We start from the raw sequence: 57,947 nt of genomic DNA, 5'->3' as shown, positions 1-57,947 counted from the left end.
ATGCTTTTTTTTTTAGATTTTATTTGAATGTTTCGATGTCACAAAACACAACACCAGTGTTTGGTAAAAGGCAAAGTAGATACCCAGATAGCAAAAATACACTGAGACGGAACTGGGCCAAACCTACCGCAACATCCGGCATGGATTTGCACAGAGGACCCAACCTTTGTCCAATCAGTTGTGCACATTGGTCCAAAACTGGTCTGGATCCGATTTGACCGATCTGGTGCCAATAGGGACTAACACTGGGCCAGATCAGCTCCGTATGATGTTCTGTGTTACCGACATAGTTCCAAATCTGCTTATCATATGCAATACGGGTCCGCTTATTATGTGTGGTACGGACCCATTTATCAGATCTCAGCCGGCTGTCGCAGGAAGAATAACCTCTGCTGGGCCTTTTTCTGGACAGAGTCAATGTGGGGAGACCCTTTTAGGTCCTGTGAAATGGTTGATCCCAGGAACCTAAAGTGGACACTGTCATTCTGGATGGTGAGGGGGGGAGTGGGCCTTTTACATATTGACAAACGTTGATGATAACATTTATATGTCTGTTATAATAGTGAAAATAAGAGATTTATTTCAACATAGCATATTCGCCCCATAGGGTTACGCTGTAGAGTCATCTGACGTTGGTATCCAACATGGCGGAGTTGGCCAAACTTTCTCTATATACAGCTCTGACTTGGATGCCCTGAGTTCTAACTTGACGCTGTGGCCCAGGCCTTCCTGCAATGTGCCGGTCCACTGCGGTGCTCCCTGGTCTGGCCTGGACTGTTGAGTTTGTGCCACCCTGGTGGCCATTTTGTGTATTGTCCTGTGTTTGTTTTTGCCTGTTCCCCATGTGCTGAGGTCTCTCAGGAGTCCCAATTCAGTGGAACCAGGCTTGCCCTCAAGCCTCCCTCCCGAAGGAGACGTGGTGCCAAGCGTCGGCCAACCCGGTCATCTGACACCATGCCTCCTGTGCCCAGCCCCGAAGCGCCTGCTCCTGTGCCCAGCCCAGAGGCGCCTGCACCTGTGCCCAGCCCGGAGGCGTCTGCTCCTGTGCCCGCAAGTCCTGCCCCAAGCCCTCTGAGTCTGCCCCGTCTGAGTCTGAGTCTGCCCAGTTGTCACGGTCTGTCGGACCAGTCCCTCCGTCCAGGCCCCCTCCGCCCACCCTGGTTGGACTTTTCAGGGGACGCCAGGAGGCGTCCGTAGAGGGGCGGGGGGTACTGTCAGGATCTGGCCCGGACCGTTGGGTTTGTGCCACCCTGGTGGCCATTTTGTGTATTGTCCTGTGTTTGTTTTTACCTGTTCCCCATGTGCCTTGTGTTACCTGCCTGTCACCTGTCTCCGCCCCATCTCCTTTTGATTTGATTTTATTTGATTTATTTCAGAATCAAGACAATAAAATGTATCAATCCAAAGGATGACATGCAAAAGTACAAAACTTATTTCCAGCATGGTCCTTGGTGTTGAACACATAAGACAAATAGACAAGGAACAGACAATACTCAGACTGGGGGGTGAGGGACATAACATATAACAGACCTTATTTGGTCTGTGCTTCCTGTCTTGTTAGTTTTCCCTCCATTTCTGCCTCACCTGTTCCCTGTTATTGTCTCGTTGGTTTCGTCCAGTCCTCTGTCTTTCTGTTAATTGGTATGTGTATTTCTACCCTCCTGTTTCTCTGTTCCTGGTTGGATTGTCTCTCTGTTTCACCTTGTTGTAGTCCTGTCTGTCTGTAAATAAGTGGAGTCTGTTAGTAAGTTTGTCCTTCATTAAAGTGTGTTTTTCTAAAATTCTGCCTGGAGGAGTCTTGCACTTGGGTCCGATCCAGCAACCTTGACAGACTTCCCTGTCTCGTGTATATTGCATCTTATGGATGTGGACGTGATGCCCAGGCCAGGCACTCACTCCCTTGCTGGGCAGTGGGGACGAGGAGGAGTCCCTGGTGATGGAGGAGGAGCTGGGAATGCCAGCCGGTGACAGAGCAACAGAGCCTAAATCCCTGCTGCTGCCCAGACCTCCCATCATCTACCAGCACACGCCTACGGCACCATAATGGAGGTAGGGTGTCTGGCGTGTGTGTGTGTGTATGTACAGTATGTGTTCAATATATGTGTGTGTCTGAGCACATGTGTGACAACCAACTCAAAACATGCTGTACATTAAACACATTGCACACATGTGCAGGGAGGAGCAGGCCACCTGCTTAAGACTGTGCCCACTGCTCAAATTGATGGTCATCTAAATGTCAAATGTCAGAGTAATGACATTCAAAAACATACTTTAATGATACACCACAATTGATAAAGGAAAAATGTTAAAAAACAGAAAAAAACTAATTTATCAAATGGATTAGATTAATAATTGTTAAAGGAACACGCCACCCAATGTCAGTATTAATATATGTTCTTACCTTAACTTTCACGAGTTGAGCCATACCTCTCCTGTGTCGGTAGGTGCACTCAAACGCTCTGTCGCGCGGCGTGAATGTGTTAGCATGTTGCTTTGCTAGCGGGCTCAGACGTAGCCATAGAGGGAGGAAGATAGCAGTAAACAAACACATCACGTTTTCCTTACTTAAATACAGTTGCACGAGTAGTTGATAAAAATGTGTAAGGTCACACAACATGAAACGTGATTTTCCAAGCAAATAAACAGGAGAACTACAATGTGTGGCGCAATAGCACTTGGGAGTAGTTCGACGTTAGCGTAGTAATATTAATTAACACCTAATTGTAGATCCTATCCACCACAGAGTTCAGAATCCATGCTTGATCGACCCCTCAGCCTCCCCCTCCCCCTCCCCTCTGAGCGAGAGAAAGAGGCACACACACACACATTCACCTCTGTAAATAGAACCAACTTGACGTTGACTTCAACCTGTGCTAGGAAGTACCAAGAAATGATTTGCAATGGCTGACTTAATAGACGATGACGATAACGACTGGCTTGTAGCAGACCCAGAACCATATTTGTTTGAACCCGAATACACAGAGGAGGAACTAGCTTTTATGGCTCGTGAAAGGCAGGAAAGATGAGTGAGACGGTGAGAGAACACGTGCGAACAGCAACTGGTGGAGAGCCTGTGCTGTCGAGAATGGGATCTAGTGTTGCCATCGGTAGCGGGGGTCACGGATCTAGAAGACCCTGGCTGTGCCACAGAAAGCGGTGCGTTTGCAGCAATGATTCACCCGGCCGTCGTTGACTTATTTTTCCGACGTGACAAAGTTAAATGGAAGAAACGACCCACACCGAGTGGACCTGATGGGCAACTATCCCCTGAGTAAGTGCCTGCTGAAACCATTCAAATATGCCTATCTAACGTAACATGCTACTGTTTATGTGCATTATACTTAGCCTATCTTCTCCTGTCTTCAGTCAAACTCGGTTGGTGTCCTACCGGATCGTGCTTGAATGGGCCGTACAAGGTGAAGTTTTGGGGAGAGAGCATCGGAAACCACTACCATCATGTGTTGTTGTGGCCATAAGACGAAAATATCCTTCTGAATCAGGTGTTTATATTGGATTCCAAGAAGTAAATGAGGCAGTGGACATAGGCCTACTGTAAATGGACGATGTGCTCGACGTCTGCTTATATTTCCAACTATCTGTGGGACACACACTGCACCTTATGTCAGTAGTAGGCTACCTGTTTGTATTTTTCCATATTACTAGCATTACGCCTACTGTCTCACCATCACTTTATTTTTAATTTCCCCTTTTGTATTACATTGCACATCATTAGTCAGTCTGTACATTACCCTGCTCTCTGAATCGATAGGCTACACTGTAAAAACTGTTACTTCGATCTAACTCAATAAAATTAAGACAACATTTTCGGCATCTCTGTACCTACATGGCTTCAAATGTCATCAGTCATAGAACATCAAGGATCTTTTAAATCTCCTTGGAGCTTTACTTGGAGAACATGTAACTTGTTGAATTTGTTGAAACATAAATGAGGTCACAAAATGAGAAAATATGTAGATAGATATATAGATACGTTATTGATCCCCCAAGGGGAAATTCAAGGTCTCAGTAGCATAGCAGACATCACACACAACATGCACTAACAGCAGAAAAAGTAATAAAAGTATATAATATAAAAAAACACAACTAAGCTATAAGGACAGTAGAAGATAAAGAATAAACTAAAATACAAACAAATTACTATGCACACAAAACCATCTCCGGTGACTTCTCTGAATGTCCCATGTTTAACCAAACAGCTTCCATCACTCCTGTGAACAGGCGGACTTCAGCAGGACAGGTCACATATTTTGATAGGCGTATTGCCTACTGTCAAATTATGTTTCCCCACTGTAACTCTGCAGAAATGGACTCATATGCACACAAAACCATCTCAGGTGACCTTCTCTTACTGTCCCATGTTTAGCCAAACAGCTTCCATCACTCCTGTGAACAGGTGGCCTATTGCATGGCGTGCATGACACAAGATTTTCAGCGTATTGGAACACCAGTACGGGGGAGAAAAGGCCCGTGAGCTAAAGGAATCGTTCTTCAGTCTTTCAACACGCACGAAACGTATAGGACAAACACGGAATGGCCAGAATGCTCGCAAAGATATAATTTCATTGGCTATTTTCAAAAGGTGTGCTGCGGGCGCCAGACGTCCCGCCTGATGGTGCCCGTGGGCAACATGATTGAGACCCCTGGTGTGGATGTTCAAGTGGGGTCACCATCACTTGATTATGTCCAAGTCCTGTGGGCCGGCGGGCCGACGGCCTCAGTGTCAGGAAGTATAACAAGTCTAACAAATTGATTTACTGCATTCAAATACACATACACGCCAGGCACCGGCTAGAAAAAGGTAGCGATGGAGTTTCTCAGACATTAGTCATGACAGAGCCAGCGAAAAAGAAGCAAAAACAGTAAGGAAACTGCCAATAATGCATAGTTTACCTTTAACATCTGACATGTATTCACTCTAAAAATATATAAATGTTTGCAGAGTGCCAGTCTAAAAGGAAAGGCCTAAAAGTGCAACCCGAGTACACGGAAATTACGGTATGAACTCCAAGATTTCCTTTATAACAGAGTAGTTATAATAGCTACAATCTATTTGGTTCATTATGTGAACATTGTCTATTATTATCTGCTAACAGACCAGGGCTTCATTTGAACTGGTGGGAATGGACCTAATTGGGCAGTTGGCAGAAACTGAGCAAGGTAATCAGTACATCTGCGTGATGATAGAACAGAACTCGGTGGGCACAGGCATACCCTATGGCATGAAAGAGTGCAGAGGAGGTAACAAACTGCCTCCTGAAGTTTGTCTACCAGTTTGAGGTGCCAAAAAGGATACTGAAAGACAATGGCCGGGAGTTTGTTAATAATGTAAGTGAAGTGTTTGCTGATGTAAATGGCAATATACAGTACAAGGGTTTGCTATGGCAAGAGTTACATGGATGCTTGCATGTCTTCTTTAGATCAACACAGAGGTTTGCAAGAAGCTGAGGATATAGAGGAGCCTGTGTGTCCCCTACCACCCACAGACTAATGGCCTGGTGGAGAAATTCAATGACACCATTCAGAAGTAAAATGTTATCATATAGAAATGACATATGATGTGATTGCTACTTATGTCATGTGGGGGTGGCTTGAGGTTGAAGAGGAAGCACTGGCATTAGACTTTGGCCTCCCAAACCTGGTCGGCTGCTGTCAGCTTCCCTCAGAAAAAGGACAATCAGAAAGATGTGCACTTGAGTGATCATGACAACACACACACACACACACACACACACACACACACACACATATAACACCTTTTTGCAGTCTGACAGCTTCCACCAGAGAGTCATGGCCTCTATAGTTTTGAGTTTCAGTTGTGTTCTACAGTTCTGTTCAACACCATTAATTGTAACAATTACACTATCACTCTTTCAGTGCTCTCGGGAAACTTGTGAAGGACAAGCCCAATACCTGGGACAGGTATTTGGATGCGGTCATGTTTGGCTTGCGAACAAAAAACAACTTACCACACAGTTTTCCCCCTTCCACTTGATGTTTGGAAGGGAGGCCCGTTACCCATGTCAGGTCCCTAAGCGTTTTAAGGTGAAGCATAACATTTTCCGACTTTGCCAATGTCCACTGAACCATAATATATACATTGAACTGTTGTGATGTATAGATGACATATTTACTTATATGTCTCCACAGATGAAACAGTCAATGGAGAAGGATTTCCTTGCCGAAGAGGTCGCTATTGACATCCAGCGACATGAGGAGATAATGAAAATAGTGGAGGACAATACCAAGAAGCAGCAGGATTGAATCAGGGGGAGGACAACTCAAAAGGGTCTTGTCTTGCCAGTAGGGGCCTTGGTGTGGCGGAGGAATGTGAGGAGCCAGCAGCGGAAAGGGGGGAAACTCGACCCTGAGTACTTGGGACCTTTTTCAGTTGCAAAGGTCGAGGGGAAAAGTGTGGACCTCATTGACACCAATGGCCGCACTTTCCCTAGGGTCAGCATTGACCACTTGAAACTGTATGTGGAGGAGGTCCCAAGTAGTGCCCAAAAGGCTGCGAAGGGCCCAACCCTCAGGCTCCTCGACAATTCCCACCCCCTTGGATGGTGACAAGGGTGATGAGGAGGAGGAGGAGGAGGATAACACCACCTCAACCCCTTTTACCTCCCCAGGTCCCATGGATGAGGATGAGGCCTCCCCCCAGGGCAACCAAAGTTCAAACCCTGGCTTCCATGAGCAGTTTATGTGGACAAAATAACTAACTGTAATCATGTTAGCCTATTGAATTTTGTGCAACTCTATACATATTCGTAAAAAATAACAATGAAGACAAATTAATGCCATGTGCTTGCAAGTAATTGATATGTCATGTCAAAAGGCATAACAGATGCCTGGGAGGGTAATAGAGCCCATGTCCTGCTGTCCCGCATGGGACCTTACAAATTGTTTTACTGGGACATTGCAAGGACTGCTCCAGGACAGGAGTTGGAGAGTGAGGTAAGTTGTGTTGCACTTTAGGGGGCATCTGATATGTGCTTGTATAATAACGTTGAAATAAAGAACTTAATTAATACTTTCATAATTCATACATCACATGACAACATTCATTTCCCAACCCTGTTCTTGCACTTCAAGTGATCAATGCACTGCTCAGTAGGATGATTGCTGAGACAAACAAGGTGGGGAGGAAGGCCCTGTTCATTGACTCCTTTGAAATGACCAGGATTTGGGAAGGAAAGTAGTCAAGACTGAGGGTAGGCAGAGTTGAGATTGGTTCTGTAAAAAAACTAAAATGTCATGTCAGTGATTCTGTAAATGCTCCTGGTCTTTTGTAGTGTGATCCCACACAACACGACCTCACCATGGGTGCTGTTCATGAGCCAGGACACTGGATATTATCTGTAAGTGCTAGTATTTGGTATTGTACATGTGCACACACAGAAATGCACACATGGTCCAATGGCCTCTACTCAGAATTGCAGAAATATGGCAGGGGACACCCAACATATTTTGTAGACCTTTATTCACACAAAATATGATGAGGACCATGTAAGCATATGTGACTTTCTGATTCTTTAGGTGATCTTTCCCAAGGAAAGACACAGTGGTGGACCCCCTGGGTAATGACCTATGCAAGGTCAAACAATGTCTGGAGTCGACAAGGTAACTCACACAACCCATGGTAAAAAGCTCCCCTTAAAAACACATATTTGAGAATGTATGTCATGGTGTTGGTGTTCCAACAGGGCATTCATCCAGAAGAAAGGGTGCAATGTGTCACGGTGGACAGCAGGCACTGTACCACACACCTTACAAGGGGATGGCAACTCCTGTGGAGCCTTTGTGTTGAAGGTGAGTTCGTTATTTCTGTGTGGCCTGAGTGGTTCCAAACAATACAAAGTGTTGGAACATATGACGAGTTGACCAAACAGCTAATTGAGTTTGTGTCACATTAGTATGCAGAAAGGATACTGCAGGAAGAGCCACTACTATTTTCCAATAGCAGAGCAGCAGTGGCTTTGTACAGGAAGGAGGTGGCCAGGGCACTTTTGCACTTTTGCCTGGTAATGTAGCTTCTATTCTGGTCTATAATCATGGTGCATGCATTCCTACAAATATTCACAAGTATTTTTCTATTTGTATTGTACTGATACAATTGTTGACAAGTGTTATTGTTGTCACTGATGACCAGATGACCTTAGTGAGCTGTGCCACCATTGTGGTGAACACAAATGTTTGTGCACAGGACCAAAAGAGACAACCAAATGGGTAAAGGATTCCATCATGATACTTCAATTATGGCATTTCACTGAGTATTTCAAATATGTACTCTGAAATGGTTGCTATGTTGTCTTCATCTTTGTTGTTACAGGTCCAATGTGACACGTGACCGGTGGTTCCACATGACGTGTGTTGGATACGTGGACCATGCCAGCCCCGGGAGCAATCCCTTTAGTTCTGCTGCATGTACGAATTAAATGTAGTTATATCTTGAAATGTTTCTTGTGTGCGAGTCCATTTCTGCAGAGTTACAGTGGGGAAACCTAATTTGACAGTACGCCTATCAAAATATGTGACCTGTCCTGCTGAAGTCCACCTGTTCACAGGAGTGATGCAAGCTGTTTGGTTAAACATGGGACAGTAAGAGAAGTCACCTGAGATGGTTTTGTGCGCATATGAGTCTATTTCTGCAGAGTTACAGTTGGGAAACCTAATTTGACAGTATGCCATCAAAATAGTGGCATTGAAATTCTTAGGCTACATACAAAAATCACCACACAGATGATAACAAACTTCATTTTTGAAAGCTGCAAAACAAGGTTTCCCTCCCCCGATTTATGTTTACAAATAGCCTATCCAAAAAGCATGAAGTAGAGCTGTGCCTTGTTTTTAAGTCCTCTTAAGAAAAGTTCTCTGGTGCAGTGGTCAAAAAGTCTTAGTAGATAGGCAAGGAGGACTTGCACTCTGAGAAACAAGTAATCACAAAAGGTTGGTTTTTAAACCACTGTATTTAGTTTTTTACATGTTTTTTTTCCAAAAGTTTTTTGAAGCAACACAGTGTGCAAAAAGTGCAAGGAAGTGTAAAAGTGCTGTACAAATGTTTCAGTCAGTGAAGACTATCCTCAGTGCAAAAAAGAGCAGCAGCATAGTGAGGCAACCTTTTAAACAGTCTAGAGCAGGTGCATCCAATTAGCTGCCTAGTGGGTCACAGGTGCATCCAATTAGCTGCCTAGTGGGTCACAGCTCATTCAGATCACATAATTGAACAATTAACTCACAATTTCATTCAATGAGTCTACCTTATAGGGCATAGTGATCAGACATATAGAAAACAGTACAATAGACACACAAATGTCAAATACAATTTACAGAAAACAGGACATTTCCAATTCTTCGTTTAGACCATTAGGATGAAGAGTCTTTAGATAGAAAATATATCTGCATTCACATTGCAATAAACATTTGTCTAAATTTCCACCACGTCTTTTGGGAGTCAAATGGTCAATGCCACAAAATTCCAGGTCCTTGATTTAGTGGTTTCCGTCTGCAAAATGTCTCGCAACAGCTGATTTGGGATCAGCCCTGCAAATAGAACTTTTATGCTCATTAATTCTGAATCTGAGTTGTCTAGTGGTTTTACCAACATACTGAGACCCCGTTTACACAAGCATGTGTATTTTTATAAACGAAGACATTTCCCTACGTTTGAGCCTTTCATTTAGACGCAAACGGAGTATTCGCCCCCGTAAAACGTTTATCCAAAAAAACTCCGGCCAAAGTGATTTTTTTGGAAAACTTCGTTTATGCGTTTGGTTGTAAACTGTGGTAAACAGAGTTTTGGGCAGCCAACGTCACAGTATGCGACAGAAGTACACCAAATGTGCGACCAATGTTTACATTTACATGTTCTCACGTGCGACTTCACATTTTGGGGCTGTGGTGATCATGGATGCCTACTGTATCGACAACAACTTGCTTTACCGCTGCTATCCGAAGAAGAGAGTACACTTCCGTTTCCGGTGGCACTGAAAATAATTCAGTGGAAATGCATGGATTCCAGTTGCTGCTACTGGAAGAAACTGGAATCCATGCATTTCCACTGAATTATTTTTGGAATCTGATCCCTTATCATACCTGTTCATTCTTACTCGTTGCTCGACTTATCGTGACTAAATTCAAGATGGCTGCAAACGCTAAACTTCGTGAAGATACTGTCTGTATAAATCGTCTTGTAAGTAAACTACCAGTGCTTTTTCAAAGTTCTCAATGTCTCGTTTTAAATGTCAGGGCCCTCGGAAGTCTACCAATGAAGTGTGGAGATACATTGAGCCTCGTAAATGGGTGTAAAACAGTGATTTATTTGCATGGCTAGCCCGATGCCGAAGCACCACTATTGAAAAAGATGTTGGTAGCATCGGCTAACTAGCGCCAGATTTTGGAGTGCAGGGGACAAGCCGAGATGGGCTATGAGACATACGTTCACACTCGGTATCATGTTTTGATACACTTTAGGTCAATATCACACCGGAATTCTCCTTTAAGCGTAGAAGTACATTCTGTCCACAAGTTAACTGTGCAAGTATTTACACGTTCTGTATGTTAGTTGATAGGGATGTTAAAGAACTTTTCCAGCCCAGATCTCACTCGAGATCTAATTGCACTAGGTGAACGGACTGCCCTCTCATCTGTCAAAAAAACCCAATATCACTGTAAAGTCGGCTGATAAAGGGGGAGGGATAGTACTGATGGACACTAACATGTATGATGATGAAATTAATAGACAGCTGTCTGACTGTAAATTCTACAAAAAATTGCAATGTGATCCAACACGTTCTTTTAAAGGGGAAATTGAAGTTTTCTTAAAGCAAGCTCTGTCGGTGGGTCACATAAATCAGACTGAATATAAATACCTTACCAATGATTTTCCCATCAAACCAGTGATTTATGGTTTACCCAAAGTTCACAAAAGTTTTGATGATTTCCCAAAATGTTGTCCAATCATTGCTAGTATTGATTCCTTAACCAAACCATTATCTAACTTTGTTGACTATCACATAAGGCCACTAGTGGAAAATCCATCTTATCTCAAGGACACAGGAGACTTTATTACACAACTGAGTAACTTGACTTTGACTAGTGGTGACCTCATTCTCGCCACCATGGATGTGGTTAGTTTGTACACCAACATCCCTCACCCCTCTGGCCTGAATGCACTCAAGTTCTTTCTAGACTCCAGATCTGATCATGTCCCACCATCAGATTTCCTGGTTAATATGTCTGAAATTGTACTAACTAAAAGCTATTTTCTTCATGGTAAAAACTTTTTTCTGCAAACGCATGGCACAGCAATGGGTGCAAGTTTTGCCCCAGATTATGCAAACCTTTTTATGGGTTTTTTTGAATTCCAATATGTCTATAACGGCAATCCTTTTTCACCATCTATTGTGTTTTGGAAAAGATACATTGACGATATATTTTTGATCTGGAGGGGTTCAAGCAGTGACCTTCAAACCTTCCTTCAACATCTCAATACTTGCATGGAGTCAACTGAATTTAGTCTAGAGTATGATGATCACCAAGTGAGTTTCCTCGATACGAAGGTAATTCTGAAAGAGGGACATATTTACACCACACTTTACACTAAACCCACTGACAAAAACAGTCTCTTACACTACTAGTCATCATCCCATTTCCCTCAAAAAAGTTTTGACCATTTAGTCAGTTCTTAAGGCTACGACGTATATGTGCAAGGGATGATGACTTTCAGGTAGAGGCCCATAAGCTTCTTAACAAACTGTTGGAAAGAGGGTATCCCCGTGATGTTCTTAATGAAGCATTCATCAAAGCACATAGCAAGAATAGAAATTACCTTTTTGACAAAGCTAGACCTAGAAAAATCTTTTTCTTGTGTTTTCAATACTACTTTCTCACCTCTAGGCCACTCTATATGTGATGTTGTTAAAAAACAGTGGAATATCTTGATTGATGATGTAAAGAGATCTTTAATTCTCCCCCTCTGTTCTCTTTTTCTAGAGCTAAAAATGTTTGTGATATACTGGTACATGCAGATACAGTACACACAGAACATCCACCCGTCAGGAGCATTTGGACAATGCCACAGGTTTCTTCCCTTGCTGTAACTGTGCTGTTTCAAGTTATGTGACAAAGAGAGAATACAAGATTAAAAAACGTCTTACATGCAGCTCTAACAATGTTGTTTACCTTCTTTCATGTTTAAAATGTGGCCTTCATGTTGGTAAAACCACTAGACAACTCAGATTCAGAATTAATGAGCATAAAAGTTCTATTCGCAGGGCTGATCCCAAATCAGCTGTTGCGAGACATTTTGCAGACGGAAACCACTCAATCAAGGACCTGGAATTTTGTGGTGTAACCCACTCAAAGAAATAGCATTCATACAGGATTAGGTTATTTTTAGTACTACATCCAACTTCTTGATTTCTTTTGGTTAAGTTTTCCCTGCACATCATATTTGTCCAGTAGGTGGCAGTGGTGGCGCTGCATAGAGGGGAAACTGCTATACTTTGTTAGAGAAGAAGACCCAGACAACGTGAACAGCAGAACGCTAGTAAGCTGAAGCTGAATTAGAGATTCCACACTGGTTAATAATCGCATTTAAGAGATAGTTACGAGTTTTCCCATCAAGCTTACGTCTAAGTAAGAGACAACAGAGGAAAATATTCTAAGTTACTGAAAGGAATTTACTTTCTTTCATTCCTTTTCTCCGGTGAGTTTTACATGTGTTTCTCATGTGTTATTAGCAGACAGCATGTTTAATGAGTTTAAGCATGTAAAGTTATCCCTTGTATGTATTTTTGCTGATAACTCAGTTGTTCGATATATTGAGTGAAAATGCATTGATGAGATGTGTGTAAGCTAAAAACCAATCGGAGATTTAACATTAGTTTGAATGATTTGAAGTACCATGCTATGTGAAAGTGTAACGTGTAACTGCGTGGTATGCTAGTTTCCTGTATGTAGTGAATGCAAATGTTCAAAAAATGAGAATAGCTACTACAGTTCATGAATGAGTTTTATTTCCAGATCTGGTAGAGAGTATAAAGAGAGTAATTGAATGTTGCCCTGCTATGCAGGTTGGTTTTTTTCTTGGATGCATGATTTAAGAAAAAGATTTCCTTTGGAAAATTCGCCATTTGGACACGAGGCAGCAGAGCGGAGGGCGGGGAAGGATCATCTTGCCTGCATTACGAACTGCTACTACTCACCAATTCATTCCATCAGTCAGATAAGCTTGAGATTTCGACCTACTTTAAGAAAAAAACATACTACCCGGGTAGATGGACTTGGATTTATTATTTTGGGGTTAAACAGAGCTCTGTGGTCATTTTATTTTCTATTTCTGTTTGATAACTGATGTAAATAAATGCCGGCTATATGTTCTGAGTTTTTATATTTCTCTCCTCTTTTGAAAAGTTCCTTAGAAAGGCAGCACTTCACTTTTATTACAATAAGTGCCCCTTACATAATTTGGCGAGCCAGTGGCCAAGAGGAGAAATTAGTTTGAATTAGTATTTGGTTACATTGCCGGTTAAACCTGATTATTGACACAGTGTAATATTGTTTCTTGTTAGCGTTTTCAGTTGCTTTTGTGAATTGTGTCATCTTATATACTCATGGATACTGAACAAGAGTATGGTGTAAATTTGAAAATGGCTGTGTACGTTGAGGGTATTACCTCAACTGATACTGATGAACAGATAACCGAATTCTGTTCAGCTTTTGGGCCTGTGAACAAAGTTCTTAGGGTTAGACAGACAGGACAAGAGAATGGAGTTAAAGCTCTAGTTGAGTTTGAATCTGAGGAATCAGTCATAGACCTAGCTCCTAACCTCCCACAATATCTCCCTAGTGTTGGAGATCCAAACATTATGTGGCGTGTAGATAGGGCTTATAAAGTAGCTCCAACCCCTGAGAATTCCCTACCCCCAGTGAGATCGAGGCTTTTGGACTCAAGTAACAGCTCAAACTCTGATAGTGAGCCAGATTCTGATGACAGTAGAACCCCTTTAGTCCCTAAAGCACACACTAAATATCAACCAACCCACCATGCTTCCCCTACATTCACCACTAAAACAAGAAAACTGACAACACAGTCAGCTCAAATCAACCAAGAAACCTCAGATAATGACATATTCAATCCACCTGAAGTTCAGAGGATCATTGTAGAGCACGTTATTAAAAATGACAACTCCAATGCCTTAAACCAGGGATCTAAGCGACTTCGTCCTTTTTCAGGCAAACTTCCTAAACCTACAAATGAAGCTGACTTTCAGACATGGTCTCTTCATGTGGAGCTTATGATTCAGGACAAAACCCCTGTTGACATACAGCGACGTAAAATCCTAGAAAGCCTGCTTCCACCAGCCTCTGATTTAATCAGGCAGCTAGGCCCAGATGCAGCCCCTCGTAATTATGTGAAGCTCCTTGACTCAGCATATGGGTTAGTCGAGGATGGGGAAGAAATCTTTGCAAGGTTCCTTAGCACTCATCAAAACGCAGGAGAGAAAGCCTCAGAATATCTGCAGCGATTGCAGGTGCTAATCACTACAGCTATAAAGAGGGGTGGCATTGTGAAAGCAGATGCCAATAGACAGCTGTTGCGACAGTTTCGCCGTGGGTGTTGGGATCAGTCCCTTATTCTGGCACTGCAATTAGGCCTTAAAACAGAAAACCCACCCAATTTCTCTGATTTCCTACTTCAAGTTAGAACAGAGGAAGACAGGATAACTGCAAAGCAAGATCGCATGCAACATCATTTAGGGAATACAAAGCCCAAATCCTCTTTGAATATGCAACTCGTGCATGAACCGCCTTTTTCTGATGATGCAAGCGCAAATGTCCTCCAGGCATATATTACAGAAACTGAAGCTTTACGGAAACAAGTCGCTGAACTAAAAATGCAACTTACCAAAAAGAAAGATCAAAGGAGGCAAAAGTATGCTAACAAAATCCAGAATTCAGCTCAAGAAACCCCCTCAGCTAGAGTAGCCGAAATTCAAGCTCAACAAACATCGCCAAAACCCAGGCCAAGGGCTTGGTTCTGTTTCAAATGTGGCAATGATGGTCATCTAGCAAGACAGTGTGAAAATCCCCCAAATAAGCCGTTGGTGGATCAGAAATATAAGGAACTCAAAACAAGACAAACCGAATGGGATACCAGACATGGCCATTTAAACTGGACAGGGTCGCAGTAGAGGGACTGACTGCACCCAGAAGTAAAATGAAACGTCCCACACAAAACAAAGACACAATCATCTGTGAAACACATTCTCCAGCTCAGTCATTGGATGTTGCTCTCCCAAGAGGGTTGATAGGACCAAAATGTACATCAACTGTTGTAGTTGAAGGAGTTCAGTGTGATTGCCTTCTAGATTCAGGTTCCCAGGTTAGCACTATTTCAAAGTCTTACCATGAGAGTTATCTTTCACATCAGCCCATTTTCCCCATTCAAGACCTATTAGACATAGAAGGTGCTGGTGGTCAGGAAGTACCTTATCTAGGCTATATCCAAGCCATCATAAACTTTCCAGAGAACATCATGGGAAAGCCTGTGAAGATTCAAACCCTAGCACTTGTCGTGCCTGACCACAGAACAAACATGGACGTTCCTTTGTTGATAGGCACTAACACATTGGACCCCCTGTATGAAAAGTGTGCACTTATTCAGGATGACCGGACCAACAGTCACTGTTCCCCACTTGTGAAACATTTATATCACAGATTCAAAATAAATCAACAAAATGGCAGAGTTGGGACTGTGAAGCTACAAAGCAAAAAGAGTGTCATCATTCCTGCAGGTGAAAGAGTGGCTTTACCTGGATACGCAAGACATGTCCCAGTAGCAACCGATACACCCCTTGTAGTAGAGCCCCCTCAATCCAACTTACCTGCTGGACTCTTGTTCTGTAGCTACGTCATGACAAGCCCACCATTTCCATCCTTCAAGATGCCTGTTTTGGTGAAAAATGAGACCGCACATGACATCAAAGTATCCGCAGGTCATAGCATTGCTGAGCTCTCTTTTCCTAAAGCTGTGTCATCCTTACCAGCTCATGACAACAAAGACCCATTGAGTGAACCATCCCACCTTACTCCATCTTCCGCAACGTACAACTCCATGCATGTGTCTGATTCCGGTAAACTCACCTTTGACTTTGCAGACTCTCCTCTGTCTGAAGAGTGGAAGGAGAGAATCACCAGGAAGTTAAATTCAATGTCAGATGTCTTTGTATTCAACGACCTTGATTTTGGTCATACCACTGAAATCAAACACAGGATACGCTTGTCAGATCCATCTCCATTTAAACAGAGGCCTAGACCGATCCATCCATCTGACTATGAGGCCGTCAGACGTCATTTAAAAGAGCTTCAAGATGCTAACATCATACGTGAATCAGAAAGCCCCTTCGCTTCTCCAATTGTTGTGGTGAAGAAAAAGAACGGTGATATTAGGTTATGCGTCGATTATCGAAAACTGAATAGACAAACCATCAAGGACGCATATGCTTTACCCAACATAGAAGAAGCCTTTTCAGCCTTGAACGGGTCCAAGTGGTTCTCTATTATGGATCTCAAGTCTGGCTACTATCAAGTAGAAATGGAGGAGGAGGACAAGTGCAAAACCGCTTTCGTGACACCTATGGGGTTCTGGGAGTTTAACAGGATGCCACAGGGAGTTACGAATGCCCCCAGTACTTTTCAGAGAGTAATGGAGAAGTGCATGGGTGGAATGAATTTGAGAGAAGTCTTAGTCTTTCTTGACGATGTTATTGTTTTCTCGGCTACACTTGAAGAACATGAGGATCGATTACTCCGTGTTCTCCAGAGATTGAAGGAATTTGGCTTAAAGCTTTCACCTGAGAAATGTCAATTCTTCAGAACATCTGTGAAATACCTCGGTCATGTTGTGTCTGCTAATGGGGTGGAGACCGACCCAGCCAAGATAGCTGCTCTGACGACATGGCCTAGGCCTAATAACATCAAAGAGCTTAAGTCTTTCCTTGGATTTTCCGGATATTATAGGAGGTTTATAAAGGACTACTCCAAAATCGCAAGGCCTCTGAACGACTTAACAGCTGGCTATTTGCCACCAAAAAGGAAATCGGCCTCCTCACACAGCAGTTCAACACGTCTTTCAAGTGTAGATTTCAGAAGACCGTTTAACCCTTACAAGCCCGACCATTCTAATTTCGTTAAAATTTTAACGATGACCAATCATCTAATATCTCAGCTGTCCAATGACTGATTTTATTTCTGAAATCTTCCCCGTAATGCTGACAACATAAGCTTCAATTTGATATGATTGGTTAAGGGGTTTATGGCGCGAAATGTTTTGGATACTTGAAGATGAGTCGTGAAAAAAACTTTTCACTTCAGTCGTACATTTTAACATGGACCGCCAGATGCCACCTGTACTTCGTTGGCGTTTACCTCGACTGGAAACCACACAGCTGGATAAACTGAGGTAATATATATTTTACATCGTTTCTAGTTATGGTTAATCTTAATTTGTAGTCATAAAATCATGTTATTTGACAGTAATATGCTTTCTCATCAGCGTCAACATTATGGCATAGCGGGGGCTAAGTGCATCGTCATGTAACTTTAGCTAGCTGCATTACTCTGAACTGCTTGCAGTATTCTCGTTTGCTTTTTATATCAGTTATTTTCATTTGACAATTTCATTTAAAAACCTGTTAGTATATAACCTGTAAGTAAGTTTGTTTTCTAGTACCAATTTGCTTGTTAGGTAAGCATTATATTGGCAAGTCAGTATAGCATACCAAAGCTGAATAAATCAATGGGCGCCGCGTTTCTAAGTTGCGTTCTCTTACATGAAATAAGTTGAGCGATATTTTTACTCCTCTCAATATGTAGTTGTAGAAAACAAGATGTGAAATCACGGATTCTGTCAGAAATGTAGTGCTAATTAACGTATTGCCTCTCATCGGGTTGTTACCTCGCTAGGCAGTTTGTAGTGAACTGTTTTACCTTGCTTCTAAATGCCAAACATCAGACGTGCTTGTCTCAACATTTTCTAAGATGGCATGACTTGATATTCTACTCTTCTCAATATGTAGTTTTATAGAAAACATGATGTGAAATCACATATTATGTCAGAAATGTCATTATTGCATTTAAGCAGTTAGTTACTAGGTGAAATGTAATCTGTCTTTATCTTAATGCCAGCCAGGCAATCAGATTTAGGGTAGCTAAACCCATGTGTAATAAAATGACTTTTCATACTTCTAAATATTTTTGAGTTACTCAAAATGCTTCAATAGTTTAGGCTACCTCTTCTTGTGTATGTATGTGCACACATATGTAGTTTTGTGATTTTATTTTTTTAATTAATAAATGTATTACATTTGTATGATTTTACTGTTGTTTCAGATGGAGGATGACAAGACCTATACAGACCTCCTTGCAGGCCTGAAGAGGTGGCTGACTGCTGATGAGCTTGCGCTCACAATGTTGAAGACCATGTGAGGATGGAGGAAGAAGGTATAGATTTAGGTGGCGTGCGTAGGGTGGTGTAGACTGCCACTAAAACACTGAAATAGACTTGTTATGTTGATTTTTATGTTGTTGTCCCAGGCATATGTGGTTTTACCAACCGGAACGGGTGGGAGGTTGTGCTTAGTAGGCCGTTGTATGCAAACACACAGTGCAGGGGCATGGGACGAAGAGACCCCAGAAGAGTTTCACAGTTTTCTGGGATTGATCATTGACATGGGACTTCACTTCCCTCCCTAATATCCATTGCTACTGGGGAACCAAGTCTCTGAAGGGATCAGGGAGCGTTGACCAAATGAGAAATACATATTGTGTACACTTTTTCTCCATTGACATTGCTGTTTCAGTAGTTTCTTATTATTTCAAGTTTGGCAATGCAGAATCTGGTGTTGAACCTAGGTTCGGTAGCTACAGCCAGAAAGATTTTGGCGAAAATCTATCACAACAGCTGGCAGGCATTTCCGTCAAAATTTCAGCCTCGCCTTCAGCTGCTCCAACTACTACTGTCATCTTTTCATCAAGTACATATTCCTGTACAGCAGGAGCCAAAGAAAAATGGTTGGCTTTGTTATAAAAACAATACATAATAACACTAAAGTAGCTTGTATGGCCTGGAGTTTAGCGGTAGGTGACTGCTTTTTTGGTAAACAAAATTGCTGTCAGATTTGGCATTCTACAGAAGGGGATGCGTTGCGTTTCGTTATGAGTCATAGGTCCTCTGTGTTTAACCTTCAGGTTCCCCACCCCACCTTTCCCTATCCTCCTCTGTGTGTGTGTGTGTGTGTGTGAGTTTGTGTTTATATGTGTATGTGTTTATTCTCAACAGGCTTGTTCTATGTAATCCACTTTCAAATGTTTAGACACATTGATTTTTGAGTGATGTTGAAGTTGATTGTATTCCTAGCTTTTCATAAATAATACATTTTATAGATGTATATCATTTTCATATTACACTAATTTATATAAGGAAGTTGTATCTGTTGAATCAAATGTATTCTATGTCTCTTCAGAATTGATCTTCAATAAATATACAGTATACTTACTTCCTGTATTACTGGTAAGGTACATGTTTTTCTTTTATATATCATTATTGTTGACTGTAGCATTTGCTTATATACAAATAAATGGTTTATTCTTATGGACCAAATAAATCTAAACCATTGTGTCTGACTTCATTATTAGTTTTTATGCATACTTTTATGTTTTTGGTGAGAAAGAGAATGTGAATTCTGTCAACATTCTAAATCCCGTTTCCTGCATTTTTTTACACTTATCACTTAATTTATCATAACTTTTGAAAGGTTAATGATATTCCAATTCAGTCTTTTTTGTTAAATAGCCCACAACTTGCTGCACATGTCATACACTCTATATTTTTCTCTATCTCATATAGAAATATGATGAAAATTCATTTTTATGCGAATGAAATTCAATTTTAACGAATTTCGGTATACATTTGGAGAGGATTTTCAAAGACTGTTCATTACTATATCAACATTACCATATGTATTTTACATCATTTGATAGAACTGACCCTTCTGATTACAATGGTATGTATATCCCATTGATGGTATGTATTATACTCAAGAAATAAGGTTTTTTGTGTAAGGAGGTCATCCAGCACCAAAAATGGAATGTTCGGCACGGGCACGAAAGGGTTAATGAGAAATGGACATCAGCCTGCGAAGACGCATTCAAGACGCTCATTCAAAAGCTCACAACAGCTCCGATTCTTGGGTTTGCCGACCCGAAAAAGCCTTACGTTGTACATACAGACGCAAGCACTCATGGCCTTGGTGCGGCCTTATATCAAGAGCAGGAAGGCAAATTGAGAGTAATAGCCTATGCGAGCAGGGGACTCAACCGCTGTGAACGAAGGTACCCTGCACACAAGCTCGAATATCTCTCTTTAAAGTGGGCTGTCACAGAGACATTTTTTGATTATCTCTACGGCGCGAAATTCACTGTGGTGACAGACAACAACCCACTGACATATGTACTGACGTCTGCCAAGCTTGATGCTGCAGGCCACCGCTGGCTAGCTGCCCTTTCCAGCTTTGATTTTAACATCCAGTATAGAGCTGGGAGGAAAAACCAAGACGCAGACGGTCTCTCAAGGCGTCCACATCATCAGGAGGAATACCAACCTGACTTCACTTCTCAGGATGAAGATAATCGCATCCAACGATTTCTTGCCCAGTTCCTACAAGATGGCAGAGGAACAGATTTCCCATCTGAGGCAGTGAAGGCAGTGTGTCAGAGGCACCAGTGCCTCTCAGCAGCCAGTACAGAGCCAGACTTCCAGACACCTGTACCAGTGGAATGTTTGGCAATTGAGGCCTCTGCCATACCTGTAGGATTCTGTCAAGCTGATGTACTTGGGTCATGTACGTTGCCGCAAATGTCACTTCAAGATTGGGCACGTGAGCAAAGACAAGATCCAGTCATCAGTAGAGTAATAGAGCTTGTCAAAGCAGGAAAGCGACTCTCATACAGATTGAGGCGTCAGGAAGACAGAGAGGTCCAGTTGATGTTGAGAATAATGGAACAGCTGGTCTTCTCTGATGAAGTCCTGTACCGAAAACGCATAAGCCAAGGTGAGCCTTTCCAACAGCTTGTCCTTCCAGCGAAATACAGACAGACAGCTCTAGAGAACCTTCATGATGCTGTCGGACACCTGGGTACTGACAGGACTTTGGACTTGGTTCGTGGCCGATTCTATTGGCCTCGTATGGCCATGGATGTGACTGAGAAAATCAGGACCTGTGAGAGATGTATACGGAGAAAGGCACGGGCTGAGAGAAGCGCTCCCTTGGTGAATATAAAAACAAGCCGTCCTTTAGAATTGGTCTGTATGGACTATCTTTCACTGGAGCCTGATGGAAAAGGAACAACGAACATCCTGGTCATTACAGACCATTTCACTAAATATGCAGTAGCAGTTCCAACAGCAGATCAAAAGTCAAGAACAGTGGCGAAAGCTCTATGGAATAACTTTTTCATTCATTATGGATTCCCCGAGCGGTTGCACAGCGACCAAGGTCGCGACTTTGAATCAGCCCTGATCAAAGACCTGTGTGCGCTACTTGGCATAAAGAAAACAAGGACAACACCTTACCACCCGCGTGGAAATCCCGTGGAGCGTTTTAACAGAACACTTCTTGAGATGCTGGGTACACTGGAAGAAGGAGACAAAGTGAGGTGGAGGGATTTTGTGCAGCCCCTTGTCCATGCATATAATTGCACTAAAAATGATACTACTGGCTATTCCCCTTATCAACTGATGTTTGGTCGCCAGCCAAGACTCCCAGTAGACATAGCTTTTGGTCTGAGCCCTGAGGGAAGCAGTAAACTATCCCACTCTGAATACGTCAAGAAGCTGACTGAGAGTCTAACTGAAAGCTATCGACTGGGCACCGAACACAGTTTGAAGAATGCTTTGCAGAACAAACAGAGGTTTGACAGCAAAGTGAGAGAGTCCACACTGGCAGCAGGAGACAGAATCCTTGTGCGGAACGTCGGCATCAGAGGGAAGCATAAAATCGCTGATCGATGGAGTGAAACCATATACACTGTTGTTAAACAGATCCAAGACTCCCCTGTCTATGTCGTTGTCCCGGAACACACAAGAGGACCTGAAAGGGTTTTACATAGAGACCTGCTTTTGCCATGTGGATTTCTCCCATCCGCTGTCAAAGAAGTACATCGCAATGAGCCAAAGTCTAGACAGAACCGTAATCACTCACCTCTTCCTGATGTTGATGGAGCTGAAGACGACGAAGAGCTGTCGGAAGAAGAGGATGAGGTTGAGTATTACTCCCTTTATGACCAACCTTCGACTTTGACTATTGCTGAACAGGACAGAGGGATTCTACAAGAAGAAACCAAACCCGCTGTAGAATCAGCTGAAAAGGACGCCCAGGTGGAAAATGAGTCTGTCCCTGCAAGTCCGGAAGCTAACCTGAGTTTGGATGTGTCAGCACTGAACCCTGCAGCTCCAGCATTTGAACCTGAGGCAAGTCAATTTCAATACTTACCTGCACCTGAGATTGCACAAGCTGAAGGAAATCCTCCTAATGTTCCTGCAACGGACCTGAGTGAGCATTGTAGTCCCAGACCTGAGCCAGAAAATGGATTGGAGATGACTGAGGACAGTGGAAATGTGGAAGAACACACAGAAATAGAAAAGGCTGAGGTTGTCTCTGAAGATGAGGTGGCGTTGAGAAGATCCTCTAGGGACAAAATAGCTCCCAAAAAGCTGACCTACCCAACTTTAGGGAACCCGTTAGTCACTGTTATGCACTCCATTTTAACTGGGTTAGACCAAGCTTTCTCCCAAACCCTTTCCCTTGACACTGTACCTTACATATGTCATCTAACACCCTTAGCATCTGAAATAGTGTAGTTTGTAACATGCAAGGATGCATGCAGATTAAGGAGGGGAGGATGTAACCCACTCAAAGAAATAGCATTCATACAGGATTAGGTTATTTTTAGTACTACATCCAACTTCTTGATTTCTTTTGGTTAAGTTTTCCCTGCACATCATATTTGTCCAGTAGGTGGCAGTGGTGGCGCTGCATAGAGGGGAAACTGCTATACTTTGTTAGAGAAGAAGACCCAGACAACGTGAACAGCAGAACGCTAGTAAGCTGAAGCTGAATTAGAGATTCCACACTGGTTAATAATCGCATTTAAGAGATAGTTACGAGTTTTCCCATCAAGCTTACGTCTAAGTAAGAGACAACAGAGGAAAATATTCTAAGTTACTGAAAGGAATTTACTTTCTTTCATTCCTTTTCTCCGGTGAGTTTTACATGTGTTTCTCATGTGTTATTAGCAGACAGCATGTTTAATGAGTTTAAGCATGTAAAGTTATCCCTTGTATGTATTTTTGCTGATAACTCAGTTGTTCGATATATTGAGTGAAAATGCATTGATGAGATGTGTGTAAGCTAAAAACCAATCGGAGATTTAACATTAGTTTGAATGATTTGAAGTACCATGCTATGTGAAAGTGTAACGTGTAACTGCGTGGTATGCTAGTTTCCTGTATGTAGTGAATGCAAATGTTCAAAAAATGAGAATAGCTACTACAGTTCATGAATGAGTTTTATTTCCAGATCTGGTAGAGAGTATAAAGAGAGTAATTGAATGTTGCCCTGCTATGCAGGTTGGTTTTTTTCTTGGATGCATGATTTAAGAAAAAGATTTCCTTTGGAAAATTCGCCATTTGGACACGAGGCAGCAGAGCGGAGGGCGGGGAAGGATCATCTTGCCTGCATTACGAACTGCTACTACTCACCAATTCATTCCATCAGTCAGATAAGCTTGAGATTTCGACCTACTTTAAGAAAAAAACATACTACCCGGGTAGATGGACTTGGATTTATTATTTTGGGGTTAAACAGAGCTCTGTGGTCATTTTATTTTCTATTTCTGTTTGATAACTGATGTAAATAAATGCCGGCTATATGTTCTGAGTTTTTATATTTCTCTCCTCTTTTGAAAAGTTCCTTAGAAAGGCAGCACTTCACTTTTATTACAATAAGTGCCCCTTACAGTGGCATTGACCATTTGACTCCCAAAAGACGTGGTGGAAATTTAGACAAATGTTTATTGCAATGTGAATGCAGATATATTTTCTATCTAAAGACTCTTCATCCTAATGGTCTAAACGAAGAATTGGAAATGTCCGGTTTTCTGTAAATTGTATTTGACATGTGTGTGTCTATTGTACTGTTTTCTATATGTCTGATCATTATGCCCTATAAGGTAGACTCATTGAGACTATGTTTACACGAAGCAGGGTATTTTCCTAAACGAATATCTGGCCATCTACGTTTGCAAATAAAACTGCATTTACACGAGACTGCATTTTTTTAAAAATGTGTTTACACGAACCCGTGTACATACATGCTGTCATGAGTACGCCAAACCACAGTGACAGTCTAACGATAAGCTCAAGCTCACATTAACCAATCAGAACCCTGAAAAGTCGCACGTGAGAACATGTAAATGTAAACATTGGTCGCACATTTGGTGTACTTCTGTCGCATACTGTGACGTTGGCTGCCCAAAACTCTGTTTACCACAGTTTACAACTAAACGCATAAATGAAGTTTTCCAAAAAAAACACTTTGGCCAGAGTTTTTTTGGATAACCGTTTTACGGGGCGAATTCTCCGTTTGCGTCTAAATGAAAGGCTCAAACGTAGGGAAATGTCTTCGTTTATAAAAATACACATGCTTGTGTAAACGGGGTCTGAATGAAATTGTGAGTTAATTGTTCAATTATGTGATCTGAATGAGCTGTGACCCACTAGGCTAGGAGGATAGTCACTGACTGAACTCTAGACTGAGGATTCACTGACTGAAACGTTTGTACAGCACTTTTGCACTTTCGTGCACTTTTTGCACACTGTGTTGCCTCAAAAAACTTTTGAAAAAAATATGTAAAAAGCTAAATACAGTGGTTTAAAAACCAACCTTTTGTGATTACTTGTTTCTCAGAGTGCAAGTCTGAAATTCTCCCAATAACAACAGCAGATTTATCGTACAAACACATCGTAGAAACACAATTTCTATTATTTTTATTAAAAACAAAGAAAATGACGTTGCACGAGCACACAGGACTACATATTTTGTAGTTGTACCCAAAAACACCTTGAGTTGACACATTCACAAAAAAAATGACAGTTTTAAGCGCTCAACCACAAAAGCACTATGTGTCTTGACCATTTATAAAATAGGCTATGTGACCGATCTGGCTGAAGTAGCCTAGCCTACTGCGTGTTGAGTGAGTCCATCTGTTTAGGCTATGAGAGCTACTTTCTCGCTATCATTTTCTGTTTTAACTGGTAGGTTGTTTGTTGATGAACTACAGACTATATAGCATTTACTGTGCGTTTGCATTTCAGTAAATGCATCTGCATTGAAGTTTCAGTTAGGTAGATAATTTCTTTGCCCGGTCAATATTTTTGGACCTCTATGATCTTACGTTATTTGCGTAAGTGCTTTGTCAATGTGTCAGTCCCAACTCAGTAAATTCATAGAGCGCCCTCGAGAGTCACAAATTTCGACAGGTCACAGAATTTGGTGCAACACCGGTGCCATATTGGAACCGTGTTTCGGTGCCCAACTCTACAACTGAGTGATCAATATATCTATTCTGTATAACAATTGTGTAATGAATTGAATTAAACTCAGAACATAAGTCTGTGTAAGGTGACATCAAGTAGAAAGCCACTGCAGTGATGAAAGATTGAAGAAGCTTGGGGAAGATTGAATGGACATTTGTGCTCTAGATGATTTAGTGTACCTGATATATTGTGTGTGATAGGCATAGTCTTTCATGGTGCATCGAAATATCCTCCTTATTAAAATGTATTATCAAAAGACATTAAAATGTTGGTGAGTGAACTCTGTTGGATTATAAACCGTTTGTGGAGACAACAGGTGAGGTTTTTTGCCTTTTGGGTTTGATGTTTTGAAGTGATTTTACTCTGACTTCCTCTTTGAATAATGTCCTGTTCCTTTTTTACTCTCTGCTTGATTTGTAGTCTTTTCTTTTTAGCACTATTGCAGTCAACTATTTTTACATTGTAATCCTATAGTCATAGTTCCATCTGATACATGATGATTAATTTGCCCACCGATTGATTTGACCATGTGGGAGCCAGGGCAACAGTTGGTTTGTGTGAACGTGAAGGGCTGGTCATCTGTACAGGTACTTCAGGGTCTTCAGCTCTGTACTTCTGGGGGGTTGAATGACCTACACCAGCAAAAAGGTTCTCTTGTTCAGGCAGATCTGCATCACTCAATTCTGCCTGTTTAGTAATTAACACAGTTCAGACAGAAATTACAATCCAAGAGTAGGCCACCTTTTTCCAATGCAATAGAAAAAACTGGCATAATTACCGGTAGTATTTGTTGTTTTTTTTTATCAGAATAGGTTAAAGTAAGTATTGTTACAGGGCATTCACATACAACCCCAAAACAGAAAAAGTTGTGACACTGTGTAAAATGCAAATAAAAACATAATGTACAAGTCTCGTAAACCCATTTGGACTATTTAATGGAAAGTATATTATATGTTAATTTTGTATTTGATGCCAGCAACATGTTTTAAAAAAAGTTGGGACGGGAGCATGTTTACTACTGTGCAGCTTCACCTCTTCATTTTACACAATTCTGTAAATGTTTAGGAACTGAGGAGACCATTTGCTACAGTTTTGATAAGCACCTAGCACCTTGACTCTTCCTCTATGGAAAAATACTATTTAAATATGTGCAGAATTCATTTTGGCATTGTTTTCCTGAAATATTCAAGGTCGTCCCTGAAAAAGTCATTGCCTGGATGGCAGTATATGTTGCTCAAAACCTGTATACATCATTCAGAATTGATTGTGCTTTGCCAAATGTACAAGATGCCCATGCTGTAGGCATTAATGCTCCACCGTCATAGAACTTGGGTTTCGAACTGAGCACTAAAACAAGTTGGATACTTGGATAGGCCCTCTCCTCTTTAGCCCAGATGAGTCCATGATTTCCAAAAAGAATGGCAAACTTTGATTGGTCTAACCACAGGACCCTTTTCCACATTACCTCAGTCCATTTTAAACAAGCTTAGGCCCAGATAAGAGTGTGGTATTTTCTGTATCATGTCTCAATACAATTTTAGCTGTTACAATTTTGGTTGCAGTTTTTGAATTGAGTATCACACTGGACACATAGACAATGGTTATCAGAGGTTTTCCTGAGCCCATACAATGACAGGTCTGGAGACAGGTCTGGTGTTGATGCAATGCCATCTGAGGTCCAAAAGACCACGGCCATCCAATTTGTTTTTCAGCTATTTCCCCTGTTTGCAAAGATTACTCTGGATTCTCTGAATGTTTTAATAATATTATGTTCTATAGATGATGAACTCCCTAAATACATCACAATTTCATGTTAAGAAGCATTAAAATGACATTGTTTCATAATTTGTGCACACAGGTTTACACAGAGTGATGAATACCCCTTCATCTTTACTTCTAAGAGACCCCCTCTCTGGGAGGCTCTTTTTCATACAAAAACGTGTTGCCAGTTACCCTAATTAGTTATGAAACATTCTTCCATTTGATTTCTTTATCATTACACAACTTTTCCAGCATTTTGTTACCCCCGTCCCAACTTTTTTTGAAACATGTTGCTGGTATCAAATTCATAATTAACATATATGTTCCATGAAATAGTCAAATTTGTCATTTTCAACATTTGATATGTTGTCTGTCCTTTTTGCAACTAAATATGAGTTTAATTGATTTGCAGATTATTGCATTCTGTTTTTATTCACATTTTACACAACATCCTGGGGGTGCACATCAGCGACGACCTCTCCTGGACCACCAACACAGCATCACTGGCGAAGAAAGCCCAGCAGCGCCTCTACTTCTTGCTCAAATTGAAGAAGGCAAGTGCCACGCCTCCGGTCATGACTACATTCTACAGAGGGACCATCGAGAGCATCGTCTCCAGCAGCATCACAGTGTGGGGCGGAAGCTGCACAGATCAGAACAGGAAGACCCTCCAGCGCACTGTTAACACAGCTAAGAGGATCATTGGAGCACCACTCCCCTCCCTGCAGGACATTTACACCACCCGCCTCACCCGCAAAGCACTAATGATTGTCAAGGATACAACCCACCCTGCACACGAACTGTTCAGCCTCCTGCCCTCTGGAAAGCGGTATAGGAGCCTCCGCTCCCGCACCACCAGACTGGCAAGTAGCTTCATCCACCAAGCAATCAGGATGCTGAACACTCTACCCACTCTCCCATCACTGACAGCCCCCCCCACCCACCAGCCAGCCAGGAACCTAGGAAACTAGGATCCTGTCTACCCTAACCCCCCCCCCCCCCCCCCAACACCGCCCTGTGGAACTGCACTGTGACTGCGCAGCCTAACGTGTTGCTGCTTCACATCAAGCCTGATATACTTGAAATTACTGCATAATGCATATCAATGTAAATATACAGGTCACACAAGCACAAGTTTAAACTTCATGTAACTGTTAAGACTATATAAATATACAACACAACTACCTCTATTTTTTTTATATATATGTCCTATATTTCTATTTTGATACTTACATGTTCTATATTTCAGTCTTGCACTTTAATTTAATGTTTATTGTCTATGGCTATGTCTATAGTATGTCTATGTCTGTATTTAAAGCATGTCTACTGTATGTCTGCATGGGAAAGTAAGAAACGAAATTTCAATTCTTTGTATGACCAGTGCATGTAAAGAAATTGACAATAAAAGCCGACTTGACTTGACTTGACTTGATCCTAACTTTTTCTGTTTTGGGGTTGTAAATAGTCAGTAGGCCTACTCTTTCTGTCTCTCACCTAAGATAAAAATAACACTGCCCGTATCATTGTATGTCATGGTATCGGGCATGGTAATAACATGGTAATAATGGTAATGTCGTTATAGCTTTGTGTAACCCAGACATCAGCAACGTTCATTTTACACGACCAATCACTCTCGTGGCTGCCTGCACTTTTCCTGTCGTCACTGCTGCAACTTGCACAGGCTGCAGCTGCACTTGTTTGTGCTTTTTAGCGCCGTGTTCATCAGGTCCCGGGACACCCTTCTGAGCCTCCATGGACCATGTCAACAATGAATGAAAATTAGCGAGATAACGAGTGTTATCAATTTGAGCGAGTATGCTACGCATACATTTTTTTCTAAAGATACAGGACTGCTGCAGATATGACCTGCCAACCACCATAATGTAATAGCAACCCAAGATAATGAGCTTGCTGTCCTTATAAAAAATAAAAAAAATGGTCTAGGCATGCACATGCTTAGTCCAATGGTTCAGTGACAATATAGGCTACTCAAGTGAATAAAGCAATTAGCCTAATAAATAAAATATTTGTCTCACTCAGTACATATACATCTCGTAAATTGGTGAGCCATAGAATATCCCAGCGTCACGATTATTATATTTCAAGATTACAATCTATCCCACCTACTGTAAATATGAAAAGTTATTTCTACTGACATGCTTCCTGGTGACATAAAAACACAATTGGTTTCCCTTGATAAGGCAAGAAAAAACATAAAAAACAAGATATAGGATGTAACTTACAATGACAAATTCAAGGTCTCAAGGGGTTAATGCTTCTTTCCAATTGTTTTTTTTAATTAGTGAGTGAGTGCACCCCCGCCCCCCCCCCCCAGGCTCGGACTGGTAATCTGTACAACTGGGCAAATGCCCGGTGGGCCGGTCAACATGTGGGCCGGTGACCTCCGGGTTTTTTTTTTTTTTTTTTTTTTAAATGCAGTTGCATCCATTTGGCTTGGGGGTGACAGGTTTTGGCCAGTGTGGTGTTACGAGGTTCAGTGTGTGTTATGATCGCGCCCCCCTGCCCCACTTCTCAAGTGGATTTGTCCAAGCAGCCGCTAGGTTTATGGTGAAATATAGCCTACGAGTGCATGGTAGCCTAGTAGGTGCCCTCCGCTGGCTGGTGTTCACATCACAGTTCAACCGTAAACAGCAACCAGAGGTCTAGTTTTATTCCAGCACCATGTAGGCTACTGTAGTGCGGTTCTGTCAACATAAAAAAAACTACGGGTAGTCTACAATTTTCGCACAACTTGGTGGAAAAGTGTAGCCTAGAAATCTAGACGCGCCCAACGGGCTAGTCTAGCAACTCTATGTTGGCTTGTAAGCTCCAGAAATCGAAACTCAATCAGGCCAATGAAATCGTGTATAGAGTCGTTAGGTGGGCTGAACATAATGATTGATGGCAGAGCTGCAACGATTTGGCTTGAATTCCCTGCTACTTGAAAACAAACTAGATGTACCGCAGAGCGGTACAAAATATGACCGCCGCCCAGTCCAGCACATTTTATCCACAAAAATAAATCACGCTGAAAGGCCTATATGATTCTAACTGTCTCACTAAATTGCATTATCCACACTCAATTCTAGACAACAAGTACCAAAACATGATTAGTTCATAGATTTCACATGTAAAATTCATTTTATACAACCCCACCCCCATCTTGCCTGTTCATAATTCTGAGAAATTCTTGAATTGTGTGCGTGTACACGTTTATGTTTATGTGTGTGGGTGTGTGTGTGTGTGTGTGTGTGTGTGCGTGCTTGTGTGTTTGCCTGCGTATGTGTGTTTGTGCATGTGCATGCATGCGTACATATGTCTACTGTGTGAGTATGTGTCATACGTATGATTACTGTGAATGTATGTGTGTGCGTGTGTATCTGTTTATGCACATGTGTGCACATGGAATGGGTTAACATGACCCTTGGAGGCAAACATACGGAAAAAATTGGTCATGCTAGGTCCTACGGTTCTCAAGATATTCACAGAAAACTGTGTCTGCCCTACACTCCTTTTGGGGGGTCCAGTACAGCGGGGGGGCTACAGATCAAAACAAAAAATGATGGTTCCATGCTATTACATGCCCACCAAGTTTCGTGTACCCCGGTCTTTCAGTGTCCCGGGAATCCTTGTTGGTGTATGGTCACTAAATGTACACATAATTTATTTTATTGTAAGGCCCCCCATGAACGAAAGTTTACAAAACTTGGCATGCATTCGGAGGGTGTCCTACACTTTCAATTTCGTGCAGTTTTGACCATGTCAGCCAGAGATATTGTGATGAAAACACCTAATTTTTTGCTTTTTAATTTTTAACTAGGTGGCGCTATACATGAAATAAGTGGTAATGGGATGGGTTGACATGCCCCCTTAAGACCAACATACAAAGAAAAGGTGGACCTCCTAGGCCCTACGGTTCTCGAGATATTCACAGAAAACTGTCTCCGGCCACCTACAGGCCAGTTGGTGTATAGTAACATAAATTAATTTATTGTGTGGCCCCCCATGAACGGAATTCCACGAAACTTGGCGTGCATTCAGAGGGTGTCATAATGATCCTACACTTCCAATTTCGTGCAGTTTTGACTAAGTTAGGTCACAGATACCTGCGATTACAACACCTCATTTTTACTTTTTTGTGTTTAACTAGGTGGCGCTATACATGAAATGAGTGGTTATGGAATGGGTTAACATGGCCCCTTGAGATCAACATACAAAAAAAAATGGTCCTCCTAAACCTTACGGTTCTCGAGATATTCACAGAAAACTGTGTCTGCCCTACCCTCCTTCGGGGGGTGCAGTCCAGCGGGGGGGGGGCTACAGATCAAAACGAAAAACGATGGTTCCATGCTATCCATATGGGGTTACATGCCCACCAAGTTTCGTCTACCCCGGTCTTTCAGTGTCCCGGGAATCCTTGACGGAAATTTGGACATGCGGAAAAAAAAAAAAAAAAAAAAAAAAAATCTGGCTAAACCTATATGACTTCGCTGCGCGGCGGTCATAATAAGATGGATGTTGCTGTTGGCGAACAGTGTGACATGAGTTAAGCTTTTATTAAGTTGGCAAACGTTTGAACTAGCCAACTAGTTCCGCTGGTGGGAAAGCATCATAGCGCTGCCGCTATCCTATTGCGTGCAGAGGGAATTTGAAAGACAACTGATTATCCCGCCCCTCGGACTGAGCACTGCGAACGGTGAGTGCCCAGACCCTACATTTTAATGTGGGTCTGGCTCATCAGGCTAGGAAAAGTGTAGCACAGGTTAAAGAAAATCCATTCATTTTTGGAGTTGATCCTACTCAAAAGGAACTTCAAAGTATTTCCTATATAGTAGGCCTAGCCTTTTAGCTCACAACGACAGTGAAAGTGAAACTTGGAAAGTGGAAGTCTCTCCACCGAGTGTTAGGCTACATTAGATGCACAATCAATCGTGAGTCGATGCAGGTAAAAAGTAGGCCATCAACTGGTAGGTTAGTAACGAAGGTAGCCTAATTTTGCAAATTGTGATGACGGCACACAAACTTGGGCAAAAACGTTTAGTAGGCTATACTTGTGGTGATAGCCAACAGTTAATGTGAATCGCAGACTATAACCAAAGTAAAGGAGATTTGCACCAAATTAAGTTAATTAAATTAAGGCCGTGGTTGTGTTTCTACAACACGTTGGCACAAAACGTAATTTCTGTCAACTATGACGATGTCCCATGTTCAGTAGCCTATATTTTTCATTTAGTCAAGCAGTGACATGTGGTTTAATGCATGGGGTAACATGACGTGAGACAGACAGAATATGAGACTGTCTTGCCTATCCCTGAATCCTGCCCCTCTCAAATCACTTTAAAATGGTGGGGGGGGGTCGTCGGTCCGGTGGTGGGCTGGTCCAGGAGAAAATTGCCAGGGCCGAATTTTGTTCCCAGTCCGACCCTGCCCTAATCTCACTCCAAGCTGAGCTCAAAACTTGAGAACCCTGCTGGTGTGGCCGAATCTTTTAGGCGAAACCCTGATGTGGTGTAATCCTCCGGTGAGAAATGCTGAGAGCAAACCCTTCACAATTCAAGTTATAACCATGATTGTTCACAATCTGTTTTACCACTACCTGCTACTTTGCTAAGTCAGCTCAAACTAACGCCAGCAGGGCAGGTTGTCTCCAGAGCCATATAAAGGTACCTGTATACAGAGCCCATGGGAACTCTTCGTAATGTCTAGCATTTTTTTCCCCACTGCTATGGACATTAGTTGCTCAACAAACAACCTTTCGTGGCCATTTTCATTGTTTAGAATACATCTAAAACAGTTGTACATCAGCCACTGATATTTGAAAGAATTTGCCTTTTGTTGTTGTTGTTGTTGAAAACCTAAACACTCTGCTGCACAGACCTCCTCCTGTGTTTCACCCACTGTTTATTCAAATGCTAATTTGCCTGCTGTGTGTTTGTATCTTGTTGTTGTTGATGATTCTGGTATAGTTAGTGTGCTTAATAAAGCAGGCACACTATTGTTCTTCTTAAGTTTTATTATCATTATTATTATTCTCATAATCCTACCCTGGAAGCCAGCCCGAATTTTAACCCTGGAAATTCGGTCTGGACTTGTTCCACTGAGAAGCAACTACGCCCAAACTAGAGCAGTTTGCACCAATCAAATTGTATGGGCGGGCTTTATTCGATGATGGACAGATAAGCAACGGTGCCTAGTCTATCATGTAACTTGAGCATGCTTGGGTTGATTTTGTATACACAAAAAGTTGTTGTTGCTAGAGAAGCTATAGCCTACATTTAGACTTTAGACTCACTGTTGTGTCTGTTGTACAAGATAGCCTATTGACAGTAGGCCTACAATAACTTCAAAAAAGATCAAAAGATTGAAAGACCGTTGCTATGATTGGGTAGGTCTATCCAATTGAGTGCAGAGGCATTTTTCCCCCATGTCGGTTTGAATGGGGTCAGGCCTATGTTGTCACAGCCCAGTGGTACCACAGCCCTATTTCTCTACATTTCTTTTTTTTTTTTACTGAAAATTAGGCCTTATCTTCCCACAGCCCTATGGTCCCACATTTTTAAGATTTTTTCTCAAAATTAGGGTCATGTTCCCACAGTTACCACATTTCTAAGATTTTTCTCAAAATGAAACCCTATGTTCCCACTTTTCTAGGACATTTTCAAAATTAGGGACCGTTCGTTATTTATAAACGGGCCACCGGAGGAAAATAGGGGAGGGTCATGTCTTTTTATTCTTTGTTGAGGGGAGGGTCACCTAACTTTTTTTTGTCTAGGACGGTGGGTCACCCATCTTTTGTATTAATGAAAACAGCAAAAAATCAAAGTGGCTTTTTTGATTGTTGATTTCTGTCGCCATACAACGTTCTCTTTCATTCCAAAGCTCTGTCAACATTGAACAATGAAAATAAGGGAGATTTCCCGGGTTTCTCACGCAAAATACGGAAAATGTCAACATCCCTCCCCATTAAGGTTGGAAGGTTGGAGCAACAAAGTAGCCTACTTTATTCACGCCTAACAGCCTATATCCATTTGGTCAACTTTATCCAGCCCTAAAAAAGCTAAATTTAACTTTGGTTTACCTGTAGTTTACCGTGTAGCCTAGCCTAACTTTAAACAGTGTGCATGCTTATAAAGCATACTTGTGCTTCATTCATCCACACATCCAGCTCCTAACGTTTTGACTAGCATTTCTACCAATTGACCTTGTTCCTGCCCATCTCTAGCTTTGCTGAGCTCCATCCTTTCTGTTTTTGTTGTTTGCAAAAAATAGTAGGCCCTATTTATTGGTAACCAGCAACAAGTGCAATTTGTTAATCGCTGTCATTCTCTCTCCAACAAAAATGTGTTACGTTCCAAGTAGCAGTGCGTAATTCTGCTTCATAAAGTTGAATAAATACATTGGTCATATAAATAGCCAGTTTATGGTCTACAGTGTAGAGTTGGTAAGTTATGGTAGGCCAACTTGGAGTGAATATACAGGGGGATTTCTTTTGCTCTTAGCCTGGCAGGTGCGCACGTAGACATAGCCTACGGCCGAACACTGCAAGCGACAATGAATCGTGCTCTCACGACAACCACGTTGTTAACTTAAATAGGCCTGCTGTAGGTTAACATCACTCTGAGTTCGCATTCAAGCAAGCAAAATGATGATTTGAATACATCAGTTTCTCTGGAAGGGCAAGGGGTAACAACAGGACAACACAGAGACAGGCCAGAATGCTAATGTTATGAGAGTATTACAGTAATATGGGATATTCTACGGGAAACTATTAAAACGGCAAGACAGCGGGGAAAAGTTAAAATGATAGGCCTAAACCCGGAAAAAGTTGTCATGTTAGGTATTTTTCGGTCCGTGATTATTTGTGAAATTGTGCAAACGGCCTTTTCAAGTCATTTGAGAAGGAAGGAGTGTAGCATGCTCCCAAATTGACGCTCGTCTGAGAAATTGAGTTTTGGATAATGTTCAGCTTCGGCAGCTTTGCAATGACTGAGGAAGTCTAGAGACGAGTCCATAGCAACAAGTTCATGTGTTGAATTTGTTATTACCCAGTGTGCTTTGTTGAATGGTCTCAATGTTTTATTGTTTTATTTCATGTGAATACTTACTAGAGGAGTAACTTATTTCAAGTAGCCTAGGCTAATGCAGTTGCAGGAAGTGTGCATTTAGTTTCCATGCTTATTGTGTTTCCACAACAATGTTAGTGAATAAATCTACTGAAATGGCCACCATCTTGGTGAAGTGTGATGTGTAAGATCAGAAAGCAGAGGGTGAGTTTAGAACGATAGCTTACGTCGATGTGTTTTCATAGCGCTTTATAACGTGGGAGGAAGGTATCGACAATTGGCCGGGGAGGGTCATGTCTTTTTTGAAAACACTGCTGGAGGGTCGTTGAAAATTTTTTGCAGGCAGGGGAGGGTCATGCAACTTTTGATTGAAGCACTCAAAATCCCTCCGGTGACCCCGTTTATAAATAACGAACGGTCCCTTAGGGTTAGGGTTTATGGGGCGCCAAATGTAACATGCCTTATTTCGTGGACAGAATGACGTGTGTCGAAATACATCGTGTGTCGAAATACATATATTCATTACGAAACCATGTTACATCGTAACGCCTTTTGTCCACGGAATGCACAAATTGGTTTGCATTGTGTCCACGAAACACTGAAGAGAGCACATCATCTCGTGGACGAAATTGACTGGTGGCCTTTTCCTTTCGTGGACATAATGCTGAATGCAGTATTCACTGTCATAGACGAAATGTTTGGTCAAAAGTAATTCTGTCTACGTAAATACGGAATGCACCTACACGCATCATTCTGTCCATCCTATTTCAATTTCATCCACAGAATTATTGTGTTGTGTTACAGAAGGCATTCCGTCCACGCAATAGTAACTTTACAACTTACGAAATGCATTCAGTGACATATGCTTTCATTCTGTGGACAAAATGCATAAAAGAATCACGAAATCAGTTTTGTGACCTGCTACAATACATTTCGTGAGTCAGCAGTTTACGGAATTAATTATGTGTCAGGATAATTTCATTACGTAGACGAAATGCATAAAAGAATCACAAAATCAGTTTCGTGACCTGCTACTACAATACATTTCGTGAGTCAGCAGTTTACGAAATGAATTATTTTCAGGATAATTTCATTACGTGGACGAAATGCATAACAGAATCACGAAATCAGCTTTGTGACCTGCTACAATTCATTTCGTGAGTCAGCAGTTTACGGAATGAATTAGCCAGTGGGTCCCATTTAGAAGTGGCACTCGCGCCTCCCGTTATTCACAGAGCTGCGTGAAATGTATTGCAACTTTTCGCCACGAGGTGGCAGCTTAAGTCCGCTGTAGCATTGCCGGTAAACGGGACAGCTGGCTGCATTCAGAGGCTTTGCAACGGCAGTGTGATTGGCAATCCGCGAACCGGTGCCAGGCCGTGCTGGACCTAGCCTAGGTCTGCGAAAAGCAACTGCATAGGCTTTCTCTGAATTATCTATTGGTCTATGATCTTCAAACTATGAACCTCTTCGACGAGTAGATTGCTGGTCCACTGGACCACGAATTTAGGCTAGATTAGGTCTATGCCCGGTGCTTCTGTCTGTTAATTTTGCGGCACAACTGCTGGAACCGTGGACCGAAAGAAAAAGAAACTAAATGTTTCCCTGATCAATGCATAGGCCCACTTCTTAATTAATCAAATATAGAGGCATAACATTAGCCTAGGTGGTAGTGGTAGGCTGTGAGTGCTCATTCAAAGTCTATGCGTGTCTGTTCAAGTGAAACTGACAAACTCGTGGGCTAAGCAACGATATTTAAAACAATGAATGAAGTGGATTCCTGTAATGTTCATGAAAACAGTATAGCGATTGGATAGCCTAAATCGCGACTTGTTGTAGGCCTAACAGTAGGCCTAGTTTAGGCTGTAACGTCTCGCTGGAGTGCGCGCATAATAGGCCTAATCGCTATGCCTACTTGCCCGTCCAAATAAAGGGCTTTCCTTTGTTTCACGGAGCTCTGACTAACGGGAGGCGCGATTGAAGTGGCCACTTCTAAATGGTAGCCCAGGCTACCCATTTATTATGTTATGCATTTCGTCCACGTAATGAAATGACCGTGACACATAATTAATTCAGTAAACTGCTGACTCACGAAATGTATTGCATCAGGTCACAAAACTGATTTCGTGATTCTGTTATGCATTTCGTCCACGTAATGAAATTATCGTGACACATAATTCATTTCGTAAACTGCTGACTCAAATGTATTGTACGTGATTCTATTATGCATTTCGTCCACAGAATGAAAGCATATGTCACTGAATGCATTTTGTAAGTTGTTAAGTTACTATTGTGTGGACGGAATGCCTTCTGTAACACAACACAATACTTCTGTGGACGAAATTGAAATAGGATGCACAGAATGATGCGTAGGCTAGGTGCATTCCGTATTTACGTAGACAGAATTACTTTTGACCAAACATTTCGTCTACAACAGTGAATACTGCATTCAGCATTATGTCCACGAAAGGAAAAGGCCACCAGTCAATTTCGTCCACGAAATGATGTGCTCTCTTTAGTGTTTCGTGGACACAATGCATACCAATTTGTGCATTCCGTGGACAAAAGGCGTTACGATGTAACATGGTTTCGTAATGAATATATGTATTTTGTCACACGAAAGTCATTCTGTCCACGAAATAAGGCATGTTACATTTGGCGCCCCATAAGGGTTGGGGTTAGGGTTATAAATGGTTAGGGTTAGGGTGGGAACATAGAACTGTGGGAACACAGGGCTGTGAAAACATAGGGCTGTAGGAACATAGGCATGCGTCCGGTTGGAACATGTCCCATAATCACGTCCCAATCAAGCAGTATCAGACACAAATTCTGAATAGAATTGAGTATGCCTATGTCTGGCTACCGTCATCCCATTTTTTGGCCAGCTCCTGCTCGCCACTGGTCCAACTCTGGAAGGTCTGGCCTGGTGTAAGTTGCTCGAGAACATGGGGTCACTGACCTTTCTCGTTTTTTCTGCCATATTGGATTTTATCACACCAAAACTTAACTTCCACATGTCCCAAATTTTGTTTGATCTTCACAAAACTTGACGTACATGATCTTTAGACCAAGCCTCACAGAAGTCAGTGGAAAGATTTTTGATTTTCAAAAGCGTTTGCCCGTCACAGCCCTTGGCAAAGCCGCCAAACAGGAAGGAGTGGCATATCTCAGCAACCCTTTAACATATCAGAAACAAACTTGGTACATGGACTCTGGATCCATAGAGAGGATGCACATACAATATAGTTTTGAAAACTGTATAAAAAATGATATAGCTCGCCTTTAACAATGCTGTTTTTTATGACGAACACCGTCCGATTGTCTTGCTGTCCTTTCCACGTGATTCCATATTGTATAATTCCATGATGTCAATTCCATAATGTGTAGCACACATATGCAGATAGTTCCATCAATTTAATATCTTGCTAGGCTATAGCAACTATTTATATATACACCCAAGAATGAATGGGTGGGAATGTGAATGTAAGTAAGTACCAGGTACCGGGTTATCTGCACACATTCACCTTAACATTTATTCATATTTCCACAGAACTCTTGTGATGTTATAGAAACTATACTGTTGAATCATGTAAAAAATAAATCACATAATGCTATTAAGACGTTTCTAATATTAGAAATGCATGCATTTGACCGCTAAATGCACTGTGACAGTAGCATCCTATCAGGATGAAGACAGGAACTGCATCATTAGAGATATAGTTGTTTGAAAACATATTCAATTTCCAGTTCAGTTGGAGAACATAATGCTACCACAGATCAAACCCAAGGATGATCCTAATTTCAAAGATTTCTATCAATAATTATCCTAATTTCAAAAATAAATAAATAACAATAAACCTCTACTATAAACTGCACATGTTGGTGAACTGCAACTGAGCAAGGGTCATATGAGGTCATATCACAGCAACACTTTCACGTATCAGAACCAGAAATCTGGTGCCCTTTGACCTCTAGATGGAGCTTCAGTTAACAAAAATTGGTTTTGGATGTTGCGTTAATGCACATAACTTTACTTTTACATAACTTTTGACCCATATGCCTGATTTTGAAAATGAGGTAGTTTTGGAATCCTTGGTTCAACCAAGTTCAACACATATTCCACTGTCTGCTCCCATTAGTGAACCGCACTTGAGCAAGCACACTTCCACGGTGTGTTCCACGGAAATGCATTCTAGTTGTTGCTGTTGATGATGATGATTCTTGTGTCGTTGTTGTTATTGTTGTTGATGATGATACTAGTGGTGTTGTTGTTATTTTTGTTATGATGTCTGATCCTGTGTCTGTGCAGATTTCTTCCTGTTTCTGAGGTACTGCTAACTGCACCCTGCTGAGGAAAGAGAAACTGGCATCTAACAGCATCACATCAGCCAGCGCCTCCCACTTAAGCAAATCCAACTAACCTAACCTTAACATTATCACACACACACACACACACACTCTTCTGCAACAACAGCAGTTCAACAATTATATAAAATAAATAGTAATTACAAATAGTAAGCACAAATATTTTCATCCATAGTTCCATCCATCCAAGGCTAACCTCTGAATTTCTTTTCAAAGTGCACCAGATTGATGCATTTAAACATTAAAATGTACAACATTTTCTTATGGGGGACCATCCTCCTGGACCCCTGGGGGCCTGTGCCCCACTGCAGATGTAGGTCTAATGATGCCCCATGTACAAATAAATGTAAATGGGAGCTATTTTGACTGGATGTGAGAATAGCCACAGAGGTAACCAATACCATTGCATACCATTGCACATTTGCAACCAATGCATACTACACAATATTTGTACCATAATACAATATTGTGTAATTTCTTATGTTTTATGATACAGCAAAGCTTGATTATGATTCTGCATTTTGACTTTCACATTTACTCTGCAATATGTCTATCTAGGTTGTGATTTATTTCTGTTTTAGTTGTGTCTGCAGCCATTTTGGTGTGTTAAATATGAATTTACACTGTAACACAAGAAAAAACAAAGTTGTGTTCCATGGTCTTCAGCAATTTTACCATATTGTCATCATATCGGAGTAGATAAATGGACCAAAATAAAACAATTAAAATATTAAGTAAATAAGTATTGTAATACTTTGTGCCACAGTGAGACTATCTTGCCCCAAAAAGTATTGCTAATTAGCCTGGGTTTTCCCATGCTGCCTTACGCGCCCGATTTTATTCACGCTGCTAGGCAGCCTGGATTCCATGGAGCAAATTTTCGCCTCAGTTAGGGGACCAATCACAGAACGGAGGGAGGGCAGCAAGACGATGACGACACACCGAAGCCATTATGAGCTACGTACAGACGCATTTGATAGACATTCGTAGCGCCCAATAAACGGCTCTGGGCATTCGTAAACCACGTTTCAAATATGAGAAAATGAATGCCTAGTTCCCAGACCCCATCTCAATGAGATGAGGTCTGACGTTAGCCAGGCTAATTGCTAATCCCAACAACAATACAATTTTGTCCATGATAATGATGGTATCATGATAGTGATTCTGAAATACCATTCATTGCAAAACAATTTGAACTACGACATATCATGATGTACTGTATGTGTAATAGTTCCTGATATGCAAAAGTGTTTGGTCACAGATTTTGTATCTATTCAATAGCCTACATTGTGGTGTCTTTTTCAAAAACTGCCCAGATGAACCTGCCTTGCAAAGTGCATAGTGCCACAAAGCATAACATTTCTGGTCTTAAAGCTCACATAAGAAAAATGCATAGGAGAAAATATATTTCAGTTCTAGGATACTTCAATGGTCCTTGAGATGTTTCTACAACTTAATTGGAGTCCACCTGTACCTAAATTAATTCAAGTCAAGTCAAGTCAAATTGATTTCATCCATAAGAAAAAAATGATGTGCTTACGCCCACTGCCATGCTTACATCAAAAAATAAAAAAGATAAAAACATAAAAATAACACTACGATAATAAGTTAACATTAAACACACACATACAACTAGAAAAGCTCTACAAATGTACGTTTAAAGTGCTCATTGTGCTGCCAAACCTCTCGTGGTATAAAAGAAAGAGCATACCGCTATAGTGCTTGTCGCCGGTGGTCTTAACCGCCCACTGCGCTTCATAACCTTGTTGTCCAAACAAGTATGGAGAGGGTGACAAGAGTCCTGCATAATCTTAGCTGCCATTTTCTCCAGGCGGTCATAGTATACTCTATCAGTAATTGTCAGCCCAGCAATTTTTCCTGCCCGTTTGTTAAGTTTATCAATCCTATTCTTTTCAGTGTTCCCTGCATTCCCACAACACAGTTGCTCCACACACTACATATAACAGACATAGCACACATTTTCATTACATCAGAATTAAAAGACTGCAACTTCCTCATACAGTACAGGCGTGGACTCAATTTGTCCAGCAGTGATGAAAAATGATCAGTCCATGTCAGCTTATCATTAAAAACAACACCCAGGTATTTGTATGTGTTCGCTCTTTCTACAGTTGCCCTTTTAATTTCCACTGCCTCATTGGCATTGGACATTATTAGGAGAGGCACACATTTGTCTATGTAAGGTCTCGAAGTTGATAGTGTATGTCTAGTGAAAACCAAAATACAAGATTCACAGATCCGGGGAAGGGTACAAGAACATTTCTGCAGCAAATATCTTATTACAAAAATAATGTATTTTAATCTGAATACTTTTGGATTACTCTTGGAGTACTTCAAAATAAAGTACTCAAAAACTAAAGACACCAAAAAATGTTCCACCAATATTCCTTTTCTTTTTCACTTCGCTATGTATGTAGCATTTTCAACCAAATTTTGCTGCTCTTATTTTTTTCATTATTATATGTGCCCTCTTATTTACTTACTTTTTTGTTTACTTGAATGTTATGTTTGTCTGTGGACTTAAATTGGTAAAATATGTCTTGTCTTCACCGTGGGATAGTGAGAAACGTAATTTCGATCTCTTTGTATGTCTGGAACATGTGAAGAAATTGACAATAAAGCTGACTTTGACTTTGACTTTGAGCATAGTAATTTGAAAGCTTTGACTCTTGGGAATCCAAAAATGACAACTTTTGTCATGTACAATCTGTATAGTGTTTTACATTCTCAGATTAATCGTATTATGTCTCAATTAAATTTGATCCAAAATGCCCCCCTCCCCCTCCTCTGCTTTTGGTGCTACCCTGACCTCTGGCTGCAGTGTAGCTGCAGCACAATAAGTAGATGCAAGATATTGGTACTGAAATATTCACAAGAATCCATAGAAATTTAATCTTCATGTTGTATTATCCAATATTAGTTGTACATATGTATACTCTATCTTATACACACTCATTGAACCAACAAAGTAAATGCAAAAATAGAGTTTTTTTTTGTAATTATTCTATATTTTGTGTAGTCAGTCTATATCAGAACACCTGACATACGATCTATATAGTCCACAAGAAACCTCAAATTGTTACCTTTCATTTGAGACCAGGATTATGCTTCTACACATGTGCAGTAAGCATTTGATTGTCAGTATGCATTTTGGATAACCAAAAGTCCTATGGGGAGTTTCCATAGACATTTTACAAATGCATGAGCATACCTTGGCAAATAATGGTCTAAAGCACTCATATTTTCATTCTATATATATTTACTTTTTTTATAAGTATATTTTTTTGGACTTTTCATGCCTTTAATGACAGGACAGTAGAGAATGACAGGAAGTGAGTGGGAGAGAGAGTAGGGGTGGGATCCAGAAAGGACCACAGGGCGGGAATCGAACCCGGGTCGCCGGCGTACGGTGCAGGTGCTCCAGCCAGTTGCGCCACAGCTGGGGCCAATTTTCATTCTATATTGATCTACTTTTGCACACAGCTTCACAAGACCTGGTGCTAGGGCTCAGTAGTGTTTGTAAGTGATATCAAGTGACCTAGAGAGGGCTGAAATGTGGTCAGTTCAGAGATGCTTGTAATCCGGCAGAAAGAAAAAAATATATAGCCTCTGTAACTCTGTGTCAGTACATACACACAGTTTCCTACAAAAACTACAGGTTCTCAGGTTTCTATAGAGGTCAAACATTTGATGGTAGGCCCCAAAAGAGGTGAACAATGCCCTTGTAAATAGGCACAGTGCAATTTCAGGCGAAACTTGAAATTTGTATTGGAATTCATGTGGTTAAAGCAACACAATGTCAAGTCAAGTCAAGTCAAGTCAAGTCAAGTTTATTTATATAGCACATTTCATACACAGAGGTCATTCAATGTGCTTTACATAAACAAAACCAAACGATAATAACAAATAAAAGCATAGAAGGGCAATATAGTCAAAGAATAGTTAAAAGGTAAAGATCATAATAAAAGGAAAACATAAAACACAAGGTAAAATCATTTAAAATAAAGAATAATTAGTAAGCAAAAACAAAGGCAAAAGTAGTAAAAAAAGTAATAAAAGACAAAGTAGAATAATTATCGAGGCAGATTCAGAATTTGTAACTCGGCACAGTTAGCAGAAAGCGTCTGAGAACAGTTTGGTCTTAAGTCTAGATTTAAAACTGGCTACAGTTGGGGCCTTTTTAATGTCATCCGAAAGTTGGTTCCACAGCTGAGCCGCATAGCAGCTAAAAGCTGCTTCACCATGTTTAGTTCTAACTGTAGGTTTTACTAGCAGGTTTTTCACCTGGGACCTGAGAGGACGAGAAGGTGTGTACTGCTGAAGCATGTCTGACAAGTATTTAGGTCCTGCTCCATTTACTGATTTATAAACAAGCAATAGTGCTTTAAAGTCAATTCTGTGACTTACTGGAAGCCAGTGCAAGGACTTAAGAATTGGAGTAATGTGGTCAGTTCTTTTAGTTTTTGTTAGAGTCCTAGCTGCTGCATTTTGTACAGGTATCACCTGAAGCTGTTTAATAGTCTTTTTAGGAAGGCCTGTGAACAGTCCATTGCAGTAATCAACCCTGCTGGAGATAAATGCATGAATGAGTTTTTCTAAGTCATGTTTTGACATCAGCCCTCTGAGTTTGACAATATTTTTGAGGTGGTAAAAAGCTGATTTAGTTATCGCTTTCATGTGGCTGTTGAAATTTAGATCACTGTCAATTAATACACCAAGGTTTTTAACAGTATCCTTTGCCTTCAACCCTTTTGTGTCAAGGAGAGTGGCAACCCTAAGTCTTTCCTCATTTTTACCAAATATAATTACTTCAGTTTTTTCTTTGTTCAGCTGAAGAAAATTTTGAGACATCCAGGTGTTGATTTGTTCTATACACTGACACATAGATTCAAGAGGACCATAGTTGTTTGGTGATAGAGCTAAGTAAATTTGTGTGTCATCTGCATAGCTATGATATGAAATCAAATTATTTTGAATGATTTGTCCAAGTGGGAGCATATAGAGGTTGAATAATAGTGGCCCCAAGATCGACCCCTGGGGAACACCACAGGTCAAGGACGTTGGTGTTGAGGTACAGTTTCCGATGGCAACAAAGAAGCTCCTTTCTTGTAGATATGATTTTAGCCAGCTGATAACTATGCCTGTAAATCCAACCCAGTGTTCTAGTCTGTGTAGTAAAATATTGTGATCAACAGTGTCAAATGCTGCACTAAGGTCCAGTAGCACTAGGACTGATGTTTTACCTGAATCTGTGTTGAGGCGTATGTCATTGGAAACTTTAATGAGAGCTGTTTCAGTGCTGTGATTTGCCCGAAAACCAGACTGAAAGTAATCAAAATACCCATTTGATGTTAGGAAGGTGGTTAATTGATTAAAGACTACTTTTTCAATAATTTTGCCAATAAAAGGTAGATTGGATATGGGCCTGTAATTGTTTAGCATGGAGGCATCCAGGTTATTCTTCTTGAGAAGTGGCTTTACAACAGCTGTTTTCAGTGACTTAGGAAAAGTGCCAGACAGCAATGATACATTTACAATTTGAAGGACATCCGCCGCTATGAGGTGAAAAACAGTTTTGAAGAAATTGGTAGGCAGAGTGTCTAAGACACATGTGGAAGGGCTGAGATTCTGTACCGTTTTTTCAAGTGTTTCGTAGTCTATCAAGCTGAACTCTGACATCAAGTTTAGTTTCCCTCTGTTTGTTGCTGGAAGTTCAGGTTGTTGAATTTGTAATTGAGCAGATATGTTGAGTCTGATTTTGTCAATTTTACCTTTAAAAAAAGATGAAAACTCATTGCATTTATTAGTTGAGAGAAGTTCAGGCGCTAATTGTGAGGGGGGATTTGTTAACTTATCAACAGTTGAAAATAGAATACGAGTGTTATTTGAACTTCTATTAATAATGTTAGAAAAGAAAGACTGTCTTGCTTTGCATATTTCAGAGTTATATGTGCGGAGCATCTCTTTATGGATTTCATAGTGGATCTGAAGTTTGTATTTACGCCATTTTCTTTCAGTCTTCCTACACTCTCTTTTTAGAAGTTTAACCGCTGGATTTTGCCTCCATGGTGCTTTCTGTTTGTCCTTAACTTTCTTGAATTGTAATGGAGCAATGTCATCCATAATGTTTGCCATTTTTGCATTAAAGTGATCAAATAAGTCTTCAGAGTCTGACAGTTGACTTGACTTTAGTGAAAGTGCTTGCTCAAAGAGAGCACTTGTCTGATCATTTATGATTCTCCTTTTTACCATCATAGCTGTGTTTTGAGTGTGTGGGGACATAGACACATCAAAGAACACGCAAAAATGATCAGATAAGGCCAGGTCTTTAACAGCTGTAGAGACATCGAGACCCTTTGTGATAACAAGGTCGAGGGTATGGCCGAGAGAGTGTGTTGGCCCCTGTACATGCTGTGTTAGGGAGAAAGTATCGATTAGTGCAATGAATTCCTTGGCATAATTGTTTTCAGGATTATCCACATGCAAGTTTAGATCCCCTGATATAATAAGACAGTCATACTCTATGCAAACAACTGATAGCAGTTCACCTAGCTCTTCAAGAAAAACTTTAGCTGAATGTTTTGGAGGCCTGTAAATTGTCAGTAATAAAATCTGAGGAGAAGACTTAATGCATGCACACAGATATTCAAATGAAGTAAAGTCACCGAATGACGACTGATTGCACTGAAAAGACGTCTTGAAAATTGTGGCTATCCCCCCACCTCTTTTATTTGCTCTGGTAGCACTCAAAAAACTGAAGTTTGGGGGAGCTGATTCGATGAGAGTAGCAGCACTGTTTGCTTGATCTAACCATGTCTCAGTTAAAAGTAAAAAATCAAGGTTGTGTTTGCAAATTAGATCATGAATTAAGAATGATTTGTTTGAAAGAGATCTGATATTTAGGAGTGCTAGTTTTGTTAGTTTAAGTGTTGGGGAAATATGATCCATGGGGGAAATCTGAGGTTGATGTGGTACGGGTAGGAGATTGGACTGGTTTACCCTATAAGCTCGATGCATTTGTGTTCTATTTCTTGTCAATACAGGAATAGAGAATGTCATGGGCTTACTGGGTCCCGGCATGTTCTCAAAACTACTGTCAGTACCATTTATATTGCAGGGACCCTGAGAATATCATGCAATACAGTCATCATATAATTGTCCCCTGCTGCTGCCATCTGTATTTTCCACTGCACATTCCATGCTATATGCCGGCTGAGAAAATGAACTAAGAGGTTGCTGCTGCTTAAGAGATCCTTCTAAACGGGGAGGGGGAGGGCGAGGGGGTGGAGGTGCCCTTCGCTTCTTTGGTGCTAATGATCTTGGGCTAGTAAAACTCTGCATGGCTACTGGTAGCAGTCTCTCCATTCTTGCAGGGAACATCATGTGCTTGGGTGGGGATGGTGATGGGTATTCAGGGGATCCTGTGGAGTTTGAGTGGGTGGTTGGATGAAGGGGTGGGGATGGGGATGGGAGATTAGGGGGGTCTGTGTGGCCTGGGGAGTTTGATTGGGTGGGGACGTGATTGGGTGTGGGTGGTGATGGGAAATCAAGGAGGTTGGGGTTGAAAATTGATCCAGAGTCTCCATCTGCCTGCTGAGGTTCTGGGAAGTTTGTTGCAGATGCTCCGCTTTCAGCATGTATTCCAGTAGTGTATTCCATGTTGTTGTGTCTTTGTGGTGACAAGGAGACGACGGAGGTGGGGAGGGGTATTGGTACTGGTGTTACAACATGACCCTTCCTTTCTGATATCCTCTCAGCAGCTTTGATAGGTGCTATCTCCTCATGCTCATCACATCCATTTGTTTGCTGAGATTCCAGGGAGTTTGACGCCAGTGATTGACTTTGAGTCATTTTAGCAGCACCCATCTTATCTTGTCCAGTGGACATGGCTTGGCATTGTTGAGCTGGTTGTTTATGTTTCTCCAAGGTCTGCATTTCAGTGGAGGCTAGCGGGTGGTTATCAGAGGGCCCCACAGCAGGGGAGGTTGGGCATATCTCTGTTTCAGCCTGTGCAGAGTGTTTTGGTTTAGCTGAGTTGTTGATGTCATCCGCTTGTTCTGTCTGTATGGCCACTGAGCGCTTATCAGAGGCTCGGCTCAAGGTTGGCAGAAAAAATGTTGGGTGCAGGAGAGAGAGGTGATAGTATTCGGTTAAGATCTTGGCCCCAGTCCAACTCAGCTCTGTGCTATTTGGTCTGAAGTATTCCCTGCGATTCCAAAAAAGGTTAAAATTGTCAATAAAATTCATCCCAACTGAAAAGCATGTTTTTGCGAGCCAGGTGTTTAAACTGAATAGTCTGGAAAATACAAAGCTTCCCTCTGCTGGGAGTGGGCCACTGATGAAAATTTGTATTCCAAGCTCGTATAGGGCAGAGAAAAGTTCCTTGAAATCTTCTTTGACATACAGCTGTTCTCTGATGTCATTTGCTCCAACATGCACAATGATGCGCTTGATAGTTGCATATTTTGACACTAGTTCTGCAAGCTTGTTTTTTGTGTCAGACACTGAAGCATTTGGGAAACAACATACAATCATCCTTTCCCCATTTATATGTCTCACAGCAAAGTCGCCTAGAACGAGGGTTGTGGGATGAATAGGGGTCGAGTGCTGCTTCTTGTCTGTGCCCATCTTTCTTTTGTTGTGGTTTGATCGCTGCCTGCTTTGGGTCTGTTCCCTGGAAAATTCCTCTCTCACGTCCCGGAGGCATTCAAATCTGTTCCATAGTGTTAGGGGCTGTGGGCTTCCCTTAGGACCACAAGCCTAGCTTGCTGATCTGTCTGTATTTCTGATACGAGGCCTGAAGTTAACATCTGAATTTACTGGTGTTGAGGTAATTACAGTTCTTGTATTACGTTTTTTGTTTTTTGGTCTGGCACCTTGCCTGTGCCAAGGCTCTGTACTCACATTTCCCTTTGTGAGGTCGATGCATTCATCTGCTCTATTAGCAGTGATATTAGACTGCTGGGTTACATTCTCTGCATTTCCAGTAGTTGCTGTACTCACTTCATGAGATGCCTCTCGTAGTTCATCTGTCGTTGATGGAAGGGCATGCATCTTTGATTCCAAAGTAGAAATCCTCTGTTCTAGCTCAGTACATTTTCGGCATGATCTCCTGGGTCTCTGGCCGGAGGAGCGCATTTTGTTTTAATCCAACTTCAAGGTGAATTGCCGTTCAGTTTTTGCTTGTTGACTTGGCTGGCTCATTTAAAGTAAAAAACTAACCACTAAAGTTTCAGATTTAAATGTACTGGTTTCACTGTCTTTGCTAAACTAGCTTGTAAATGAAATAAAAGAATGAAAAAGAGTGGAAATTGCTAAAAGGATAGGTGAAGCAGGAGCAGTGTGAAATGCTTCCTACTCGCTTGAGTAGGAGTTGAGAAAAAAGTAAGTTTGTTTACCTTAAAATAAGGGGTCAAGCTCATTTTGATGTGTGTTTGTGAGTGCTTTAGGGTGCAAGATGGCCTATTTGATGGGTAAAATATTGGCATTGTGTCTTCTACAGTCTGTGTCCAATTTACTCCAAATACTTTATCTAACCAAATTAAGGGCAGAATGGAGCTTTTTTGTGAAGGAATGCGACCCGATGCATTACTGCACCGTTCCAGCAGGTGGCAGCAGTGTTCTGAACCACAGAGCAATACGGCTCTGGATAACCAGCGGTACAAACAAGAGACATCAAACCAGCCCAGCGAGCGAGAGTCAAAAGGAAGGCAGGGCAGTAGGGAGGCTATATGGATGGGACCCATCTCCATTCTTTTTAGTGTAAGTTAGCTTTTTTTAGATTAGCAGGACAGTAGAGGCCACCCGGCTAACCTGACTGGGAGTGTACAGGTAGGCTTTTGCATTTTTAAATCGAATCTGGAAAATAAGTGATTTATTCATACGGTCGTTAGCCAATAGTAACCTAGCATGCATGCTAGTCCTTTACATGTAATGTAGCCTATCTATCTAAACCACACTAGTTATAACGTTAATGTTTCCCATCCACAACGACAAAAGTAAACTGGGAATCGACTCGACTGGCAGCGCGTTTTGACTTGACGTTGATAACTACACCATGGCAAAGCTCAATCTAGCTCAACCTTAACGTTAGTCAGTCGTCTGAAGTTGCTGAGTGCATTTCCCCTACTGGAAAGTTATTATGAAAAAGGTTAACACAAACACTGTAGCATCAGCCTTGCATGTATGTTATTGCATTTGGCATAGGTGAACGTTAGTAAGGTTTATTTCCTGCCTGAAGTTCTGTGAGATAATAATTGGGCTTACTTACCCTACGTTAAATGGTTGCTTATGATTTGTTGACAGTAGGCCTACGTAATCAAATTGAACTAACATGTTTACCCTGTGCGAGACGTCAATGGCATTCCAAATTCCATTATGGTTAAGTGAACTTGCTGGTTAATGTTATTTGGTTTAGCGAGTTCATAGACTGTATATAAGTCTACGAGCGAGTTAACTTAACGTTAAGTTAGCGTGTGGTGGTGCCCCCCAACAACTTCATAGCCTACCAGGGACGTTTTAGAAGTATTTTGGGCTGTGTGATTAATGCTAATTCAGCTGGTTTTGATTATGAGTACGTATTCCTTGGATATAGGCTGAGTTATAAAGGCAGATAATTTACATTATGTTCATGAGTTGTTAAGTTGCTGTCTTGGAGGCTGTCAACTCAACAGCTGTTGCTTGTTTGCTAGACTAGCAAATCGCGAAGGAGAACGCTGTGAGAGCCGCGCTTATCGAGTGCGACGTCCTGCAATCAGTATTCCTGCAGACAAGAGGGATAGAATTAAAGCAGAATGGAATGAATATATTTATATCCCTCCATCTCGTCCTTCTGTCCTTTCCTCCCGCCGCTTCTCGCTCTTCTGTTGCTTCCCCTCTCCCTGTGTGTGTGTGTGAACATGTGAGAGAGCGAAAATGCGAAGAGAGAAGTAAGAAGAGGCTCTGTATTAAAACGTACGTTCACAAGACATGAGGTGACCGTGGAGCTCTGTTCAGGCACATTGGAGGGGCCCTGCAGGCTCTGTCTATTCTCAGACATAATGATGCCCTTGCCTACTCGGTGGCATAGATTGCAGGGTAGTTGTCAAATGGTGTGTGTGTGTGTGTTGAAATGACCACAGAATGTCTGCCTGTCTTTTAATGTTCCTTCTCAGCCTAGTGTTATTGGCTAGACAAGGAAAAAGGGCCTGTGTTGCTGTTGAGGTTTTGTGTGTGTGTGTGTGTGTACTGTTTGCATTAATAACATGTTACCCCCGCTGCTCATCCAGCTACACTGGCTACCTATGGCGGCCCGCATCAAATTCAAGTCTCTAACGCTTGCCTACAAAGTAGTCTCCGGCTCTGCTCCCACCTACTTGAATGCCCTCATACAGACTTACACTACCTCCAGACCGCTGCGCTCCTCTGACGAACGACGTCTAGCTCTACCACCGGTACGCTCAAGCCAATCCAAACTTTTCTCATCTGTTGTTCCTCGTTGGTGGAACACACTGCCAGTTCCTACAAGGGCAGGGACATACCTTTCCACTTTCAAAAAACTCCTGAAGACCCAGCTCTTTAGAGAACATCTACTCTCATAGCAACACTATGTCTAACAACAAGTCTTACTGATCCTAGCACTCACCAGCCGTTTTAAACTGACGGGTAACTGTTAAAAACAGCACTCACCGACGCACTTATTCTTACTGTACTCTAATGTCCTAAAATTGTGAGAATTGTTCTAAAACTTACTGTTTACCATGTTGTTAGTCGCTTTGGTTAAAAAGCGTCAGCCAAATGTAATGTAATGTAATGTAATGTAATAAGTAGGAAAGAAAGGTTCTAATTATTCTGTCATGGTCTTGCTGTTGCTTTTTTTATTTTGTTGCTCTTTCTTCTCTTCAATAGGCCTGAGCCTTGTCGGATGACTAAGTGTTGTCTACGCACACAGTCCAATAAACAAATGGCCAAGCAATAAGTCTTCCTTTTGGATGGTGTAGAGTTGTTGTTGCCTAATTAACACCAGGCTGTTTCTCATATCTCAATTGGGTGGGTCTGGAAAAGTTTCATAGACTTATGAGTTCCAGGGGAGTAACTAGCAGTAAAATGAAATGGTGCATTAAACTTTTACCAAATTGTTTCAGAAGTACAGCAAATCAAATATCTCTTGTAAACAAAGGTTTTAAATGCAGTTGTTTACTCAATTCCAAAGAGCATACATGCATCTGTTTAATAACCAGCAGTGTATTAGCAATATCATTAACACCATTCTAACTTAATCTTTGCTTTTGCCAATAACATATCTGGCCTGGGAGAACACATGTTATCTGGCATGGAGGCCTTTGACACCCATTTCAAATGTTTCAAAAACCCAGGCACCAATTTGCTTATCGGGCATGGGGCGGGCCTTATATGATGACAGATAGAGCAGTGCATTCAACACAACCACAACTGCACTGATGGTGACCGGGTTAAAGCAGAGTCAGAGACGGTTGATAAAGCTATAGAATCTTTGGCAGAGTGTTGGGGGCAAGTTGCTCTCCATGCATGCTGTTGCGCACAAACACAGTAAAAAGTAAACCGTATCTCCTTCACCATCCACACCTTGTCAATTAATAGTGGTCACTGTTCACTGTTCATACACACCTTAAAGGTTGTATCAGTGATTTCAGGCCCAAAAAAGGCCCAAACATAAGCTCTCTGTTTTGTTCGAGCATCAACAGAAGTGACGTATACCCGCAATCGCTCATACACACCTTTAACACCCATATGACTGACACACCCAGTGGCCTGTGTTTGTTATCCAGGTGTGGATACAGGCTTTGTGTTTGTTTACTGTTCAATTGTTTGTTGATCTTTCCTGTTTCATGTCTGCAGGTGGCAGGAGAGGGGGTGGGAAATGGAGGGCTGATGGACAGCAGAAAGAACCAATCAGAGGACAATGCTGGCCAGGAACCGCTTCATCCTGTTGCTGGTGGTTGGGGTGGTGCTGGCTGTTCTCAGCTACAGCGTGCAGTACTGTAAGTGTTAGTGTGTGTGTTTGTGTATGTGTCAAATGGTGTTTAGTAGCTGCCCCTCTTAAACCATGCTGGCTTGGTGACTTGGTTAAAGGCAGGCCTCCTTTTGTCCCAGCCCCAACATGTGTGTGTTTGTGAGTGAGTGTGTGTGAGTGTCCACTGGGAGTTGTTTGCCTGGCTTGTTGTATTCACTGCTTAACAAAGATGTTTCCCCTGATGGAAGTCTATATTTAACTGGTATTATACTGCAGTGGGATGCAGAAGAATGAATGCACTCCCACGCCAGGCTCACAAAAGGCTCTCCTGTGTGTGTGTGTGTGTGTGTGATTTTTCTCTGCCAGTTTCAAAAAATCTCTCTCTATACACACCTACACACACTCTACCCAATCCTACAAACACCTTCGCTCTCTCCCTCACATGTGTACACACACACACTAATCTTATCCTCAATATTAACTGTGTTTTCTCCTAAAATTAACATGCACGCTCACAGAGGCTAGTTCCCTATTTTGTATATCGCTAATCGGCGTCAGGACAGCAGCGGCTCGTTTCCTCCAGCAAGGGGGACTGGGCAGTGAGAGGCTAGTCGGCTTCTCGACTGGCAGTATTTCCACGATGGTTGTAGCTGTGGAGGTTGCGAAATCCAGATCTGACAGAATGCCGGTTTCGTTTAAGATCCTCGTCGGCTTTGAACAAGCATGCATGTCGTACCGCCCTCCTGTGTGAATGTGCTGGGTGCTGTCTTCTTCCCTGAGTCTGCTCAGAACGAGCAGGCCCGCCGGGCCGCCACCTGTGTGAATGTGCTGGGTGCTGCCTTCTTCCCTGAGTCTCCCTTCTCTCTTTTCTGTCGGCAACCTAGGCCATACAAAGGGCTCCCGCCCATCATAAGCACCAATCGCCAGCCTAGCTTCCTGCCGCTAAACACCTGAAGCTTGTTAGCCTATGGATTGTTAAGTGGCGCTACTGTTTACATTTCAACACAGGGGGCAACCATTTTAACCCTGGGCATTCTATTAACCCTTAGAACCCGATTGACGCAAAGTGCGTCAAACAATACACCCTTTCTTCTCTGTTACATTGCTCCACGACTGTTCATCGCAGCGAGATGAAACCTTTATTGCATGACAGAGAAGAAGTGGGGCTTTCCAAAGAGACTACACACTTGTCTGTACGATCAAGTATGAAAATTAAAAAAAATCATGAAATTAAATCAAATTGCATCATATTTACAGTCTATACTTCTCTGCGTTCACCTGCGCACCCATTACTCTTGTTTGAATTACTTGCAAACCCGTGATCGCATAGATATGGCAAGCATATCAGATGAAAGAGGAGACACAGAGCTATCATTTGATACCAAGTAGTCTTCTGGGTTATAAAACAGACGAAGTGACAGCAAAATAATAACTTCATATAGCTGGACTTACCCCACGTTTTTGTCTGTTGTTGTGACAAAGCATGTTTATAATCCAACGCTATCGTGTGTTTCTCTATGGCAAAGCATGTTCATAATCCGGTTTTGAGATCCTAGCAAATTCCTGCATGGCATCCAATTCAAGGCTCACATTGCATCTCAATTTGTTCAACAAAGAAACACCTTTTTTGCCTTTACTTTGTTCATGGCAATGCAGTAAAAAGTTGAGAATCATTATGAGTGCATACAACATAGTCACACATGCCAACACGCAAACTTAGGTCAAGTCAGGTCAGATCAGTTTGTGTCACAGATATGGAGCGCAGAAAGGTCATTTTTAATCACTAAATAAAAAATGGCATTTATTTCCGTAAATCACACACCACATATTTCTGTAAACTGCTCAGCCCCAGAGTATCCCTCCAACATGGCAATTATATTGCCCGATTCAGGACAGTCTGCCCTACATACACATGAAATGCATGTAGAGCTATGAGCTTGCTGTGTTGAGATACAGGTCAAAATATAAGAATTTTTATGATACGCTTTTTATATTTTAATTCTTTAAAAATCAAAATAAAATGTTAGTACTAATACATGAAATAATGGCAGATCTGGATAGTCTAGACTCTGCTAAAAAACAATTTATAATATGTGTGTGTGGCACTTACTATGACCAGAATAATTCCTTATGAATAAAGGTAGTGAAAATGCCCTAAAAACAGCTTCCCTAGCGTGTAAGTCCCTACCCCACTGAATATAGTCACCCATGACACAAACATACAGATGGCACTGCAAATGCACAAAATAGCACAACGTTGTATTATTAGTCTGTTTCAGTGGCCAGTTGTTTACTTTAATTTCCAAAGTATCTTGCAAAGTCGGCAAAAACGGCGAAAAAGAAAGTGGAGAGTCCTTACTGCAGCTTTCCCATCTGCGCCTTGAGATGCTGTGTTCAACAGCCACAGGAGAGAGTCCCATCTGCGCCTTGAGATGCTGTGTTCAACAGACACAGGAGAGAGTCCCATCTGCGCCTTGAGATGCTGTGTTCAACAGACACAGGAGAGAGTCCCATCTGCGCCTTCAGATGCTGTGTTCAACAGACACAGGAGAGAGTCCCATCTGCGCCTTGAGATGCTGTGTTCAACAGCCACAGGAGAGAGTCCCATCTGCGCCTTGAGATGCTGTGTTCAACAGCCACAGGAGAGAGTCCCATCTGCGCCTTGAGATGCTGTGTTCAACAGACACAGGAGAGAGTCGCATTGAGCTCAGATGCTGTGTTCAACAGACACAGGAGAGAGTCGCATTGAGCTCAGATGCTGTGTTCAACATACACAGGAGAGAGTCGCATTGAGCTCAGATGCTGTGTTCAGCAGCCACAGGAGAGAGAGAGAGAGAGTCGCATTGAGCTCAGATGCTGTGTTCAACAGACACAGAAGAGAGTCGCATTGAGCTCAGATGATGTGTTCAACCATAGACAGTAAAAGAAATGGACGAACAGACTCCGTCGTTTTCAATGGGAGGGCACAGAGTCAAATAGAACGATTTTTCAGTTGGTCCCCCCAGTACTGCGCAGACTCACACTTAACTTTGTGACGTTAGCCATCAAACTAAATCATATGATAGATAGGCTACACAGAAATTCTTCTCACACTTCCTTTGCCTTCCAAGTCATCAAAGTTAAACATTTATTTAAGTATTATTATTAATATTATCCTTACAAGTGATATCAAGTCGTGTTAATGTCGAAACTACCACACATGATCATCTTAAAAAACAGTCATGGTTAAACAAACAAAAAAGTTATAGCCTAGCACTACTACCTAGCACTAGAAGCTAATCTTCTTAACACTTTTCTGACTTACGGTCAATCCATCGAAAACCTCAAATGATTATCGTTAGTGCCGTTTTTCATTAGGTTTACTTGCCTCTATCCAATGCTTTACCTTAACACACAATGGTATTGTAGGCTACATAGCTTTATTCATGAGTTTCCGTGCTGGCTGGACTGAGCTTCTTATCCAAACAATACGGTTATCTCCCTACGGTGCGTTAGCTTCCCTACAACCGGACTCGCTAACTATACTTTTTACGTAAACCTCAACGTTACATACGAGGTAGCTGAGCCTGTTTTGCCTTCTATTGTTTATGTAGATAATACAGAAGCTACAATGTCGGCACAGGATATATGCTATATGTAGTTATGGCATTTCAAAAAAGTCCTAAAATGAATGGGCTTCTATGGGGGTTAGCAGAGAAGTGGTCCCTCCAGCCTCCATTGATTCTCCTACTTCCCGGAATTTGCCTGCCCCCTTGTGTTCAACAGACACCGAAGAGAGTCGCATTGAGCTCAGATGCTGTGTTCAGCAGACACAGGAGAGAGAGAGAGAGAGAGAGGTGCATTGAGCTCAGATGCACCTTTCTTTCAGCAGACACAGGAAAGAAAGGTGCATTGAGCTCAGATGCTGTGTTCAACAGACACAGGAGAGAGAGAGACGTGCATTGAGCTCAGATGCTGTGTTCAACAGACATAGGAGAGAGTTGCATTGAGCTCAGATGCTGTGTTCAGCAGACACAGGAAAGAGGCGCTTGATAAGTTCAGACGCACACAAAAACATAATTGCTATGACAAACTCAACGAGGCATATTCATGTTTAAAATCACTTCTATAGTAAAAATTGTGAAAATGTGCCCATTTTGAAAAACAAAATACTTCTATAGGGATCTCAGACGCAAGCTGATAACGTAGTGTGCGGAGGTGGACAACCATCTGAGGGCAGTTTACCTCAGCTTTTCTCAAACTATGGGCCGCGGACCGGCACCGGTCCGCAACGTGAAAGGTTGGCGTGATTCCAAGGGCCCTGCACTGACAGGCCCTCAGAGAACATAGTGCCCATCACTGGGTCTGGTTAGGACCACTTGTAGCCTCATATGGCTGATGAGGCCAGGAAGAGTTAGGGTCTGTAAAAGTCTCCTTAGTGCCCTGTGTGTGTTTGTGTGTGTGTGTGTTTGTGTTTGTGTGTGTGTGTCACTCTGTCTCTCTCTCTCTCTCTACCCCCCTCCTCTCCACTTTTTTTCCCTCTCTCGTCTTGTTAGGTCACATACACACATACAGTGTGTGTGTGTGTGTGTGTGTTGGCTCTCTCTCTCTCTCTCTCTCTCTCTCTCTACCCCCCCCCCCCCCCCCCCCCCCCTCCTCTCCACTTTTTTCCCCTCTCTCGTCTTGTCAGGTCACATACAGTGTGTGTGTGTGTACATTCCTGTGTGATTGTCTGTTCCGTTCTGCATATGTGTCTTCGCATTGCTTGAATGTGTATAGAGAACTAACGGTCTGTGTGTGTCTGTGTATGTGTGTGGAATAGAGTGCAACCTACAAAAGCTTCTTTGTGAAGCCTGCCTTACCTCTGTGCTGTGGTCCCATTGGTTGGTTAGCCAGTTGCCTGCCTGTGATTGGTGGATGTGTGTACGGAGGCGGGAAGAGGGTATGGGGCAAAGACTCCCTGAATAGACTTAACTGATGCTCACACACTCACACTCACACACACACACGCACTTACATACACACACTTACATACACACACACACACACACACCTAGTCACATTCATCATGTTAGCCGTGGTTAGTATGCAGACACTGGTGTTCGTGGTGTTT

General features: G+C 41.8%; 1 protein-coding gene and 1 long non-coding RNA gene across 3 annotated transcripts in view; both read left to right on the top strand.

Moving 5' to 3' along the window:
- The first annotated feature begins 6,867 nt into the window (after positions 1-6,867).
- LOC121684267 lies at positions 6,868-8,431 on the top strand. Its single transcript, XR_006023090.1, has 8 exons — positions 6,868-6,972; positions 7,111-7,229; positions 7,311-7,376; positions 7,555-7,638; positions 7,722-7,827; positions 7,932-8,039; positions 8,168-8,244; positions 8,348-8,431. It is a non-coding gene; the product is annotated as an uncharacterized LOC121684267 (long non-coding RNA).
- A 41,147-nt stretch (positions 8,432-49,578) lies between these two features.
- The window catches only part of pxylp1 (2-phosphoxylose phosphatase 1), a 20,493-nt gene continuing 12,124 nt past the window's right edge, over positions 49,579-57,947 (top strand). Inside the window, exons 1-2 of one of the 2 annotated variants that reach the window (XM_042064214.1) lie at positions 49,579-49,716; positions 52,741-52,883. In XM_042064214.1, coding sequence (XP_041920148.1) covers positions 52,805-52,883 — 79 coding nt within the window. In that variant the 5' untranslated portion in view covers positions 49,579-49,716; positions 52,741-52,804. Of the gene's footprint in view, positions 49,717-52,740; positions 52,884-57,855 lie in introns of those variants that run through there. The other variant, XM_042064215.1, reaches the window with a different exon arrangement.

Source organism: Alosa sapidissima, chromosome 15, assembly GCF_018492685.1.
Source record: "Alosa sapidissima isolate fAloSap1 chromosome 15, fAloSap1.pri, whole genome shotgun sequence".
Lineage (NCBI taxonomy): Eukaryota > Metazoa > Chordata > Actinopteri > Clupeiformes > Clupeidae > Alosa > Alosa sapidissima.
Note: the sequence above shows the minus strand (reverse complement) of the source record. Positions and strands in the feature narration are given on the sequence as shown.